Here is a 72,089-nt window from a genome sequence, read left to right as displayed (position 1 = left end):
TTTCCTTGTTATTGAACAAGCACATCTCCAATGCTTGTATCATAAGCATCTATAGAAATGTGGAATGGCATATTCCATCTTGTCCTCTCAAAATAGGGGTTGTTGTTACACATCTCTTGAATTCTACAAAAGAACTATTACACTTGTCAATCCATTCAAACTCCTTGTATTTTGTTAATAGGTAAAATAATGGTAATGCAATCTTAACAATTTTTTCTATAAATCGTCTATAATAACCTGCTTGCCCTAAAAAATCTACTTACCTCTTTTTGTGCTTTAGGAGTAGGGACCTTTAAAATTACCTCTACCTTCGCTAGATCCACTTGAATACATGCAACAGAAAGATAATGTCCTAGAAAAATCATCATATGGCATTTTTTTAGTGTTGAGACAGAGGTGGGTTTGAATTCAAGCTCAAGTACTTTTTCAAGGTTGTCCAATGCTTCATAAAATCTACTCCCATAGGGTGTAAAATCATCCATAAAAATTTCTAGACAGTTGTTAACCATATCAACAAAAAATCCCAATACTGCCTATTAAAAGGTTGCATGTGCATTGCACAATCCAAAAGGTAAAACCCTACAACCATAAATACCCCAGGGGCAAGTAAAGATAGTTTCATCCTGATCTTTAGGAGCAATATAAATTTGATTATAACCACTAAATCCATCCAAAAAAGGAAAATATTTCATACCAGATAGAGTGTCTAGGACTTGATCAATGAAAGGTAATAGAAAATGGTCCTTTAGAGTGCCCCTATTTAGCTCCCTCTAATCCACAGATATTCTCCACTTCCTATTTGTCTTAGAAACAATGACTAGTGGAGATACCCACCGACTGTCAAAAATTGGATAGATGAAATCTGCATCCAAAAGGTTCCAGAGTTCTTCCTTCACAATGCCTTTTAAAGGCAGATTCATTCTACGTTGAGGTTTCCTAACAGGTCAGGATCCTTCCTTTAAATAAATATGATGAGTACATAAAATAGGATGGATACCCTTCATGTCTTTATAATCCCATGCAAAAGCTTCCTTATTATTTTGGAGTAAAAACATTATTTTTTCTCTCTACTGAACAAATAAATTAGGATTAATGTTGAGGGTTTTCCTAGACTCAATTTCTACAAGTATACTTTTGAGACCAGAGGTGGTAGGTATATCATTTGAAATAGGTTCATCAGAAAATTATTCCTCACCAGATTAGTATATCTCAATATTAATCAATCAAGTTGTACAAGGTGTAACAACAGAAGGGCCACTAAAAAAATTACTAATAACATTGTCTTTAGTTTCATTTTTAAGCTATAAGGATTTACTTATAGTAAGTACTGGACGAGCATTATTTTCTTCCAACTCAAACTCCAATTATGGGGTGTTTTCAAATCCAAAATTCGGCTTGGCATGAGGATAAAGGACAAGGTTCTTAGTAGTATGTCCATCCGAGATAGTCATACACCCAGATATGCATCCTATATAAGTGCCACCAATAACTAACCATGGTTTTCCTAAAATTAAAGGATGTCCACCTAAACATGTTTTAAGCTAAAGCTCCATGAAGTATACTGGATACTGCCAAGAATCAACCTAGATAATAGTATCTTCTAATACAACTCCAGGTTGGATTTTAGACTTATATGCTACTCTAAGATAGTAGGAGATGGTCTTAAATTGATAATCCCAAGTAGTTCCACTTCTTCCTTAGTTATTATATTGATGACAACCCCTAAATCAATCAAAGTATTAGGAAGGGTTGTTCCACCAATGTGAACAGTCACAGTGGGATTCCTAGGGTCCTCATATTTAGTAGGCACATCATTTCCTAATATCAACTCAGATAATTTACCAATGACATGCACATTAAGGGGTCCCCTAGGTTTCCTACTTGGGATTTTACCACACAATTCCTTAACTATTTTGGCATAAATAGGAACATCCTTAATCACTTGAAGCAAAGGAATTCAAACATGCAAATTCTTTAATTATGTTAGGAAGTCAAATTCATCTTGAAGAACACTTTTAGCTTCAACTAGTCTCTTAGGATAAGGAGGGAAAAAAGATGTCTCACCTTTAGTAGTTGTTACAGGTTTCACAGTTGGGGAAACATATATTGTTACAATGACATTAGCTATTATAGGAACACTAACTTTAGTACAAAATGTTACAACCTTATCAACTGTTTCATCACTAAAAGTATCACATGTTGTTTCAGCCTGTTGCTTTCCTACAAACCCTTGAATCACATCTCCTCCTCCTAATAAATTTTATTCCTCATTTTCTATTATAACTAGGGGAGGAGTGGGGGTTACTGTCCAACATGAGCGAAGTTTCATTTCATTACATTCTACCAGTGAAATGAAGTTAGGGAAAATTCAAGATTCTACTTGATGTATTGCCTTATTATTAGGATTAAGGTTGGGTTGTGTAGGAAGATGAGGGAAGAGTAATGGAGCACTCATTGTAGGGGATTTGTAGCAACTATTGCATTGGTAATTGCACATGCATCTGGTTTGGGAGAGCAGGTCCTTGCCAAGGTTGAGGCCATGAAGAAACAGACCATTAGGGGAAAAGGCATAGGATATTGAACCAAAGAAGGGTTAGGGGTCTACCATGAGACTGTTCTATATTGAAACTAATAGGGTGAAGGTTGAGCATTATATACATTAGACCAAGAATTGAAAGGAGGAAAAGAGTCTTGCATCATACCTGGTGGTCTAGATTTCCATGGCTTTTTAGATCCAACAAAGTAAGTTGCTTCAACATCTTCCCTTGCTTCCTTATAAATTGCCTTGAGTCCAGGTAGTGAAGGACATTGCTTCGTGGAATGATCACGTTCATATATGGTACACCTATTAAGTGGAAACTCTCTCAAGGGGTGCTTCTTTTGACATTGAGAGCAGAAAATGGCCAATTATTGCTCAACTTCTCTATGTTTTTGCTTTTCCTATAATACATCAAACTGAGAAGAAATTTGACACATGATGTTGGTTTTAAATTTCTCCAAAAAATTCCCAATTTCTACATGAGTTGCTCTAGTATTTGTTGACTTCAAAAACCTGGCATATGCATCATGTGTCATGGTTCGATTTCTAGCAGATCCGCTGGAGCTCCTTTGACAAAGTTGAACTATGTCATCATAGGACTCCTTAGATATATCTCCCTTCCCTAAAAGATTCAACATATTGAGCCAGTCATCCCTTGTTGGGTTGTGTTATATTCTTTCCACGACTACCCCATGTGGGGGGGGGTCATAGGGGGGCGGTAGCCCCCCTCTACAGGGTCCGAGGCAGCGCCCCGAGAAATTTTTTTTGGACCCTATATTAGGTGGGTGGACCTACCTATGGTTTTGTACATGGATTTCGCACATGGTTTTGGGCATGATGGTTTTTTGTCCATGGTATTTTGTAGATCTAGTTAAGGGAACTACGATTATGTTCTAATCCAGGGTTAATGGATTGGGGTTTATGGATGCTTCAACATGTATATATATGTATTGTAACATTGAAAGGAACACAATGAAAAATCAATCTGGTAGTCCCGGTTTTAGGATCCAGGGGAAAATCTCTGTGTATATATGTTTTATGTTTTATGCTCTCGCCATTGTTTATTTTTTGCTTTTAGAATTCGTATGCAAGTAATTTTTGTACGGGGTTAAAACCTACATCCCTCATTCCCTTAATCATGATTGTTTTGATTATCTCCTTATCCAAATTACTCTGTTGAGACCTTTGCAAATTGTACTAAAGGCATTCAACATATTCCTCCAAATTTTCATTTGGTGTCTGAGTAATTCCAAATATCTCATCCTTCAAGTCCCTAGAATGATAGTAATCCTGGTATTTTTCTAGAAAGACTTTCTTCATTGCATCCCAAGTACCAATGGACCCTCCATCGAGTCTCATAAACCATTTCAATGCTACACCTTTTAATGTAGTTGGAAACAAATTCAATTTTTGTTCCTCAGTGGTGTAGTCATAACTTCTATAAAGAACGTGAAATTCAAAAAGGAGTGTATCAGGGTCTTCTGAGACCATACCTTGAAACATAGGGAGTGCAGATAAGGGTATCTTCTTCATCGGAGCCTGCCCTTGAATATTCCCAATGGGGAAAGCAAAAGTGGTGACTGAACTTCCTACCATGGGGTTTTCTTGAAAATTTAGAGCAGTTTTTACATGTGGTCTTCCTGATGAAGGAGATTGTGCTTCCTTTGGCGATGAAAGTTGTTTAGGATGCTCAAGTTGTTCAATCTTCCCACGCTGTTCAAATGGATCTGAAGATCCAAACAAAATCTTGTTATTCTCTATATCAACAAGCTATTTCACTTCATTGGCAAAGTCTAGAGTATGATGACCAAATTGTTCCTTGAGAGTCAATCCTTGATCAATTAAGCTTGTATCCACATAACCTTCCTTCAGAATTTGATCCTCTCCTCCTATTTTTATAGAAGGACTAGAGATCCTAGGACTTCTTTCTAAAGATTCCTCAAACTCTATCTACTTACCTAGTACATATGTATCAAGAGATATTAGATTTTGTGGGGTGATATTAATAGGTTCTTTCCTTTTTATCACCTTCCCCTGAGTAGAGGATTCTGCTTCAACCTTCGAAATAATTTCCTGTATATAATTTGTCCTTCCCAAATCTCGATTATTTTTCTTCCTTCCATGTCCTCTTCCACCTACATAGTTAGTTTTCTTGGGGGCATCATGTTTTTCCTCTTCACTACTCATGCAATGCAATCCTATGTGCCTTGATCCTAGTGAGGTCGAGCCTGCTTCAATATGTTGAAGCGATGTGCAGGTTATTACTGCTCATCTTATCACCCAAAAACCTTAGAATCAGGAACACATATACCACACTTCCAATCAATGCATGCAAATAAGCTAGTCACACATATGCACCTTAATAGCCTCCTTGACAACTACACCAAAATGTCAAGTGAAACAATTGTTCCTTTAAGTTAGAGCAACAAGTTCACTCTTACATTAATTATCAATTTGAGTAGGCTAGAATTAAGGCTATCACGAAAATTCTATGTAGGGGAAATGCTAAATATAAAAATGAATCTCAAACCAAGGTCGTTGCACACTCACTCTCAACAAACATTCAAGTTGTTACATTGTTCAACATAATATCAATTCCCAGAAAAGACTCTTACAATTGCAACTATTACACAACCATTATCACTTAGACATAACACTCCTGCAACCCTTCAATCACTCAATCAAATTCTAAACACACACATTCAAAGAAAGTGCAATCCAATTTGTAACAAAAAAGTAAATAACTTTCTACTACACTAGTAAGGGATTGGTCTAGGACTTATGCCATCACATCATTTAAAAACTCTCCACAATCAATAAATCATAAGTAAATTTTGAAAGTAACAACAATCACATAACTGAGAATAATTAATGCAAATAATTAATATACTCTAATTAACCAGCGTTCCCTGCTAGGAAGGAGGGCCCTTCCTCCTCAGCAGGGGCTGGCGCACTAAACAACACACAAGCTACTCAGAGAAAGATGTAATTCCACAAGGTTGAGATTTGCATTACAGGACATCGGGATTACAGTGCTTTAGTGCTTTCCCCTTCTTTACAGTCCTATATTTCTAAAATATTTGTTTCCCACGTGGGCAAACAATTCTCTTCTTTATATTTTTCGAATACAATAAGAAGACCATCATGAGAATCTTTTGATTCTCATGTGATCTTAAAATAAAAGCGTATTTTAATAATTCATACAACAATTTTCATGGTAGGGATGACGCTATAACAATTTCCTTTAATTATAATGATTTTACAAAGAATCTTAACTAAGTGATATATTTGCTCCATGAATATCTCCTGATAGTTGAATTGACTTTGACTTGATGCATTCCTAGATCCGGTCCATATGACTAATTAGAAAAAGACAACATGTGCAAGGATAACTATTCGTGTATTGGCAAAAAATCATGGAGCCTTTAATCCAAATTGATAAAGGAAATTGAAATGCAATCTTGTAACAACAACTTCAACAAAGCACTTAAACTTGAAACAACCCATACATTAGTTTTATGATAAACATCGCCTAAGACAATAGTTCTTATGCCAAATTATAAGCATAATTAGACTAAGAAAGTGACATATGGAAAAGGACATACTTAGGTGAATAAAGGTTGTTATAGTGGTAAAATGTGGTCTTGTTGGTCAAAAAGTAGGAAAATGAAATAGGAAAATAGATGAAAAAATGTGACGATTCCATGGCCCAACACCAGGATTTAAGAAAAATCTATTTTCTATCTCAACAATAGAAGATATAGGTTATCGAGTTGAATTTTTGGATGGCCTAGGGAAAATACAAGATTGGACAAATATTCTCTTGAGAAGCCAGAAAAACTTAGTTGGGTCATGCTAATTTGACTAGGGGAGATGGATAAATTCACCCAAGAAGCCAGAAGGACTTGGATAGGTTATTTGACTAGGGATGAGTGGCCCAGGGCAACTACAGGATTGTAAATATCTTCTCTTGAGAAGCTGAAAGGACTTGGTTGGGTCATGCTGATTTGACCAGAGGAGATAGATGAAATTCAACTGAGAAGCCAACAATATTTGGCTGGGAAATGTTGATTTGGCTAGGGGTGAATGGTCTAGGGGTAAGTCCTCTTTTGAGAAGCCAGACGGACTTGGCTAGGTCATCCTAATTTGACCAGAGGAGATTGATACCTTTACCTGAGAATGCATGAAGGAATTTGGCTGGGCCATGCTAATTTGTTTAGGGGTAAATGGCCCAGGATACTCACATTGCTTACGCTAGGGTAGAGTGATTTATAGACGTGCATGTGAGGAGTCACATTTCCTACTACAGGATAAAGTGATTTGTAGACGTGCATGTGAAAAGATACTACATCAACATAGCAAGCTCATGAACTTTTCTTATGGAGGAGAAATTTCAGCTAAGGCGAAATATGTTGCAGCCAAGGATAATATCTCCCTTGCTAAGAGGGAGTGTTTATTTTTGTAGCATTTGGAGGTATCCCCACATGCCTAATTCAGCCTAGAAAATAAAAATAAAAATTGGAGCATCAAGTCGACCTAGGAAGACAAGTCAGACCAACAACATGAAAGGGTGTGTCCCATAGTTAATTTACCCCCATTTGACAAGTATATATAGATGATGTGACATTTCATTTTCTCCATCAAGCAAGTGCAACTTCATCTTCTCTCTCATCATCATTTTATCTCTCCTAGAGCAGCTGCACATGTGACAATTTGATTGAGTCATCTGAACACAGTAGGGACCCGCATGTGCTAGTTGACCATAGGCTAACCGTAGGGCTACATGTGCAGACTATTGACTGCAGGGTTGACAACAAACTGTTAAATGCAAGGCTGAAAAATTGATTGTTTAACCAACATTGACTTTTGGTATTTTGGGGCGATTTGACCAACTTTGATTTGCTGGAGTTTGACTATGCTTAATTAGTATTTTGAATTGGATATTGGCACATATTTCTAGAAAAAAAATGATTTGTAAATCTAGCTAAAGAATAATTTCTCCCAAAGAAAAGTTGGGGTTTCTCCCAAGTTTGGGTTTTCGAGGTGAAAATTTGTGTCTACAGTGCATGATTATCTTTTTATGATATTTACTATTTCAACTACATTTATTGTTGATATTTTCTGAAGTGTGATTTCTCAATGATATTAGTGGCATAAGAATATTGTGTGAAAATCATTAGGAAGTAATTGTCTATCAAAAACTAGAATTTGTATTGTGTATCATGTAGAAAATTCAACAGATTTATCCTTGGAGGGTTAATTCATATGAACAAAATTCAAATAAGAATGCATAAAGGAGCTATTTTCTTCAAATTTAACAACATTATATATCACCACTAACAATGAATCAATATAGAGTAAAGAGACAATGTTTTAAAAATATTCAAGAATATGTATTAACTTAATTATATCTATTTCTCATTTCAAACATGGTAGGTTACATCAGAATGAAAATATGCATACAAAATTTATTTAGACCTATAAATATCAAGTATTTTCTTTAGCTTGGTAAATTTCTAAAAGGTTAAATTCCAAAGGTTTGCTCATAGTGAGGTTTGATTTTAGATCAAATGATGAATCCTAATGAACAAAGAATAAGGATTAAGACATTAAATAAGAGAGCAAAATAAATCCTAAGCAACCATATGATACCTCCTTAAACATAGGGACAAAGCCAAGGAAAACTCCCCTTTAAAAACCCCTCAAATTTAACTTTTTGAGTAAGGAATTCATGCTACAAGACGTATACATGATTTTTGTGAAGAAAAGGTGCATATGAGTAGAGGCATATGTCACTTTCCTTTAAAAAAAGTGCCTATGTATCTATTTCATAGAAAAAAATTCACAGCGCTTCTGAAAACAATCCTATAGGTCCTGATTAAGGATGAGGTCTTCAAAAGAGGTTCAAAGCAACCAAAAAGCTATATTCTAACTCCACGCTAGAGTTATAATCTTTCCATACAAGAATTAATTTACAATCTCTCTTAAAGCAAAAGCCCCAAACATAATTTCAGATTCTAATTTGCTACTTTATATATTGAATTTCCAACATTATTGTTTTTTTTAATGGTTGTAGAATATTCTCCCTTGATTGTTCTTTAATTCTGAGCTACTTCAAGTATTATCTCCAATTCTCCTTTTCCAAATATAATTTTCTTATCGATTGACCACCATAACCACTCCCAAATGAGTATTGTTCCATCCTATAGACCCCCGAGTAGCAAAGGGTTGTATTAGAAGAATACAAAAACTAGCATTCAAATTGTGCGATTGTTCTAGAGCACATGAGTTCCTTTCTCTCAAGTGCATACACAAATTTAAGACCATATTGAACACAAGATCATCAAGAAAAAATTCAACATTATGACATCCATCCAATATTAGGGTAAAAAAGGTGAGCTCTCAAGCCAACAATCCTCCTTTCTTACATATCCTTTGACTCTTGAGGCTCATGCCACTTGTCCATCTCACTCAAAATATCAAATTTTTTAAAGACTAAATACATATTATTCACCCACCCATGTGTCACTCTATGCATAAATAATTCTTTATTTAAAATGCAAAATAGAGATTATTCATCACATCCCAATCTCTCTTCAAATTTTTACTTTTAGATGTTCCCTCGATCCAATCCATTTTCCTCATCAGGTGAGTGCACATGAAACCATTTTTTTCTATTTAAATAAAATCATTCTTATTTCTATTTAACTCACCCCTTTTAATATGCATTTCTATTTCCATTTATAAATTGAGTTTTATTTCATTTTCATAAAAGATGTGCATATGTCTATATGATTGAAAAAATTGCTCATGCAACTCATTCATTTTCCTTATATGGGATGTAGAATTGGGTAAGGTTATCCTATGATGCTACGGGGGTAGAGGGAATATTATAGTTGGTGCACATTGATGTGTTTGAACATGCGTTGGTTCCATCACTGGGAAAATGTGTGTACTGTATTATTTACAAAACACATGTATTTATTTTCTCGAGAAGAAGTTTGAAGTCTTTGAAAAATTCAAAGAGTTTAAGGCTCTTGTGGAAAATCATACATAGAAAAAAATTAAGGTGCAGAGGATAGATAACGGTGGAGAATTATGAGGGAATGCATTCAAAGAATTTTGTAAACTGTGCGGTACAACAAGGTAGAAGACTACTCCATATACACCTTAACAAAATGGAGTTACATAAAGGATGAATAGGATGTTGATGGAGAAGGCAAGAAGAAGGCTCAATGGTGCCAAGTTAGGACATGAATTCTGGGTAGAGGTAGTGGACACTGTGTGTTACCTAGTAAATAGATCACCCTCATCAACATTAGATGACAAGACTCCACATGAGGTATGGATTGGTAAGAAACCCTATCTTAAACATCTCAGGGTATTTGGTTGTGATGCTTATGTACACATTTCAAAGGAGAATATGGGTAAATTGGACAAGAAAGTTGAAAAATGTATCTTTATTGGATATAAAGATGGCTTGAAAGGTTATAAGCTTTGGAACCCAACAACTAAGAAGGTTATGTATAGTAGAGATGTGGTATTTAGAGAAATCAAAGATGTTGTCAAACAGGAAGCCCTACAAAAGGAGAAATGAATATCAAAGATAGAGTTTGAATTGAAGAATGATGAATCAAACTCTACAGAAGAAAAACAACAACAAGAAGAATAACTACATACTCTAGTATTGAGGAGATCGGTTCAAGAAAGAAAGAAACCAAAAAAACATACTCCACTTAATTTCTATTCAACTTTAGTTTTGTTTATTGCTAATGTTGATCCTAGATCGATTATGAAGAAAATAGATTCAGAGGATGGAAAGCTCTGGAAAAAGCCCATGGTTGAAGAAATTGAAACTTTGGACAAGAATGAGGCTTGAGATCTAATGGAGTTGTCAGTTGGAAGAAAGCCCAATGACAACAAATGGGTGTTTAAGAAGAATTTGAATGTAGGGAAAAGTGGATAAATACAAGGCTTTAGTAGCAAAAGGTTATTTCTACATAGAGGGGATTAAATTTGGTGATATTTTTTTATATTGTTTCTTGTTGCCAAGTTAACTTCTATTAGATTTCTTGTCTCTGTTGCTACTACCTTTGATCTTGAAGTAGAACAAATGGATGTGAAGAAAACATTCCTACATGGGGATTTAGAAGAATAAATCTACATGAAGTAGCTAGATGGCTTTGGAAAGAAATAATTAGTATGAAAGTTGAAAAAGTCCTTGTATGGGTTAAAGCAATCACCAAGGATGTGTAAAAAACTTGATACTTATAAATTGGAACTTGGCTTCAAAAGGATCAAAGTGGATCACTATGTGTATTTCAAATTAGTTAGTGATCACATTATTTATTTGGTATTATATGTGGATGATATTTTTGTTGATTGGAAATGACAGGGATATCATTCAAGAAGTGAAAACTCAATTGTCGTCTAAATTTAACATGAATGATCTCAATGCTCTGAATCTCATCTTAGGAATGTAAATTAGAAGAGATCACGAAAACATGAAACTCTAGTTAAGTCAAAGGAAGTATGTTTAATATTCAAGAATATAAATTGGTGAAGGTTCCTACTCCCGTGGGTGTAAAATTATTTGCAAATCAGTGTCCCAAGACACAAGAAGAGGAAGAGGAAGAGGACATGCTTCGTGTTCCATATGCCAATGCAATTGGAAGCTTGACATATGCAATGGCTTGTGCTAAACCATAAATTACACATGTAGTGGAAGTATTGAGTAGATATATGTCAAAACCAGGGAAGTAGAATTGGATAATAGTAAATAGTGCTTTTAGGTATTTGTGTGGCACTACTGACTATGGATTGTGCTACCAAAGAAAACCAATATTGATAATTGTACAAAGTGTTGGAAATACATGGTTTTTGGATGTAGATTAGGTTAGAAAAATAAATTGCAGAAGTGCGGTAAATTGAAATTTTTTTCCCTAAATTTTCCGAGGGTTTCCAACAAATCCCTTTTTCCCACTCAAATAATAACACAAAAATTTCGAAGTATGGTAATCATTAGCCAAACAATATTGTTTAAACACCCAACACACTGTTGTAACAAATCGACAATGACAACATAATCCAAATTTAACAATGTTCAATATAGTTTAATACGCCTTCTAATTCAACAAATTGAACTACTGTATCAGACCCGAGCTATTCTAACTAGTCCGTAGCTCTGGAAGAACCATTCTTAGCTAGCGTAGGACTACTAGTTTTCTTTGTCTGAATGCGGCTTCATTGAAGAACTCGTCAAATTCGCTTCAGTGCTCGTGGACTTCCTTAGAGGACCTCAACATGGCTGGAACAAAACTTTGCATGACCTCAGATGCTGTACAGGGGCACAATTTACCTTCCCCTGACTTCAAGGTTTACCAGCGAATAAAAACTCAGAAACCCTTTGTCTCAACGTGTCATGAATTGAATGATTCTTTGCGTAATCATGAATCTGCTTGTGAGTAAGAGCTAATCACTTGAATCATCTTAGAATAGAGAAAAGGAATGACTTCCTTCTTTAGGCAGGGCTTCGACCTATTTTAGTGTTCTCACCTGCAAATGTTTTATACTTTTTTGTAAAAAAATTGAGATTTCGAGCTTTTTGTTGTTGTTGTTGTTTTAAAGACTTTTTGTGCTCTCGGGTTAATTTGCAGGCTCATTGTTCTGTTTTACAAAAGTTATTGGGCTTGAGGCCCAATCTTCAGGAACGCCAACTACAAAGCCACAAACCAAGGATCACAACTAAGTCAACTTCATTCAATAGGTATTATGAAGGCATTTCAAGTATTTCATAAATGAGGAAGATAATGACATTATGAATTTCAGTAATCTGCCCTCAAAGTAACAATATCAAGTGTTATTGAGAGTGCTAAGCAAGTTTGCTCACTCTAGAATGCTAAGTCCTTACTCATAAAAAATGCCAAAGCTTGGGTGAAGGTCATAAGAACCTCTGGCACCAGTCCAAAGAAAAACATGCAATATGATAAAATTACACAAAGGACGTAAGTTGCACTATTATCTGCTGACATTATTGTAGATGATAAAAAGGGGAACTACAATGGATGCATTGGGTTCAAAGTGCCTCACTACCTATGAAAGCAATGTTCTGTTTGCACTTCATTTTATGATTGAATATGATAGTGTTGGTGGCAGCTCAGTTGAACTTCCTCTATGATCACACCAAAAATCTCTAAGGAACATGTTTTACTTCCTTCTTAGTTTTAATATCGAATGTGTTTATCGATAGGGGGGATTTTTCCTGAGTTTAATCATGACCCTGTTATCCAGATTGCCAATTTAGTTATCATTGCAATGAGTGATTCAAGGCTATGAGCTTATGAAAACAAATGAAATATTTTTATTCAAATGTATTGCTAAAGATAGAACTGTTGTGTTTCATCCTCAAATTATCTGACATAATGGCCTTTCAGTTTTGAATTTTTTGCAAGATAACTGCAAACAAGATCCTCGATTCTATTGGCTTCACAAAAATGTTAAAGAAGTGCTCAAAATTCTAGTGGTCAAAAATGTCTTTCTGGCCATTGCAAGAGATAGAAGTGGAGGAATCAAGCGCACTGTTATGATTAACTTTGAAAGGGTTGACAAGGGAATAAACGCTTCTTAGTGGCAGTTTAAAAACCCCAAGAATTGACAATAAAATTGAGAGCACCTGAGTGTATGGGTGCCAACTGTGTCAAAGTGATGGACTCATAAGTGAATGCCACGAGGAAGTGCTAATATAACATGTTAAGAGTCGCGGAAAACAGTATTAATAAATTGACCAATGCATCGAAGAAGGCACCCACACAGAGCAACAAATCATATCTAAGTAGTAGTGCTTACGAGTGTTTTCTTATGCTAAAGTATTAAAGCTGCCAAAAATGCCCAATGTAGAAAGTGCCTAAATGAAAAGAAATAAAACCCATATAAAGCACCAAGTGCCCATCCATTGCCCATGCGTCAATGCATACGACCAAATTTCAAATGATCTACAACATAAAATGCCAAAGAACACTAAGTTTCAGTTCCATGATAATTGAAAAATGTTGAAGACAAGAAAACATGCAATTTCCAGGCATCAGATTTGGGGCTCAGATTCCAGGAAAACGAAGCGAAATTGCAAAATCTAGAACATGGGTTTTGTGCAGAAAGACATCAATTAGGTGACTTGTGAGAATTTCTATGGAATTGAGAATAGTTTGAGAGATCTTGCTGGTTTTCTAAAGGCTATACACATAGGTCACGTGACAGACGGATTTCCAAAAACATACGTCCCGTTCTTCTAATGTTTTGGGGCTTCACGATTGATTCAAATGGAACCATTGCTAAATCTGGAACCAAAGAGTTTATGGAAGTTCTTACAACTGGTGCTAATGTTAGCATGAGTGGACAGTTTGGTGTTAGTTTCTATTCTGTATATTTGATTGCAGATACTGAATGCTTGACTCGTGAACACAATTATTATGGTTGTCATTACAATTTATATCAAGTAAACAATGGTTGGATAAGTCATATGCAGGTCTATCATCATTGAAGGGTTGATTCATTTGGAATTCTAATTTGACTTATCCAGGTCTATCATCATTGAAGGGTCGATTCATTTGGAATTCTAATCAGAGCTAATAATTGGAAGTCCTCACAAATTCATTAGTCATATCTCTTGAAAGGAATGAAGTTGTGATTTTTTCATAGCAGATCTAACAATATATACATTCTAGCGGAGGCAGCAAAAATTTGAAGTAAAACGAGATGGAGAAGCACTGCCAAATGTGTTGAAATTTGTAACTAGGTTTGGCCTTCATAAATGTGTTTGAGATGTACTTATCAAAAGAATGAAGAAAATATTATTATTATTATTATTATTATGACTTATTAAAGCATGAGTTTCATGATTGGGTCACCATGTTTTAGGTCAAAGTCCCCATTGAGGACTTCTAGGATTTATAAATGAGTCATTAGAGTCATTGTACATTTAAAGAGACCCTTCTTGTGCTTTTGGTTCATGTAAAACGAATTATTTTTGAGTCAAAAATGAATTTATTCTACTCCACACTGTGTTGGCCTCAAGACAACTAATTCGACCTCACAAAAGGGCTATAAATACAAGGAGTTCAAATTCATTTGGAGCACATCATTCTCTCTCACATAGTTCGATCTTTGAAGCTAGAAGTTGGGAAGTGCGAAATTGTTTAAGGGCTGGAAAAGAAGCTGGAAAGGAGTCTGAGTTTCTAGAGGAATACAGAGGGTCTCAAGATTGAAAATTTGGGACATGTCTCATTCAATTCTAAGGTGTATCAAGGAAGCTGTTGCTGCTACATCTGATGGGTCGAAGCTGCTACTGGGTTGAAGTTGCCGCTGATGCTGCCAGGTCGAATTTGCTTATGAAGGATTGTAATTTGCAAGAAGGATTGAGTACTGACTTGGTGTGGAGGGAATCTCTGTCTGGGTCTATAGTCTTGGATTATCTTGAGAAACTATTGAAGGAAGAATTGTTGATTGGGTTTTCCCCTAGATAGGGGTGTTTCCCTGCCTGTCCGCCTACATCTGTTGTCCTTGTGTTATTGTTTTGGTAATTTCTTGATGAACTAAAAGATAAAGAAGAACATAAAGATAAAAGAATCACAAGAAATTATCTATATAAGAAAATATTTTTGCCTTTTTTATTTTCTAACGTGCTATCAGAGCGAAGGTGAAGGAGGCAAAAGGCAGTCTTGAATATCTACTAGAAGGAATCTAAAGGATTGATCTAGGCATCATATAAGGAGATCTTAAACTTCCAGGACAATTTCTAACACATTAAAGAGTGAGAACAAGTTGGAAGGAGCATCAAACTATAGATCTTGGAAAAAGAGAATTGACCTCATTCTTGAAAAGAACTCTTAGATGTGGTCAAAGGGAAGATAAAGAAACCTACCAAAGAATCCAGTGATGCAGACAAGGTGAAGTATAGGGAATTGGAAATATTGGCTATGACTCTGATGGTAGAAAGCATTAGGTACAATCTTGTCCCATACATTTCCAATATAGATCATGCTCAAGAAATGTATGACGCATTGACAAAATTATTCACTATCAAAAATATAGGTCAAGTAGCAAGCTTGAAGAATGAGTTAAGCACTGCAAAGATGACAAAGGAAGATATCGTCGCTTCCTTATTTGTAAGGATATCAAGGATTAGAGATGAACTGCAAGCCATAGATGAAATAGTACCAGAGAAGGCACTAGTAATCACTGCACTATTGGGACTACCACATACTTGGAGTTCTTTTGCTTTAGGTCTCAATAGTTGGAAAGAAGCTCCTACCTTTGAACAATTATGGAATGTTTGCATCCAAGAAGAAATAAGAATCTCATTAGTATCCAACAATGGAGAAAGAATTGTGTCAAATGCTTACTCTACCTCTCACAAGAAATGACACTCCAAGAAGTCAAGAGGGCCAAGAAAGAAGGTTGATATGTCCAAGATAGAATGTACCAATGCCATAAGATGGGTCACTATAGAAGTGACTGCCCCGACAATTCGAAGAACAAGAAGAGAAACATGGATCAAGCCAATTTAGCTAAAGAAGGATCTCCAAAGAAGACTAAGCCCCAAGAATTGGATATAAGGGACTTACACTAGCTTTAGTTATTTCTTTCGTTTTCTAGATTTTAGGTTTAACATATTTTGGAAAAACATTTTTATCTGTACTTAAGGTTATAGGTATCCCTCAAGCTTGGAGGGAGCCCTCACCAACCTCCAAAGATAAGTATCCTATTACCATTTTCATTTCTAATCTTCCTTACTTATCTGGTTTTGTTTGCATAAAATACTAATCACATTTCTCCTCTTATTTTCCTTGTTTAGGAAAACTTGTTAAAGACTCGAGGAAGAAGGTCTCACAAAACATTTGAAATACAAGGTTTTGAGGTATATTTTGAATTACAAGTTTTGCTTGATAAGGTATTACTAACTTCTTTGTGCCTAGCTTTCCTGAATCTTAAAAGATTCTTGATTTGGGTGATTCATCATTAGATGAATCAGCCCTCCTCGTATCTTTGATTGCTCTTATAAGAACCCTAGAAAGGTTCATTGTGAAAACCCTAACTTAAGGGTATGTCAATGGCCATGTATGAAACCTTAATCTGCTTAGGGTTATTGTTGAAAGAAAATGTCTGATGTTTTTATGAAGTTTAAAGTAACTGACTGATGTTTTGATGATTTCTTTTTTGGGGTTTTGGTATGGTTATGGAAACCCTAACTTGTTAGGGTTGGATGGTAATCTCTGAAATCCTGAACCTTTGAAGTATTGGATTTAGAGTTTGCTATGTGTTGTATTGAAACCCTAGATCATTGGGTAGGGTGTGTAAGCAAGACCCTTATAATATCCTAGAAATGAAATCCTTTGTGTGTGTGTGTTTATTTGATCAAACCCTAGTCTAATCAAGTTTGACTCTTATTGATATTTGTGTAGTTGGGTTTGACTAACACATGTTGTGATATGCTTGTGCATGGTGATGGAACCCTAGATATATGAGTTGACCTATTTGTTGATGGTCATGAGTCCTAAGGTTTGGAACTAAGCCCTAGTCGAAGTTTGTTTCTCTAGGATGATAGTATTTGTGAATTCTAGGGTTTTGGAGTTAAACCTTAGTAGAAGTGAAAATCTCTGATGTATGATGACAATGTGATAATTTGAGATTTGTGTAAGATTCTTGAAATCTAAGTTCTAGTTATGGTTGATGTTTGTCTAACATATGAATTCTGAAAGTTGTTTTTTTTCTATATAATACTATCTAAGCACCCACGGGGGCTTTGAACTAGTGACCTATCACAAGGAGTGCCTTAACAGTACGCCCATTCACCGTCAATCCAAAGCCCCGTGGGCGAATTCTGAAAGTTGTTAGATACATTGTAGATCTATATTTGTTTGAATTGTTTCTAGGGTTTGCTATATGTTATAGTAGGGTATGTCATACCTTTGGAAGAAACATTAAAACCCTAGATGTAATGAAAGTTGTTCGAAGTCTTGATGAAGTAGTCTAGGGTTTATGACACAATTCCCTAGCAAGAATTTGAAAAGTATGTGTCTCTTGTTTGTAATTAAGTTTGGACATATATATATATATATAAAGTTGAAAGTTTCCATGATTTTGATATGGTTAAATTCATGCTTCTATAGATTTGGTTGTACTTGCTAAATTGTGCAGGTACGTGATCTTCAAGATAGTGAAGATGTTCGTAAGGTAAAGTTGATGTGATAAGCATGATGTGATTAATGATGATGAGAAGGATGGAAGCCATGAAAGATTCTCCGATGTCGTAGAAAATAAGTAAAGCTCCCTATATGAAGAGGAAGCCTGAATGAAATCTCCCTAGGTTAAGAGGGAGATTTAATGAAAGAAATATCCTTAGGTTAAGAGGGAGCTTGAATGAAATAAATCTACCTAGGTTAAGAGGGAACTTGAATGAAAGAAATCTTCCTAGATTAAGAAGGAACATGGATGAAAAGAATCTCCCTAGGATAAAAGGATGGTTGAGAATATTCCTTGTGTAAGCCATGATTAGATTCTCTCTAATTAAGAGGAAGTGACGGATATGGTTCTCTACTTCATGTGTCATGCACTAGACCAGGACTAATAGTCGTAAGTTTTAGTGAAGGCCATAAGTGAGAAGAAAATTGGTGAAGTATTTTGAAGAGTTGCTGAGATAAGAAAATCTGGATTGATTTGTGGCATTATGGCATATGTTGCTACATGATAAGTAGGAAAGGATGCTGCATGGTTGAGTAATCTTTTGTCAAAGATTCATTGAAAAATCTCTAAGTCCTACTATGAAATGTTGAGAAGCAACATCAAGTTGTTTAGAAGACCCCAGAGGTTTGTATTTGTTTATGTACATTTGAAATTTTGTTACTGATTGGGGTTGTGTTTGTACAGGTAAATCTCTCGAAAGTTTGATATAATGTTTTCACATGCTTAAGTGTTGTCGATCAGTTTGATTTGAGAGATTTGTTTGTTCGGGAAGGATTTGCTTCCGATTGAAATAATTGAGAAAGTTGAGGCTTTGCATGAGACATTTCCTGGGAGGACATCTGGTCGACACTTTGTGTTAATGTCTAGTTCCTGAAGTAGGGAGGGTGGCGCTGGTCATGGAGCTCTGACCTGATATACACACCTAGATCCCTGGGTTGATGGTTAGTAAGTAATCCTGATGGTACCTAGAGAGGCTGAAAGCTTTAGTCCATCTTAGTCCCACTTGGATAGATTTCCCTGGTCAGGAATATAGTGCATGGCATTGTGGTGCCTAAACTGTTAGAGGACCTTGGATAGATTTCCTTGGTCAGGAAGCTAGTCCATGGCATTGTGATGCCTAAAGTTCTTCATGGTTCATGTGTTCTGAGATCTTTTTTATACTGATGAATACCTCCCTAGTTAAGAGGGAGTGCTGAAATATTTTTGTTATTTATATTATGACTTATTAAAGCATGGGTTTCATGCTTGGGTCATCATGTTTTAGGTCAAAGTCTCCATTGAGGACTTCTAGGATTTATTTTGAGTCATTAGAGTCATTGTACATGTGAAGAGACCCTTCTTGGGCTTTCAGTTCATGTAAAAAGAAATATTTTTGAGTCAAGAATTAATTTATTCTACTCCACTCCAAGTCGGCCTCAAGAAGATCAAGTCAGCCTCAAGACAAGTAATTCGACCTCATAGAAGGGCTATAAATATAAGGAGTTCGAATTCATTTGGAGCATCTCATTCTCTCTCACATAGTTCGATCTTTGAAGCTGGAAGCTGGGAAGTGCGAAATTGTTTAAGGGCTGGAAAAGAAGTTGGAAAGGAGTGCGAGTTTCTGGAGGAAGATAGAGGGCCTCAAGATCGAAATTTTGGGACAAGTCTCACTCAATTCCAAGGTGTATCAAGGGAGATCGAAGTCTTCCAAGTTTTGTTGAAGCTGCTACTGCTACATCTGCTGGGTCGAAGCTGCTACTGGGTTGAAGTTGTTGTTGATGCTGTCAGGTCGAAGTTGCTTGTGAAGAGTTTTCATTTGCAAGAAGGATTGAGGGCCATTGTTTTAAGAAACGGCCGTTTCGATACCGAAACGGCCGGGTTGATCCGAGCCATTACCCTCTGCTGTGACCCGGCCCTTGGAACGGTTCGACTGGCCGAGTCAGCCATGACTCGATGACTCGGCCAAGTCATGGCTGACTCGGCCAACTCGGCCGTTTCTGTATTGACTCGGCCGAGTCATAACCAGTGGCCTGTAACCCCATCAAAACAACGATTTGACATTTTTTTAATGAAATTTTGAAGTGTTTGCTGATTGGTTTGAACTCCAATGTGTTTTATGAATTAGTTAAATGTTATTTGGGGTCCATTTCCCCCTCCCAAACCCTATTTAACACACTCAAATGCTGTCTACTATTGATATGCTATTCAAATTTCATGGTAATGTTAAATTCTTAAAGTAAAAGTGACATTCTCCTTAATCTTCATTTTCATCCTTTTACTTAAATTTTTAACATTACCATGAAATGACTCAGGATGTTTGAGAGTGGTTTCGGCCTCATTGGATTTCATATGGAGAAAGTAGAATTTTAGATTTCATTCAAAATCCAGCAGACTTATCAGTTTTTCAGGATTTCAGGATTGGAGGATTGCAATGTTTCTATTGAATTTTGTCATGTATTAGGGTATGGAACTCGTATTTAATCAAGAGCACCAATCCCTCTATGTACCTTGATGTTAGTGACATTGGTTGTCGAACTCCTCTGGCATTCGCTCCCAAACCAGGAGCTTCTGAAAATGTCGCTCCCGCTCCCGTTTTCGCTCTCGCTCCCCACTTTCGCTCCTGCTCCCAACTTCCAAGTAACACTGAGCCAGATGATGTTGGCAACTCTAGCAGTAGCCAATAGTACTGGTCACAGACTTTTGTTGTAGAGGCCATTTATAGCCTCCTTGGTTATGTGTTTTTGTTTTGATCTCTATATCATCATCGTGTATGTATTGGACAATGCATTGGGTGCCATTTTGATATAATGGATATATTCATGAGCCTACTTTGATCATATGTTGTCTTCTATCTATATTCTAATGCTGTGTGTTTGGAAACATGAATGAAAATCTTTAAAATTATGTGTTTTTATAAAAAATAAATATTTAATGTATTTTTTACAATGACCGAGTCATTGAAATCGAGCCGGCCGAGTTGATACCGAGTCGGAGTCGACCCTCGGCCGAGTCGGAGTTTTAAAACATTGTTGAGGGCTGACTTGGTGTGGAGGGAATCTCTGTTTGGGTCTAGAGTCTTGGATTATCTCGAGAAACTATTGAAGGAAGAATTGTTGACTGGGTTTTCCCCTAGATAGGTGTTTTGCCTTGGCTGTCTGCCTACATCTATTGTCCTTGTGTTATTATTTTGGTAATTAATTGATGAACTAAAAGATAAAGAAGAACATAAAGATAAAAGAATCACAAGTCATTATCTATATAAGAAAATATTTCTTCCTTTCTGATTTTCTAACAAAATGAAGTGGCAACGTTTAAAAAATCAGAGTTTTGGCAGCATATTACCCAAAAAAATTTGGCAGCATTATAAGGATCCATTCCAGGATTCTAGGAAAATTATACAGATAATAGGGTACATGGTAAGATAATTCCAAGCCCCACATATCAGCAATTGAACATATCGAGCGATCAAAAGCAGTTAGTTCTTAATACCTGGCAACCAAATATGCATATCCCAAATTTCAAGGAAACTCAACTTCAAATTTCCATCTATTTGAATTCTTTTGCAACAACTTATTTTATTTTTAGACTTAGATGCTGAAATTTTGCAACAAATTAGAAGATTGTTTTTAATTTGTTGTTAAATTTAGATTTAATAATATGATTTTACTCCTAAAAGCTAGCAACGGCTAGCAGATTGTATTTGCTATATATTTCATCATTTGTAATGAAAGAGGGGTTCGGTTTGGAGAGAAAAAACCTTTCTATGTACATGAGATGTTTTTAATATAGATCAAAGTTTCCAAGGCAGAAGTACTTGGGCATTTTACCCAAAGATTCATGTGACAATATTTTCCAGTCATTTTCCTTAGTGCACGTTTTCCTTCTGTGCTTTTCACTACTGTTATTTCTTCATATTTGAAAGAACGTTTACAAGTTAAGAATTCATGAAATGCTCTGTCCTTCATTAGATTCAAATATTTTCACTCTGTCTCTCTAAAGTCAATACATAATTCATCTTTTGGTGCTTTGTTTGATGGACCGTTTTCTTAATTCTACCACCATACTCTGATGAACTAATGTTCTAAGGAAATATTGTTTATCTCACCTTTGTAAGTTTTGGGTTCATCAACCAGGATCTTGGAAACCCTTTGATTTATATTCAACCTTTGACTCCATTGCCTATTAGATTTTCTCTTTGTACAACCACTTTGTAAAACCTTTACCCTACCAAATATCTGGCCACTAATCTGGGCACACAACTAGCTGTTGAAGTGACATTGGATAACTGAATTGTAGAGAGAGCCCTATCTGGTTTGGAATGGCTAGCTTTCAATCTAAAAGATTGGTTCAATGTTACCTTTGGTTTTTCCTTTCATAGCCAGGAAAATTACAGCGTGATAACGTTTTGGCGCGACCATTGTCATGCAGGAAAAGACTTCAAGTAAATTATCTCAGAGGAGCAAAAATGATTTCTATCTGATTTCTGATGGCGAACAAAAGTCAGACACAATGGTGGTTGTCTATCTTAAACCTGGCGACTCCGCTGTCAAATACTCCAGAGCTCAGAATTCCTTGGCGACTCCACTGTCCGGAGAATCAGTAGCATAAAGAATTTCTTGGTGACTCCACTGTCCGAAGATGGATTCCATAGAATCTTGCAGATTTGAAAGGTAAGCTCCTATGAATTGGTCACATATTCCTGGTTTTCCAAATCAATTGCCTTGTATAGATTGGAAAACATATCTGCCGAAATTTAAAGATAAAAAGGAGATGATGTCGTTTTGCATCTGATCAAATTTCATTTGCATATACATAAGCAAAGGGTTGAGTTGCATGAATATTATCTAATGAAAATGTTAATGGTTTCTTTGGAAGAAAAGGCAAGATAATGGTATGAAAATTTGCCACCTGCTAGCTTATATTCTCTTAAATATTTTCATACAATTTTTTATGAGAATTATAGGGAATGTTACCAATCTTTATCACTTTTTGGGAACTATTGTGAAAGTTTTGAAAACAAATTTCAACACATTGAAAATGAATATGGTGATGAAGAATTAATGGATGGAGAAATTAAAGAATTTATGAAGATTATTTTCAACAGCAGAAAAATATATTAGAGGATAATTGTCATGATATTCAGGAAGATTTGTAGCAGAATTTAGTGCCTCCCTTGACTGAAAATGAAGAAAATCAGGATCATAATATTCAAATTCATACTTTATCCCTTGAGAATAATGAAGAGATCCAACAATCTTCAGAAATTTTAAGAAATCAGGATGAAGATATGGATAGTCAATCAGTATTTTCTGGAGTTTATTTACCTTCTGAATTAGTCAATGAAGAAGAGCAGGTTGTTTTAGATCACTTTGAAAATGAAGATGCTATTCAATCTTACACCTCTTGAATTGATAAATTCTGAAATTTTTGAAAGCCAATATGACATTCTCGTTGAATTGTATGAAGGGTTAATTTTTGATATTCTTGATACATGTAATGTGGCAGTTCCATTTGAAAATTTTCAAGAATGTACAGAGTTTTTCCCTGATGTGGATAATAAGAATATTGAGCGGATTGTTGTTTCTTTGTTTAAATATGATCTTGAGTTTAAGGAAATAGAACAAAAAACAACATCTATTACAAATGAAAAATGCCATTTTCTTTTTGCTCATCAGGAAGAGGTATTTTTTGATACTTTCACAGACACTTTTACAAGTATGTTGCATTCAGCAGTGAAGGTGGATTTTGTGGTGTTCATGGACTATGAGTATCAGTTTCAGCTGGAGTTTGAATTGCCATCTTTCATTTTTTTCTTTTTTTTTAGGAGAGTGAAAGCATAAACTAGTTAAGTAACCATTTATTTACATGGTTGCATTAGGTTTTTGAAATCACTTAATATTGCAGTTATTTTCATCGGCTTATAGTAGAATAGTTTGTTCTTGAATAAGCTCATAAGAGTGAGCATATTTTAACATTTCAGGTTTTCAGTTTCCATGATTTCAGTGTGAGTTGCAGAATCAACTTCTAGTTTGAACTTTGTATAAAGGATTTCACTTTCAGTTTACAACAAAATTGTCAGTGAGAAGTTTGGTTTTAGCTTTCATAGGTTTTCAGTTTAGTTTGTATATAAGTGATTTTTGAACAATTGAATACATGGTTTTAGGTTTCAATTTTCAACCTTCATATTACAGTATGGCTTTCAGTTTGTGGATATTTCAGTTTTCAGTTGTGGTATTTTCAGATCAGGTCACAGTTACAGGTTGCAAAAAGAATTTGGTAACAACCCAATGGATCAGGCACTTGGTCTATGGGTTATTTGCTACCTAGTAGGGAGGATGGCATCCCCATTGGAGCCGATGTTATCACTTGCAATTTTTTTATAATTCGATCAATTTTTTTTTGGGGTTTTAAAGTCTTTTTTTGCTCTCGAGTTAATATGCAGGTTCATTGTGTTTTTTTACAAAAATTATTGGGCTTGAGGCCCAATCTTCAGGTCCGCCAACTAACAAGCCAAGAGCCAAGCATCACAACCAAGTGAACTTCATTCAATAGGTATTAAGAAGGCATTTCAAGTGTTTCATAAATGAGGAAGATAATGACATTATGCATTTTAGTAATCTGCCCTCAAAGTAACAATGTCAAGTATTATTGAGAGTGCTAAGCAAGTGTGCTAACTCTAGAATGCTAAGTCATTGCTCATAACAAATGCCAAAGCTCAGGTGAAGGACATAGGAACCTCTGGTACCAGTCCAAAGAAAAACATGCAATATGATAAACTTACATAGAGGACACAAGTTGCACTATTATCTGCTGTGACATTATTGTAGATGATAAAAAGGGGAACTACAATTGATGGATTGGGTTCAAAGTGCTTCACTAACTATGAAAGCAATGTTTTGTTTGCACTTCATTTTATGATTGAATATGATATTGTTGGAGGCAGCTCAAATGAACTTCCTGCATGATCACACCAAAAATCTCCAAGGAACATGTTTTACTTCCTTTTTAGTTTTAATATCAAATGTATTGATCGAAAGGGGGATTTTTCCAAAGTTCAATCATGACCATGTTATCCAGATTGCCAATTTGGTTATCATTACAATGTGTGATTCAAGGGTATGAGATTCTGAAAACGGATGAAATATTTTTATTAAAATGTATTGCTAAAGATAGAACTTTTGTGTTTCATCCTCAAGTTATTTGACATAATGGTCTTTTAGTTTTGAATTTTTTTGCAAGATAACTACAAACAAGATCCTCGATTCTACTGGCTTCACAAAAATGTTGAAGAGGTGTTCAAAATTCTAGTGGTCAAATCTGTCTTTTTGGCCATCACAAGAGATAGAGCAAGTGGAGGAATCATGCACATTGTTATGATTAATGTTATAGGTCATTTTGTCACATTTGGTTAATAGGCCTACAAATTGGATCCATCAACATCCATGAACACCTTGTCATCATCCCTACACAAATCCCTAAGCACGACTCTCTCAAATCCCCGAGTCTGTGACCTTGACTGCTTCATTCTAGTGCTTTTAAGGCCCAGCGCGCCTTGTCCGTTTAGGGATCTGCGTTGAAAACAAGTTGCTCAGTTCTGCACATGCTTTGATCAGAGTAGGTTGTCCATTGCTGGGGGTGCGCTGATTCTAAAAATTCGGGAAAAATAAAAAGAATCCTGAAGCTTCCTCTTCCATAAGCTTCCAAGAGTTGTTACAACCATTTACCTTGGATAAGAACTTTGAATCTTGTCTCACCCTACCTTGGAGATTTCACCTCTTATCCCTTGAGCTCATCCTCCCATCAAGAGTGGATCTCAAGCCTAGATTGGTAAATGGATAAGAATTCCTAAACTACCATCGTCTCCTATATATTTACTGCCATCCACAAGCTAGAGGTTGGATTTTGGGGACTAATCATACCCTTATGCTAGTAATTTGGTCATAAGAGAGTTATCATTCCCATGCATTAGGGTGGCTTTGAGGTGTACATTATGGCAAGGAAGGACAAGTAAACTTGGAGGGATCTCTACAAGATCAACTTCCACTTTTGGTTGTAAACTCTCTCCCTTTCATATTAATACAAAGAGTCTGCCGTTTTCCTATATGTGTTATGTTATGTTTACATTCATATATTTCAATGCTATGCTAATCCATTGAATAGAGTGATTGGATAATGCTACATAGTTGTTGTAGATCTTTAGCTTGTGTTGTTTGTTTGTGCAGGTTCTAATTATAGGAATCAAAGCTACGGTTGGAGCTGACAAGCCAAGAGGAGAGAAGAGCTTGCAACGTATCAAAAGTAAGCATCTTTCCATTTTCCAATTCCTCTAAGGGGAACTTTAAGTCTTTGGTTTCTGTTGTTCTAGACGAGGCCACTAGGTTTAGAGAAGATACTTCTATCCACAGTCGTAGATTCTGTATAACAAATTAGCGACCATTCTAGGGATATATTCATTTCCTTAGTGGTTTCCTTGAATATATCCTTGTTGCACCTCCTGAATAGACCCCTATTGTCTCACTCAGTTTGAATTGACCCTAGGAAGACCTTTCATTGAGCTGAATTTGATTTTTTGTGTCGAAAAATCCCTTTTCCTTGATCAACGCACCCCTTGGTTTGCTGACAGAGCATTGCAGAGAACCCTGGCCTTCTCTGTACCTGTGTTGCAGAGCACTGGTTGCCTCTTTGCACCTGCGTTCCCTGTTTCATGGAAAAAATTGCCTTTTCATGCTTTGCTCTCTGATTAACTTGGTTTCAGTTGGTCCTCGTGTCCCTGAGTGTGTTTAACTCTCTTAGAAGCCTTCATCTTGTTTTCTTTTGGTTTTGAGTGCCTTTGATAAGAATTTGTTTAGATTTTGCTTTCTTCTTGCCATTAGGTCATTATTACATTGATTGCTTGAAGGAATTTGTGTTTCATTCATCGTTCTGAAAAGTGTTTTTTATCAGTGATTAGGCGATTACCTTAGTTTCCATATGAAAATTAAGCGGGATTGAAAAGAAAAATCTTATGCATCATGCATTGCATCTAGGGTTTTGTGATTGAAAATCGTAGTTAGAAATAGTTGCATTATAGTAATTGCTTAACAATATTGTTTGTCGCATCTTGTATATTGCATATTCTTTGTTCTCTTCCCTCCCATATATATATTTTCATTGAACAAAAGAGTTTCATTTTATCATGCTAGTTTGCATTTTAGGATATTCAGGTAAAATTCGTGGTGAGCCTTGAAAAGCGAAACTTAACTCAAGATAAACTTTAAAATTTACTGAATCAACCTAAGGAGAATTTCTAACATTAACGCAAACATCTAGAGGTCCAGGCTAGAGACGTGTTTTGACGTCTATAAACATAGGAGTTGTTGTTTTTTTTCCAGCGTTGCATTTCGGTGGTGATATCCCGGTCCACGTATGTTAGTGTATCAGACCATTCTCCACGTATCTTCGGGTATATTGGATGGCGCTCCACACATGAAAAGTATATGGGAATGCTCTCATCATATGGTTATGCATTAGACAACACTAACACAAACTGCACTTCCATGTACCGTCGAGTATATTTTGGAAGTCCACCATAGGTTGCTATCCTCGCCATAGGTAACCAAGTTAGTCGCCTTGTACACTGTGATACACCGAACACAACATTTAGGGAGATTGCCTACTGTACGTAAATCCTTGGTTCTCCAAGGTTGTATATTGCAGTTCACAATTGCTTGGTAAACCTTTATGCCTAGTTTACCCTCTTTTATTTATTTTTTGTGTTAATTGTTAAAATTTATTAATCCAACGTGGAAGAACAAAACCCTTTACCCCATCGTTTGTGTAGAATGAAAAATAAGCCACCTCTCCCACCATAGACAACTCCTCGACATCGTCAGAATCATAATAAAATGTAGACTACCAAATCTGGTACTTCCCGAGCTATTACTTATGGTCCTCCATCTGAGATAGATCCACCAGAATCATCTTTTCCTATGAGTACGGAGCCCGAGATTACCTCTCCATTGGTTGGTGACTCTGACATAGTCGAAACTGAAGCACATGAAATCTCTTTACTTGAGGCTATTGAACTTGACTTTCCCGAATCAAAGACAACTCAACCTAAGGTTATTCAACTTGAGGTACCTAATCCATCTACACCTATTACTTATGGACCTTCTCATTCTCTTCCTTTGTCTCAAACACAATCCCAAACTATATATCTTGGATCCGACGGTGAATCCCTTCCACCTGGTCTTTTGAGTATCGAAGGGATTCCATCGGAAGGGCCTCAACCCCCCTCTCCCATTTGAGAAGGGGATCATTTTATCAAGACTATCCTTTTCCATCTCCTCATACTCCATTTCAGCCTCCTTTGTCTGATTCTTTTCCTTTCAACTCACCTTTGAGTTTCCCTTGGAAATCTTCTTTGGGACAAATAACCATGACTGAATTTGTTATGGTTTCCTAGCCTGTATCTTCTACCATGGCTAAGACAACCCAAGTTGAAACCTCATCCATGTTTGTAATGACACTAGAGGCACATTTATATGGTGGCCCGTCTGTCCCGCCTGGTTACCAATCCTTGTCTGGTACCTTCTCTGGTGTAACATCCAGTCCATGGACCTCTCCCATGACATCTACATATGGAATTTCGTCTGGCACTTCTTTAATGAGCGCTACATAGTTTGCTCCTCTTCCTCCATCTACACCTACAGTTCAGCAGCAGACTAGCCCTTATGTTAGTGGACATGGTTATCTACAACAACCCAATCCATCTCCTATTGGGAACCCTCCTCTTGGGGGGAAGTTGCCTTTGTATTATCCTCCTCTTTCGGCAGGGGGAAAACCTGTTGTAGGTTCATTTCCATCTCCTCAAGTTAGTGCTCAGCCTCAAATGATTCCTCCCTATTCAGGAAGAATGCTAATGTTTGGAAACCTACTTTGCCTATTCAACCTGGTTTAGTTGTGGCTTCATCTTTAGCCTCTCAACCTGTTCCACCTACCTCTCAGATTTCTGTTCAACAACCCATATCTCAACCTGTTCAAACTCAAATGAATGTGAGCCAACCTTTACAGGTTGTACCTTTAACTCAACCTATTCCGCCAGTATCTGGCACATCCCAAGCCATGTATACCTAACCTCTTCAAGGTAACTTACAATCACAACAATTTGGGGCAGACCATTCCTCAAACTCAAATGGGTTAGAATGTGTATGGTATGGCACAGGCAAAACCACAACCGAATCCAACTTATGTTGGGATGATGCAAAATCCCATAGGGTAACAATATCCACTGTATCAAGGTATTTCTCAAATGCCTTAGGGTCAAAAAGTCCAAACTCAACCATTTCAATCTTTGCAAGGTTATCTTGGAGCTCGACAACCGGGTTGTGTGTATACTGGCTATCAAAATACTCCCTATCCTGAGACACAGATACTTGTTGCTCAGGCTATCCCATGTTATCTAGGATATCCTCCATTGGACCTTAATAGGCAGCTGCCATTCGTAGCAACTCTCAAATATTCGGATTTGACCAGGCTCACCAATGATCCCATTGCTCATTCTCCTTGGTAGTTGGTCATTCATACCAAGTTGCCTTTTGATATTCCTAAATTCAATGCAAAGCCTGGAGAAGACCCATCCATGCACATAATGACTTATCATTTGTGGTGTTCTTCGAACTCCCTTAATGATGATTCAGAGCATTTGCATCTTTCCAGTGTACACTCACTGATATGACAACTAAATGGTACATTGAATTACCTCGAGCTTCATTTGATAATTTTAGCGCTTTGGCTACTACATTCCTGTAATGACCCGCCTATAAATAAAATAATAATATAAATTAATTAAAATTATAAATTTAATAAATTTATAATTAATTTATAAAATAATAAAATAAATAAACCTTATTAAATCAAACTACGTATTCAAATAAAAATCAACGAAATCAAATCAGATTCGATTTCATAAAAGTTACACGTAACCATAAAATTGACACGAAGAAGGAAAAGAAGGCGGTGGATGAGGAAATAAAAGGAGAAGGAAAAAAATCATTTGGAGGGGGAAGGAGAACAAATTGGATACTGTAGTACGGTTATGAAGGAAACTTGAGTCTTGATTATACTGATGTTTTTGGACACGGGGGAAATCAAATTGCTTCAACTGAAAGCTTTCTGAGACTGAGTACCTAGGTTGTACTCAGTTCGGCAGGGTGGTTTTGGCCGTTTTGGTGACACAGCCGGTCAAGAATTGCAGCAGAGTAGATAGATTTTCAGCAGAATTTCAGCAGAGCAGACAGCTGGACAAGAACTGCAGCAGAGTAGACAGATTTTTCAGCAAAGCAGAAAGATTTTTAGCAAAGCAGAAAGGTTAGTATTCATTAGATTAAATTTCTGTAAAATTCTGTATTCACTATTTCAAGTTCTACTATTTAGAAATTAGCTTATAGTTCAGGTTCTTACAATTCCTAACACATTTCCAGTTACCCATCAGATATGAGACTAGAACAAAACTCTTAACCAATTTCAAACAAAATAATGCCACTCAGATCTCTGATCATATTCATGAGTGGCGACGTCGTCGTTGCTTGGTTAAGACTTTCGTTCCTGACCAATTGTTAGCTGAATGGTTCATTAAGTCTCTGTTGCCATCTATCACAAAAGACGTAGAAAAAGGCAGAGTAGTAATCGAAGAGAAGGTGATTGCTCGTTCCTAGTACTTGGATCTCATTTATACCCAATCTAGCATGCTTTATGATAAGATACCAAATGCTCCGTGACCTACCGATACTATTTCTCAAACTCCTGGTAAAGAATCACATGCTACCGATGGCGTGATTGGTTCTACCATTCAACAGACGACGAATAAACCATTTGGTTCAACTCTTGCTATCACTACTCAAATCCCTCCTTCCACTCTTGCGGATTCTACTTCCGAGATCAATGTCGTTCACTCATCTAAAGGCAAATCTCCGCAACTAGGAAGTAAGAATAAAGGTAAAGGCAAGAAGAAGAAATATAATGCTCCATAGGATAAACAAAACAATCAGTCTCCTAAAGAGGAGGAAACCTCGTTACCCATGTTTGATCTATAATGAGGAACATTTCACTCGTGATTGTCCACACCAGGTTGAGATGAATCAATTCCTTAAATCATCTGCTACGCTTGCTGTGTTGACAAACCCATTTTCCGAATCAGGAGACCAATATGTTTGCCCGAGACCCTATTTCCTCTAACTCGGTTTTAATGTTTTCTTCTGCTAAACCCAAAATTGAAGTTTTGGTGGCTACCCAAAGTAAGAATGACGGTAACATGAATCATTGGAACGGTCATGCTACTGATCAACCTACCATTTTGACCACATCTCCATCAGATCCTACTCCAAATGTCATACCTACTGAATTAACGATTAAGCCTCCCAAGGGTGTTATCAATAAATCGACATTCAACCTCGCACAAGCGCTGCTCAAAATTATAACATAGTTGCTCTAAAACCGAATTTGTCCAAATCTGGTGAAGTGTCCGAATCCTACGAATTGGAAACGATTCGAGGGGATTCAAATCCCAAAAACGGGACACGATCGAATCCCGGTTGTGTCCCGTTAGGACACATCGTGTCCTGATTTTGGGATTCGAATCCCGTAAAAGTGAAACCCGCGGATTTAAAACAATGCTGTTCTTTTTATTTTTTACCATTTCTCTCATTCATTTTTGCAAACAATGATTTGTGGGCAAGGAGCTAAGGGTTTGGAGCGTTCGGCAAGGAGATTCAAGCACCAGGTAAGTGCATTTCATCTCTATTTTTTTCATTTCTATTACAACAGTTTGTATATGCATTTATTTTACAAATTTGTGCATGTTTTGTTTATTTTTTTATAGTATTCATGGCTCAATCAAGGGCAGCAGGTAGGGGGCAAAGGAAGGGGAAGAATGTCCCCATTGGAGATGCCCCTCCTCCCCCAATATCATCAGAGTCTGCTGCAAGTAATGTTGAGGGAAGACTTCCTCCTAAAGACAACATTGAGAAATATCCCTTGTGGAAATATGTCACAAGAGAGGATGGGCCAAGCACCAAGGGGAAGGGAGGAGGCAATGTGCATTGGAGATGCAACTTTTGCCACAGTTCTTTCACAAGCACATATTACCGTGTGAAAGGCCATTTGTTGGCTTTACCAGGTTGTGGAGTTGGAGCTTGTAAAGCTGTTCCTTTACAAAAGAGGAAAGAAATGGAAAAAGAGTTCACTGTTGGTATGGCAAATGTGGCTGCAAAATCAAGAAAAACCAAGAATGATGACCCCCTTCCATTTTTGAGGAAAGACACCACCAAATTTCCATTTGAGAGTTGTATTGGGGGATAAGCAGCAAAAAGAAAGACAATTTCACTTGGTCCAATGGACAACATTTTTCAAAAAGAGAAACGAGAAGAGCTTGATCTCACCATTGCCTTCTTTTTCTATCAAAACTTCATATCCTTTAATATTGCATGCTCACCTATATTTATTGAGATGTGCCGAGCTCTAACTCACGGGTCTCCATCATGGTATGTGCCTCCTGGTTCAAAGAAGCTTAGAACCACATTGTTGACGAAGATAAAAAAAGAGGTGCAAAAAAAGCTTGAGCCTATTAAAGCATCATGGCCAACATCTGGGGTTAACATTGTTTCTGATGGATGGACAAATCCGGCACGAAACCCACTCATCAACTTCATGGTGTCTTCCTTGAATGGTCCAGTTTTCTTGAAAGCAATGGATACACTTGGAGAATACAAGGATGCACAATTTATGGGTGAGTTATTTATTAAAGTTATTGAAGATGTAGGTGTTGATTCTTGTGTGCAAATCATTACAGATAATGCACCTATTTGCAAGGCTGCTAGCATGATTGTGGGAGCTAAATATCCACAAGTGTTTTGGACACCTTGTATTGTCCATTCATTGAACTTAGCACTGAAATCCATTGCTTTTGATGTGCTTTGGATTGGTAACATTATTGAGGATGTACGACATATCTGTAACTTTGTGCAAAATCATACAAATGCCCTCACTATCTACAAGGAGTACAACAATCTATCATTGTTGAAGATTGTTGATACACTGTTTGCCTCTTCATTCATCATGTTGAAGAGGTTGAGGGAGGTCAAGACCGCTCTTGGGGCCATGGTTATTTATGAGTTTTGGTCTTTTTGGAGAAAGACAGATCAAGTAGCCTCTAAAAGAGTGAAGGACACAGTGCTAGATGATGCTTGGTGGGAGAGGGTAGATCTAATTATTGAGATCATGGACCCAATCATTTCTTTGCTTCAATTTGCAGATACAGACAAACCCATCCTAGGAGAGGTTTATGAGGGATGGGATTCCGTGATTGAGTCTGTGAGGAGCATTTTTCTACAGAGTGAGTGCCCCGAGTACGAGACATCACCAGAGGCCTTTTGTGGTACTATACATGATATTCTTGTTAGCAGATGGGACAAGAATTGCACACCTTTACATTGTTTGGCTCACTCATTGAACCCAAAATACTACAACCATGAGTGGCTGAATGGTGGACCTTCCCACAGATTCCCTCCTCACATGGATGGTGAAATCTCACAGGGGAGGAAAGATGCATTCAGGTAGGTTTTTCAGGATAGAGCATTGCTTGATGAGGTGGAAGATGCCTTTGCAGAGTTTTCCACTGGCACTGGTTGATTTGCAGGATATGATGTGATTAGAGACATGGGGGCTAAGAAGCCCTATTCTTGGTGGGCAAATCATGGGGCAACAAGCCCTCCTCTTCAGCAGTTAGCCATGAGGCTCCTCTCTCAGGTGACTTCATCCTCTTGTTGCGAGAGGAATTGGAGCACATATGGGAATTTGTATAGTGTGAAGAAGAGTAGGCTTGAGCAATCCAGGGTAGAGACAATGGTGTATGTGCACACCAACCTTCGTCTTATATACAGGCAGAGGGAAGAGTGGTTGAAGGGAAAGACAAAGATGTGGGATGTCTTTCCTGATGATATGGGTTTGGACAGCAATGTTGAGTTGGCATTGGCGAACATGGATCTCATTGATCCAGTGCAAGAGCCTGTTAAATTTGACGACGGTGATATTGTAGAGGAGTCATCCTCCACACCAGCAGATGCAGGGGCGACTATGGATACAAGGGAGGAGGAGGATGCAAAGGAGAGCAGTGGTGACCATGATGATGAGGACATTGATGCTGATTCTGATGATGACTATGAGGATTGATGACTCATGAGTCATGGGCTACCCACTGCCTTGAGGCTTGTATATCTGTAGTTATTTTATATTTTCTATTTCTATTTTCCATTGGCATTGCACTACCTATGTAACACATTTTGATTTGATGACCTAATGAGAAAACTACAACTGTCAGTGTGTTAATTTTAGGTATGTTCTATGCTTAGAGCAATTTATTTCAATTTTCACAGTTAGCTCAATCTCTTTTCCACAGGGAAAATTTTAAGAACCCCCCCTAAATTTATAAATATAATAAATGGGCGAATCTCCATGGTATATAGGAAAAATGGAAGGCGATTTTATCAATAATATAATATGTATATATAATTTTTTGGCGAATCTCTCACCAGGCATGGCGAATATTTTACTCAATTATAAAATCTTGTAAGATCTCGGCGAGTCTTTCACTAAATAATAAAACTTTGTAAATTCCTAGGCTACATGCTGGTTTAATTCCCCCATTTAAATAGGCTACATTCCAGGTGAATACCATGGGTCAATACCATGTGCCATTTTGGTGAATACCATGGGTCAATACCATGTGCCATTTTTATTTTTATTAATTCTAATATTAGGGTTAATAATGGTTTTTTGCATGGTATTAATAACAATCTAGTCCATGGTATTTGTCCCATAGTATTTTGGCCATAGGTTTCACCTAAATATAACCCATTTTTTGAGTGTTCGTAAATATAAGGTGACTTATGGAGTAAACATAAAAAAATGTTTTATTTGTTTACCATACCTCTTGCTTATTTATATTTTTATTAATTTACCATACCTCTTTTACAAATATGGTATTCGGCCCATAGGATTCACTTAAATAAAACCTCTTTCTTGAGCCTTCATAAATAGAATGAGGGTTATGGACTAAATATAAAAAGAGGTTTTATTTATTTACGATACGTCTAGTTTATTTTTATTTTTATTTATTTACCATACCTTTTGAGTAAGTATAAAAATACGTTTTATTTATTTACCATACCTCCACTTTACTTATATTTTTATTTGTTTACACCCTTACATGTATATAAGGTGACTTATGGAGTAAATATAAAAAATGTTTTATTTATTTAGCATACCTCTCATTTATTTATATTTTTATTAATTTACCATACCTCTTTTATAAATATGGTATTTTGCCCATAGGATTCACTTAAATAAAACCTATTCTTGAAAATGGGCGAATGGATTCACTTAAATAAAACCTATTCTTGAAAATGGGCGAATGGAAGGTTGTAAGTCCTAATTTCAAGGGCTAAATTTACCTTTTTTACCCTCTCCCTTAAAATAAGGTGGGCTATTTGAGGTGATTTGTAAAAATGTACTATGATACAAAATATTCGCCCACTAAAAATTTAAAACCCCTTAATTTCGCCAAAGGGCGAACATTCGCCCCTAAAATTATCCTTGCTTTTCCAGATTAGCAATCACATTAGTATTAAAGTAAATTGCAGATAGAACATAAACATAAATCGCAGAAGACAAGACAAGACAAGAGGACACAAGATGTGGCGCTAGCCAGGGACAAACCCCAATGTGGGGAAACCCTTGATCAATTCTTCTTATATGTTCTTCAATAGTTCAGCAAAGAGAGAGAGATAGTACGTTTACAATGGAAGTCAACACTTTGACTTATCTAGATAAGAGCATAGATCATCTCTAAGAAGATGATACATGATATCAGTTGAAGACATGCTGCTTCAACTGATTCTCCAAGGTGACTCCTTCACCTATCGTTGTGCTGCATTTCGTCATCATGCTGCACCTCACCGCGCTGCACCATGTTGCACCCATCATCACTATGCTGCATCTCATCACGCTTCATTAATCATGACTGTACCCATCACTGTACTGCATTATGTGCCATTGCTACACCATGTTGCCGTACTGACCTATGCTCTGGTTGCACCTTGCTTGCTTGTTGTCCCTAGCATGCTTGTTGTCCTTAGCATGCTTGCTGTTGCATGCTAGCTGTCCCTTGCATGCTATTTGTCCTTCGAAGACATGCTCTGGCTGTTCTGGCAGTTCTGGCTGTTCCCGGCAGTTCCGGCTGTTCCCGACAGTTCTCGTCTGTTCCGGTAGTTCCCGGCAGGTCCCGACAATTCCCGGCAGGTCCTGGCAGTTCTGGCAGCTCCCGGTTGTTCAGTCTGTTCTGGCAGTTCCGGCTATTCCGGCTATTCCCGACAGTTCCAACAGTTCCGACTTTTCCCGACAGTTCCGACAGTTCCCGGCAGTTTTGGCTTATGCCCTCTGCATCAGCTTTCCCGGTTGTTCTAGCAGTTTTGGCTGTTTCGGTTTCTGCCCTCTGCGTCAACTTTCCCGACTGTTCCGGCAGTTCCGGCTATTCCCAGCAGTTCCGATAGTTCTGGCTTTTCGAGCTTTTGCCCTCTGGATTAGGGCAACGTTATCCCTTAGTATCTCTCCTCCTACTAAAACCCAAAGACAAGTAGAGAGGGAGAGATCCCAAGTGTGTTGAAATGACTTGAAGGCCACCTCTATTTATACTAAAACGTTAAGCACAAGTGGGGCTTATTTGGTTGCTGGCCGACCTGGACGAATTGTCCCATAAGACAAATAAATTCATATATCCATGAATACTTATTGGAATCGGATGATCTTTAGATCAATCCTACATCTCTTGATGAGAGGGATCCAAGAAAAATATCAGCTTCCATTAAGAAGATGACCCACATGGAGTTTGGCCCTAGTTGCCAATTTTAACACTCCCTCTCAACTAGGGAGAACTTCATCCGCTGATCCATATGTCCGACTGTGCTATCTCTTCCATCAGTGCCCTGCACTACTCTGCTCTGCTCTGTTGAGCCATGAAGAGGAAGAATTGATTGAGAATGTTTCATATCATTCTCTACTGACCCAAAGTCAGTTTCATCTGAAGAGAGTGTGTCACATCACTCTTACTGGCCCAAAGTCAGTTTTATTGATCCCAGATCAATATCACAAGAGTGTCTCAAACCACTCATACTGATCCCAGATCAATTTTATTGACCCCGGATCAATGGATATCATCCTAGCATAGGGAATACGGTAGATACATCGATGCGTCCATTGATAGTACTACTATGGTCCCTAACCCCATTTCCCTGCTCATTGATAAGATGAGAGGTACTTCCCATGAGTCCCAGACTACATGGGTTGGATGCCTTGACAGGAGAACTAATCATCCTGTCCACAGGAGAACAAATCATCCTATCCCACAGTCGCCACGGGAGAACTAATCATCCCGACCCATAGGAGAACTAATCATCCTGTTTCACAGTTGCCACGGGAGAACTAATCATCCTGGCCCAGAGGAGAACTAATCATCATGTTTCATAGTTGCCACGGGAGAACTAATCATCCTGGCCCACAAGAGAACTAATCATCCTGTTCCACAGTTGCCACGGGAGAACTAATCATCCCGGCCCACAGGAGAACTAATCATCCTGTTTCACAGTTGCCACGGGAGAACTAATCATCCCGGCCCACAAGAGAACTAATCATCCTGTTTCACAGTCGCCACGGGAGCGGCCCACCGGAGAACTAATCATCCTGTCCATAGCGCACCACCAGGGGGGGGTGAGTTGCCCTGTGGTCGTATGTTGCTCCAGTAAGTACCCCAAACCCCCCAAAGCTCCCAGAGCTCAATGCATGCAACATGCAGGACCCTTATAAGGTCTCTCAATGACTCCAAGTCGTTTGGGAAAGTCACAGATTTGACCTTTCCCTGGGGCTTTGACAAAATGTTTGCAACTTGTACATCAGTCTCAATGCGATAGAGCCTCCTTGCTCATTGACTTACCATATCCAGACAAGGTAGTATCTGATGCCTATCTGCTGGAGCAATCATCGAATACGAGATTCCTCAATAATTGAATCCCCCCTCTGGTTGTCACAGAGAATCACAGTGGTATTCATCATGTGTACAAACAACTCACTTAAGAGCTTCTGCAACCATGCAGCTTCACACGAGATCATACTCGTAGCTATGTATTCGGTCTTGGCGGTGCTTATAGCAACCGACTTCTGCTTCCTGCTCATCCATGATATCGAAGCAGAATCCAAAGAGAACCAACACTGAGAAGTGCTCTAGTGATCCTCCACACTGCCTGCTCAGTCAACATTCGAATAATCATGCAGTTTCATATTTTCGGCAGTGTATCTCAATCCATGAGAGACTGTGCCTCGAAGATATCTCAGAAGATTCTTGGCACCAATCCAGTGAGGCTCGACCAAATATGAGCTCACCATGCTAACTACAAAACATATGTCGGGACAGAAGTTCACCAAGAACATCAACGTGAATGAGTTTATGAAACTTAGAGGCATTTCCCAAATCTGGTCCGACATCACTACCATATAACTTCTGAAAGTTAAGATCCTCGAGGTAGTCATGGGCTTGCAGTTTACCATTCCACATCCGGAATCCAACTCCCTCTTACTTCTGCAAGTGAGAGGGTCTGCACCTGTTTGAAATAGGTCGTCCTCAGAAGGTGCTGGTATGAGAGGTCTATCATCCACAACCTTCAAACAATGGTTTGGATCGGCTTCACTCTTAGTGAATCTCAGCTTCATCTGACAGCTATCAATCCTCTCATACTATGCCCGGGGAATTTTGCTTCAAGCCATAGAGGGCTTTCTTCCACTTGCATACGTGAGATTCTTGATCATGAATCTCAAACCCCTCGGGTTGTTCCAAACCTGTGGACCTGCTACATGAGGGGAATGGTCCCCTTGTAAGATTTTCCTTCGGTACATCTCAAACATGTACTTTCATGCTCTTTTTGAATTCAGGCATCCCTGTCACCATCTGACTCATAGACCTTCGGTGCTATGTGTCAATGGACATGGTCCCCAGTGGACTTCTTGCAACTTGATACAACCCTGAACTCAAAAACATCTTTGAAAATTCTATTTTCAAACACGTACCTTTCCATTGATGAGTGCCACCTCGTAACCTTTGACTTCCATTTCCGAGATGGACAACAGGTTCTTCTTGCGATTAGGTACATAAAAGATATTCTTGTAAATGAATAGAGTTACCCTCATTCAGTTGAGGGGTAACATACCCTATACCCTTTCCGGGATAGGTGGCATTGACTCCAAGTATATTCCCACGGTTGTTTCCGTCTCTACCAAATTCGAGAGAGCACCCTTCTATTCGATGAGGTGCCTTGAATCACTATGATCAATAAGTCAGATTCCCAAAGAATCTGAAGGAGAGGGCCAATACAAAGATAACGCTTCTTTATCTTATCAGAAACAACATTTGATTCTTCATACCTGGGTTTCCTTGCTTTCTCTGAAGAGTCGGCCTTTTCCTTGATGACCTGCATTACCTGTCATTCTATGATCATTGAAGATGTCCCTAGAATGATTGTTATCTTCATCAAGAGACGTGTCTCTGCCATTCGGACACTCCTTCGCATAATGGCCGAACTTATTGCAACCAAGGCATCTACCTTTCCTTCCACCCTTAGATCCGGACTTCCCAATGAAGTGATCTTTAGGTAGGCCATCAGAAACTTCTGCTGCGCCATTCTGATAATATTTTTTGCTTCGACTTCACCCTTGGTGAATTTGAAGAGGGATGAGGAATCCACTGATCCTTTTGTCCTTTCCCAACTGTCTTCAGTGATTTCTCTTTCACTCTTGCTTGGGCATTGTTTTCACCTCAACGCCGATACCATGTTAATTTTAGGTATGTTCTATGCTTAGAGCAATTTATTTCAATTTTCACAGTTAGCTCAATATCTTTTCCAGATTAGCAATCACATTAGTATTAAAGTAAATTGCAGATAGAACATAAACATAAATCGCAGAAGACAAGACAAGACAAGAGGACACAAGATGTGGTGCTAGCCAGGGACAAACCCCAATGTGGGGAAACCCTTGATCAATTCTTCTTATATGTTCTTCAATAGTTCAACAAAGAGAGAGAGATAGTACGTTTACAACGGAAGTCAACACTTTGACTTATCTAGATAAGAGCATAGATCATCTCTAAGAAGATGATACATGATATCAGTTGAAGACATGCTCCTTCAACTGATTCTCCAAGGTGACTCCTTCACCTATCGTTGTGCTGCATTTCGTCATCATGCTGCACCTCACCGCGCTGCACCATGTTGCACCCATCATCACTATGCTGCATCTCATCACGCTTCATTAATCATGACTGTACCCATCACTGTACTGCATTATGTGCCATTGCTACACCATGTTGCCGTACTGACCTATGCTCTGGCTGCACCTTGCTTGCTTGTTGTCCCTAGCATGCTTGTTGTCCTTAGCATGCTTGTTGTTGCATGCTAGCTATCCCTTGCATGCTAGTTGTCCTTCGGAGTCATGCTCCAGCTGTTTCGGCAGTTACGGCTGTTCTCGGCAGTTCCGACTGTTCCTGGAAGTTCCCAGCAGTTTGGAAAGTTTCGATAGTTCCCGACAGTTCCCGACAGTTCCACAGTTCCTGGCAGGTCCGGCAGTTCCTGGCTGTTCTGGTAGTTCCAGCAATTCCGACTATTCTTGGCAATTCCAGCAGTTCCGGCTTTTCTCGGCAGTTCCCGACAGTTTCGGCTTCTGCCCTTTGCATCAGCTTTCCTGACAGTTTCGGCAGTTCCGGCGGTTTCGGTTTCTGCCCTCTGCGTCAGGTTTCCCGCCTGTTCTGGCAGTTCTAGCTATTCCCAGCATTTCCGACAGTTCCGACTTTTCCAGCTTCTGCCCTCTGGATTAGGGCAGCATTATCCCTTAGGATCTCTTTCTTACTAAAACTCAAAGGCAAGTAGAGAGGAAGAGATCCCAAGTGTGTTGAAATGACTTGAAGGCCACCTCTATTTATACTAAAACGTTGAGCACAAGTGGGGTTTATTTGGTTGCTGGCCGACCTTGACGAATTGTCCCATAACATAAATAAATTCATATCTCCATGAATACTTATCGGAATCGGATTATCTTTAGATCAATCCTTCACCTCTCGATGAGAGGGATCCAAGAAAAATACCAGCTTCCATTAATAAGATGACCCACATGGAGTTTGGCTCTAGTTGCCAATTTTAACACTCCCTCTTAACTAGGGAGAACTCCATCTGCTGACCCATATATCCGACTGTACTATCTCTTCAATTAGTGCCTTGCACTACTCTGCTTTGCTTTGCTGAACCATGAAGAAGAAGAATTGATCGAGAATGTCTCATACCATTCTCTACTGACCCGAAGTCAGTTTCATCTGAAGAGAGTGTGTCACATCACTCTTACTGGCCCAAAGTCAGTTTTATTGATCTCAGATTAGTATCACAAGAGAGTGTTTCAAACCACTTATACTGATCCCAAATCAGTTTCATTGATCCCAGATCAATGGAGGTCACCCTAGCGTAGGGAGTACGGTAGATACATCGATGCGTCCATCGATAGTACTACTATGGTCCCTAAACCCATTTCCCTGCTCATTGATCAGATGAGAGATACTTCCCATGAGTCCCAGAGTGCATGGGTAGGATGCCTCGACTGGAGAACTAATCATCCTGTCCACAGGAGAAGGAATCATCTTGCCCCACAGTCGCCACGGGAGAACTAATCATCCCGGCCCACAGGAGAACTAATCATCCTGTTTCACAGTTGCTATGGGAGAACTAATCATCCCAGCCCACAGGAGAACTAATCATCATGTTTCACAGTTGCCACGGGAGAACTAATCATCCCGGCCCACAGGAGAACTAATCATCCTGTTTCACAGTTGCCACGGGAGAACTAATCATCCCGGCCCACAGGAGAACTAATCATCCTGTTTCACATTTGCCACGGGAGAACTAATCATCTCGGCCCACAGGAGAACTAATCATCCTGTTTCACAATTGCCACGAGAGAACTAATCATCCTATCCATAGCACACCACCAGGGGAGGGTGAGTCGCCCTGTGGTCGTATGTTGCTCTAGTAAGTACCCCAAGCCCCCCAGAGCTCCCAGAGCTCAATGCATGCAACATGCAGGACCCTTATAAGAAGGTCTCTCAATGACTCCAAGTCATTCAGGAAAGTCACAGATTTGACCTTCCCCGGGGCTTTGACAAAATGTTTACAACTTGTACATCAATCTCAATGTGATGGAGGCTCCTCGCTCATCGACTTAACATATCCAAATAAGGCAGTATCTGATGTCTATCTGCTGGAGCAATCATCGAATACGGGATTCCTCAATAATCGAATCCCCCCTATGGTTGTCACAGAGAATCACAGTGGCATTCATCATGTGTACAAACAACTCACTTAAGAGCTTCTGCAACGATGTAGCTTCACACGAGATCATACTTGTAGCTACGTATTCGGTCTCGGCGGTGCTTATAGCAACCGACTTCTGCTTCCTGCTCATCCATGATATCGAAGCAGAATCCAAAGAGAACCAACACTGGGAAGTGCTCTAGTGATCCTCCACACTGCCTACCCTGTCAACATTCAAATAATCATGCAGTTTCATATTTTCGGCAGTGTATCTCAATCCATGAGACATCGTGCCCCGAAGATATCTCAGAAGATTCTTGGCACCAATCCAGTGAGGCTCAACCAAATATGAACTCACCATGCTAATTGCGAAACATATGTCCAGACAGAAGTTCACCAAGAACATCAACGCGAATGAGTTTATGAAACTCAGAGGCATTTCCCAAATCTAGTCCGACATCACTACCATATAAGTTCTGAAAGTTAAGATCCTCGAGGTAGTCACGGGCTTGCAGTTTACCATTCCACATCCAGAATCCAACTCCCTCTTACTTCTGCAAGTGAGAGGGTCTACACCTGTTTGAAATAGGTCGTCCTCAGAAGGTGCTGGTATGAGAGGTCTATCATCCACAACTTTCAAACAATGGTTTGGATTGGCTTCACTCTTAGTGAATCTCAACTTCATCTGACAGCTATCAATCCTCTCATACTACGCCCGGGGAATTTTGCTTCAAGCCATAGAGGGCTTTCTTCCACCTGCATACGTGAGATTCCTGATCATGAATCTCAAACCCCTCGGGTTGTTCCAAACCTGTGGACTTGCTACATGAGGGGAATGGTCCCCTTGTAAGATTTTCCTTCGGTACATCTCAGACATGTACTTTCATGCTCTTTTTGAATTCAGGCATCCCTGTCACCATCTGACTCATAGACCTTCGGTGCTATGTGTCAATGGACATGGTCCCCAGTGGACTTATTGCAACTTGATACAACCCTGAACTCAAAAACATCTTTGAAAATTCTATTTTCAAACACGTATATTTCCATCGATGAGTGCCACCTCGTAACCTTTGACTTCCATTTCCGAGATGGACATTAGGTTCTTCTTGCAATTAGGTACATAAAAGATATTCTTGTAAATGAATAGAGTTACCCTCTTTCAATTGAGGGGTAACATTCCCTACACCCTTTCCGGGATAGGTGGCATCGACTCCAAGTATAATCCCACGGTTGTTTCCGTCTCTACCAAATTTGAGAGAGCACCCTTCTATCTGATGAGGTGCCTTGAATCACTACGATCAATAAGTCAGATTCCCAAAGAATCTGAAGGAGAGGGCCAATACAAGATAACGCTTTTTTATCTTATCAGAAACAACATTTGATTCTTCATACCTGGGGTTCCTTGCTTTCTCCGAAGAGTCGGCTGTTTCCTTGATGACCTGCATTACCTGTCGTTCCTATGATCATTGAAGATGTCCCTAGAATGATTGTTATCTTCATCAAGAGATGTGTCTCTGCCATTCGGACACTCCTTCGCATAATGGCCAAACTTATTGCAACCAAAGCATTTGCCTTTCCTTCCACCCTTAGATCCAGATTTCCCATTGAAGTGATCTTTAGGTAGGCCATCAGAAACTTCTGCTGCGCCATTCTGATAATATTTTTTGCTTCGACTTCACCCTTGGTGGATTTGAAGAGGGATGAGGAATCCACTGATCCTTTTTTCCTTTCACAACTATCTTCGGTGATTGCTCTTTCACTCTTGCTTGGGCATTGTCTTCACCTTAGCTCCGATACCATGTTAATTTTAGATATGTTCTATGCTTAGGACAATTTATTTCAATTTTCATAGTTAACTCAATATCTTTTCCAGATTAGCAATCACATCAGCATTAAAGTAAATTGCAGATAGAACATAAACATAAATTGCAGAAGACAAGACAAGACAAGAGGACACAAGATGTGGCGCTAGCCAGGGACAAACCCCAATGTGGGGAAACCTTTGATCAATTCTTCTTTTATGTTCTTCAATAGTTCAGCAGAGAGAGAGAGAGATAGTACATTTACAACGGAAGTCAACACTTTGACTTATCTAGATAAGAGCATAGATCATCTCTAAGAAGATGATACATGAGATCAGTTGAAGACATGCTGCTTCAACTGATTCTCCAAGGTGACTGTTAGGGTCCCACCCTAACCCCCTTATTTATGTCATGGGATCATGTCATAGTCAAGAGTCAATAAAGCCCATATTAATATTTGTAAGTGGTTAACCCGCAATTAATGACGGGACCACAGTTAGTTGCAAATGGGCGGTAGTATTAGATAGATGGTAAATGGGCGGTAGTATTAGATAGATGGTATTAATAAAACCCACGGTATTGGCCCGTGGTATTGCATGTATGAGTCATATATAAAGGATAGAGACTCCCTGCGAGGAGTATCGTGTCTTGTTTTGTAATCGAGCTCTGCTCTATTGGAGGTTGCCCCCTCGAAGAGGCCTGTGAACATTTCTCTCTGAATAATAAAATCATTGCTATTCTGTGTTTTGGGTATATTTTCTTCGCATATTCTGTGTTCTGGGTATCTTTTCTTCGCATATTCTATGTTTGGGTATTACTTTGCAGGTTAAGAGCATAACAGTGACTCCTTCACCTATCGTTGTGTTGCATTTCGTCATCATGCTGCACCTCAAGGCTCACCGCGCTGCACCATGCTACACCCATCATCACTATGCTGCATCTCATCACACTTCATTAATCATGACTGTACCTATCATTGTACTGCATTATGTGCCATTGCTACACCATGTTGCCGTACTGACCTATGCTCTGGCTGCACCTTGCTTGCTTGTTCTCCCTAGCATGCTTGTTGTCCTTAGCATGCTTGTTGTTGCATGCTAGCTGTCCCTTGCATGCTAGTTGTCCTTTGGAGACATGCTCCAGCTGTTCCGACAATTCCGGCAGTTCCAACTGTTCTCGGCAATTCCTGTTGTTCCCGGCAGTTCCTGACAGTTCCCGGCTGTTCCGACAGTTCCTGCAGTTCCCCCAGTTTCGGCAGTTCTTGGTAGGTCCCGGCAGTTTCGGCAGTTCTCGGCAGTTCCGGTAGTTCCCGGTTGTTCCGGCGATTCCGACTATTCCGGCTATTCCCGGCAGTTCTAGCAGTTCCGGCTTTTCCTGGCAGTTCTGGCAGTTCCCGACAGTTCCAGTTTTTGCCCTCTGCATCAGCTTTCCCGGCTGTTTCGGTAGTTCCGGCTGTTTTGGTTTCTGCCCTCTGTGTTAGCTTTCCTGACTGTTCCGGCAGTTCCCGGCAGTTTCGACTATTTCCAGCAGTTCCAGCAGTTCCGGCTTCTGCCTTTTAGATTAGGGCAACATTATCCCTTAGGATCTCTCCTCCTACTAAAACCCAAAGAAAAGTAGAGAGGAAGAGATCCTAAGTGTGTTGAAATGACTTGAAGGCCACCTCTATTTATACTAAAACGTTGAGCACAAGTGGGGTTTATTTGGTTGCTAGCCGACCTTGACGAATTGTCCCATAACACAAATAAATTCATATCTCTATGAATACTTATCGGAATTGGATGATCTGTAGATCAATCCTACACCTCTCGATGAGAGGGATCCAAGAAAAATATTAGCTTCCATTAATAAGATGACCCACATGGAGTTTGGCCCTAGTTGTCAATTTTAACACTTTATCTTACTATCTTGTCTTTCTCCTATTGGATCATTAGTGAATTGAATATGTATTATGATTTATCATTTATGAATTTAGAATTTATGATTCATTGATTTATCATTTATGATTTATGTGACAGTGACATGTATTTGAATTTTGTATGTACTATGCATGCTATAATGTTACTAACTTACTTGTAAACAGTAAAACTAACATTTAGATGAGGATCTATGTTTGAAATCAATGAATTTGTATAATTAACGAGAATTTGTGTAAGAAATATCTAATTTTTAATATATATATATATTGTAATAAAATAATATATAACGAATCCTACGTGTTGTGTTTCGGGGAGTCAACGTGTCCGAATCCGACACTCAAATCCCCGTATCCTATGAATCTCGAATCCCCGTGTCAAGTTACTTAGCATAGTTGAGTATCCGGCTTAGGCTCCTTCAACTATGTCAACTCTTGAGGTGTTGCAAAATTTCCCCACCCAAAATAAGGCTTTTCTCTCGGCAATTGGATGTATTGATCCTTCGGATTCCAACCTAGTAGTTTTTAACCATGAGAACCATACACCTCGACTTTTGGCTCAATTAGCCTTCATGATCCAGGTTGTTGTTCGTGGTAAGAATATTCATCGTTCCATTGTGGACGAAGGTGCCTCAACCTGTATTATGTCCATGTCTTGCTGGAAGGCTATTGGTTCTCCCCAATTAAGCTAGTCACCAACCACTTTAAAATCTTTTGATGGAAGAACTTATAAACCGTGTGGGATTTTGAATTCTCTACAGGTAGAATTAGGTGGAAATACTGTATCAGTAGAAGTCGAAGTTATCGACGGACCTCTAGATTATAATATTCTACTGGGTCGTATGTGGGTCTATGCCATGGCTGCAGTGTTTCCACATATTTTAGAATGATCGCTTTTCCTCATAAAGGCGGTATTGTAGCCATCGATCAACTCACTTTCTTTGCCACTGATTCTTCAGTTACTGGAAGTGTCCCTCTCGTGGGGGAAACCCTCACCCATATCAACATGTTGGAGTTGGATTACTTAAGGATTCCTCTCTCATGGGAACCTTTTCGCTTCCTCCTCCCTCACTGCCCGACAAATATACTTCGATTGCCTATATTAATATGATATCTTCTTGTACTACTCTAGTTGATCCATGGGTAGTACCAGATCAATCTAATATTGACAGTTTTGGTGACTGTATACCGCTCAGCCCGATTGAGCTAGATTATGAAGCCATCTATTCAGCTTGCATGACTTATTCTGATCCTTCCTCTTCGATTAATTGGGTTGATCATTCTTTAAATTATGGTACATTGTCTAATCCTTTCTCTCGTATGTTTTCTACCAATGAGAGCATCATGGAGATCATGATGCTGGATGATGCACCATGGGACGATCATCATCATCGTTCCTCCTTGCCATATTCCTTTGAGGACAATCTTAATGAAATTTATTGACCCAATATCATTGAGCTATCTACAAATTCCACATCCATCTACGATGTCATTTCTAAGAAGAACTTGTCAAAAATTGAAGAGACTATCCCTCTCGACATTTCAATTAAACCCGACATTGTTGAAAATCTACATATCGGTGTGTCTTGCTCTCTTGATGAGGTCAAGACTTATAAAGCCCTATTCCAGGAATTCAAAGATGTTTTTTCTTGGTCTTACGAAGAAAAGCTTGGTATCGATCCGAACATGGTTTTGTACAAAATTAAAACGTATCCTGATGCTAAAACAGTTCGGCAATGCCTTTGCCCTGCTCATCCCAAGAAGGCTACTGCTATTAAAGTTGAAGTTGAAAAAATTCTACGAGCTGGTTTCATCTATCCCGTACCTTTAACTAACTGGGTGTCTAATATTGTTCCTGTCATGAAAAAACATGGAACAATTCGTGTGTGTGTCGATTATCGGGACATCAATCGTGCTTGTCCAAAGGACAACTATCCCACCCCGTTCATCGACCAGATTGTTGATGATTGTGTTGACTGTGAGATATTTTCATTTATGGACGATTTCTTTGGCTATAATCAAATCAACATTCTCCTGGCGGACCAACATAAAACTGCATTCATTTGTCCCTGGGGCACATTTGCATATAGAAAACTCCCTTTCGGATTAAAGAATGTTGGGGCTATGTTTCAGAGGGAAATGAATTATGCCTTCCACAACATCAAACATATTATGCAACCTTATTTGGACGATTTTCTTGGTCATTCACGACATTGATTTAATCACCCGATGCATCTTAGGGCCATGTTTTTACGATGTAGACATTATAACATTTGACTCAATCCACACAAATGTGTGTTTTGTGTAAGCTCTGATCGTCTTCTCGTATTTGTTGTATCAAAACAAGGAATTCGTATTGATCCTTTGAAAGTTTAGATTATCATTGATCTGCTTGCTCCTTCTTCCCTCCTTCAGCTTCAATGACTCCAATGGAAGGCTAACTTTGTTCGGAGGTTCGTTCCCAATAACGTTGAACTAACCAAAGGATTTACTCGTTTCCTAAAGAAAGGGGTTCCCTTCCATTGGGATGACACTACTCAAAAAGCGTTCGATGCCTTAAAATATGTAATGATTTGGGAATCGTTGTTATAGCCCCCTAATTATCGACACGATTATTTCCTGTACCTCGCCGCTACAGTTACTACCATTGCTATGGTATTGGTTCAGGAGGATGATGTAGGAACTGAACATCCTATTTATTACTTGAGTCGAAATCTCAATGATACCAAAGTCAAGTACACCCATGTCGAGAAGTTAGCTTTGGCAGCTATCCAAGTTGTCTAGAGATTTCACCATTACATCCTGCTCCGCAAAACTATGGTTGTTTCGGATTGCAACCCCATGATGTACATCTTATCACGACAGTTACTGGGGGGGAAATAAGTGTATTGTCATTCTACAAGAATTCTATTTGAAATTCATCAAATCCAAGTTGAAGAAATCCCTAGGTTTTGCTGAGCTAATTTGCGACCTTCCCAATTTTGAAACTAAAACGCCATCTAATGATTCTATTCCAGATGAGTCATTGTTTATGATCTCGTCATCTGATTTGTGGTATGGTGACATTATCATATATCTCCAGACCCAGACTTTCCGGTTCGATACCTCTCGCTCTGACCAAGAATGTATTTGATATGAAGCCAAACATTATATTATAATTGATGACACTCTTTATTGCCGCGGTATCGATACAGTTTTTCGAAGGTCCCTCACCCATGAGGAGGTTGAGAAAGTCTTAAATGAATGCCATTCGAGGGCATGTGGTGATCATTTGTCTAGATATGCCACCGCATAGAAGATCCTACGTTCTGGTTACTTTTGGCCCACCATAATTCGCGATTGTATTCTCACTGTCCAAAAGTGTCATGCATGCCATATTTATGATCATAAGATCCATGCTCTGTCTACTCCTTTGCATCATGTTATTGTTGTTGGTCCTTTTGTGAAATGGGGCATTGATTTCATGACATGTAACCCTCACTCGGCTAGGGGGCATGGCTATATCATTGTAGCGGTTGATTATTTTACCAAGTGGGTCGAGGCGATGCCTACATATAACAATACCGACGAACAACTGCTCTATTTTTCTTCAACCATGTCATTGCACAGTTTGGTGTTCCATAGGATGTAGTCATGGACCATGGAAAATATTTTCACAATCACATGATGTCCGAACTGACTTCCAAGCTGGGAATTTCCCATGAAAGTTCCACTCCCTACTACCCTCAGGCAAATGGGCAAGTTGAGGTGATTAATAAATTTCTCAAAATGATGCTTCAACGTATGATAGGGGTCCATAAATTGAACTGGAATCTTATTCTTTATGCAGCCTTGTGGGCGTACCAAACTTCTATTATGATTGCTACCGGGTTCACACCATTCCAATTGGTTTATGTTCTAGAAGCAATCCTTCTGATTGAATGTGAAATTCCATCCCTCAAACTTCTTGTTGAACTCCTCCCTACCACTTCCGCGGAAGAGGAATGTCTCTTACATATGACACGCTTAGATGAAACTTGGCGTGATGCCGCAATGGCTAATAAATCCCATAAGAAACGTATCAAGGCGCAATATGACAAGAGTGTCAAGCCTTGTGTCTTCTCGGAAGGAGACCTTGTTTTGTTATACGATCAAGAGTATGATAAATTAGGATTGAGGAAGTTCGAGCCAATGTGGCTGGGTCCATATATTGTCAAACATGTTCTTGCTAAAGGGGCCTATGAGCTAGTTGATTTTGATGGAGTTCCCTTGGTGCAACCTAGGAATGGGTTGTACCTTAAGAAATATTATGCTTGATTTTTTGCGTAGTGCACTATGTACATATTATAGATAGGTGTGATTGAGTGTGTTTGTAGTGTGCTCCCTTCAGAGTTTCCTAGGTTTCTATTAATCCTGCTTACATTTGGTTTGCAAATATCAACATCCCTCGAACCATATGTTGGTTATGATGATGATGCTAGTCATAGTACTTAGAACCTCTCTTCCTCAACTTGTGCTATATATGATCCAAATGGCGAATTAGTGAGTTTACAAGGCATTTGTTTTGTTCACTCTACAAATAACATTGTCAAGTATAGCGCAGTGATCGAACTGTTGTTTGATGCTAATCCCATGGTATCTTCCGTATAGTTATCAAATTCGACTCACACCTTGTAGTACTACAATTAACTAATGTCTATTTGGTTAGAAGTCCAACTATGTTTCACATGTTCATGAGGGTTCGCCTTCTAGAAAAAGATATTTTGGTTTCATCCAATATCAACATATTTCTAGAAATCTAAATACATTGACAGATGCATTGGCTAATCATGTTTTAGATAGACATTTGCGCCACATGTAAATTAATTCAATACACATCAAATCACATTGAAAGAGATAATAGAACCATAAGAAACACTAAAGATAGTTATATATATATCAAAGTTTTGGTTTTACAAAATTTGTGCCCAAGACACATGTGGTCACACAGCGTAAAACATACATGCAGTCAAAGTATGGCTATAAGCCTCCTAGTAGACTAATGATAGTGCTCATAATAGCATGCCACCGCGCGAGCCATCTTGCACAGTAGCCAACTGATATGGCTAGGTATGCTAATAGTATGTCGCTGCAGTCTCATGGGGAGTTCGTCGACCCTAGTCTCAACTATGCCATGGGTCAACCCCCTCCATATGACGCTCAAACTCTACTAGGGTCTTGGCCACATTGAGATCCTATAGTACCTCTCATCCTACTGCAACATCCTGTACTATTGATGGTGCTTGTTGTGGGTCTCTTGTACGATGAAGATAAGAAGAGCCCACTAGTCGAATGGGTCCAATATTTGCATGTGTACAAACTAGTAGTTTAGTCTCAGATACATAAAAAATCACAAAAAATTGTAAAACTTAAAAATACAAAAAATGGTCAAAATGTTTTACTTATGGCACCCCATCGCTCGCCATCAGGTAACACGAGATCCAGGTCTCTATGGAAATATATCCCTGCGTATGGATAGTCTTCTATCATAATCAGTTCACGTGTAGCTAATTGAAGAAGACAAGTGTGAAGCTCATCGACGATGGACCTGCATGTCTAGTCATGAGATCCACTCGTCTCCTCATTTGTGGAACTCTCGGATTTGTGGGCTTGAGTGTGATATGTTGTGGTCTAAGCAATGGATTATGTTCTAAAGCAAAAGAAATCAGAATCGAACCATAGCCAAAATTGTTTCACTGTCCATCTTTTGATTTAGTCAACTACTCTTTCATGTTTACTAGTACCCCTTCACTCCAATTGAATACTGTTGGCTTTGACATTCTAAAGCATACTGCATATGTGACTTATTCACCACATGAAGAGATGCATTGCCGACCAATTTGAAAATAATGAATAGGATCGTTCTTAAAGGCAAAAGGACTACATCCTTGATGTCGATTTTACATCCTTGGTTGGGATCTTGATCGATAATGTGCACTGACATAATCTTTGATTGTTTCTCCACCACTCCTTGAACTAGACAAAGAGATGGGGGCACCTCACCTTGATAGACTAATCAAGAAATATATATCCTCTACTTGTATTTCCAGTGTATGTGCACCAAGTCTGAATGCTTGCGCTTGAACATCCCATGCACGAACAAGATACCTCAATAATTCTATTTGTTGCCTCATACCAGGAAGCTAGAAGAATTTTAAGAGTCCACAATCTCTTAAAGCCTGGATTGTGGTAGGATCATTAGCTGCAGTTAAATCTTTTTCTTCATGTTCTCTTTCCCTCCATATCAAGGCCATTTTGTTCCAATAAACACCTGCAACATCACAAAGAGGATCATTAGGATGAATTTCATGCAAAATACCAGAAAATTTTTGAGGCAAAGAAGCAAAACAAAGTTGGGGATTGCACCCAACACAACCTCCTAAGGGCAGACAATGCATTGCAACACTGCCCCTAGGGGTGCGTTGGACCTAGGGAAAGGAATTAGAGCCCTATGGCCCTCAAAGCCTTGAAAAATGTGCATGAAATCACAAAATGGAACCATAAAAAAAACAGAAAGGTTCTAGCTCCTACTTGAAAGTGACAACGCTTGAAATATCCACTAGATTGGTCACAATCAACTGCAGAAGATTGGGAAAAACTCTCAAAACTCACTCTCCAAGAGGTAAATGTGAAATGGTAAAAATGAGTTACCTTTTGCCTATTCTATGGTCATTTTCATCATTAATTTATTAATGTATTAGTGTTTTGACCTAAATATGACACAATTTTATCATAAAAAATGTATTTTTAATATTTCGGTGGTGTTTTGAGCAGGATGATAGTTGTTTTAATAATTTGACGATGTCTGAATTGAAATAGGTCATTTTGACCAAGGAGCATACTTTTATCGCTTTTTTAGGCTCTGTAAACCTACGAAAAAGGAAATCCCTGGAGTCCTCTTTTAGCTCTTTTTAGACTCCCTAAACATGACAAGATTGTTGAGCACTTGTCTTTCCGAATTCGTTAAAGTAAATGAAAAGACGTCTACTTAGTACAAGTTTAAGCCTTTTCTAGACTGAGCTAAACTATTTACGAAAAATGAATACCTTAGTCGAACATTGCTAAGAGGTACTCCTGAGTATTGTTTTCTACCGTTTTGGACTCAAGAGACTATCTATGAAAAGGAACCTTTGGAGTTTTCTTTTTTGCCTCTTTTTCAAACTCTCTAAACATCAAAAAGATGTCGAGTTAGACCTTTGTTGGACTTGTAAAAACATCAAACAACGATAGAATCGTCGGACATGATGAGGCCGAACCACTCCTTCTCAAGGTTCATTAAACATACTCGAAGGGATTCATCCGAAGAGTAAACTTACTGTTAAATTATGGTATGTTCTATGCTTAGAGCAGTTTACTTATCTTTCTTATTATTATCCACAGATTAGCAATCACATGTACATAAGTAAAGTGCAGATAGAACATTAAACGATCAACGGAAAACAAGCCAAGACAGGAGACACAAGATGTGGCGGCTAGCCAGGGAAAAACCCCAATATGGGGAAACCCTTTGATCAAATCTTCTTTTATCTTCAATAATTCAGCAGAGAGAAATAGTACAAAAATCTGATTTATATCAGCAACAGCAAACCCTAGATCAGCAGCATCAGCATCATCGGCATCAGCGTCATTGACATCAGCGTCATCGGCATCAGCGACATCAGTATCATCAGCATTAGCATCATCGACATCAGCGGCATCAACCCTAAACTAGGGTAGTCAATATCTTCCAAATCGGAGGTCAGATCACCTCGATTCCTGTGCCAAAAATTGCGGATTTCCAAGGAGAGTCAGCTTCACCTACTGCGCAGTCAAGAGAGAGAGAATGCTGGTCAACGTTGGTCAAAGTTCCAATCTGTAGTTTGTAAACCCTTAGAAAACTGCGTCCTTCCTTCCCACATGTGAGAGAGAGACCTATCTGCGCAGGAGAGAGAGAGAGAGAGACTCTTTTTTGCGTAGAAGAGAGAGAGAGATGGATGAGAAGTGTGTGTCCAAATGAGGAGGAGACATCCTGTATTTATATGCAAATGTTGATGATGAATAGATGTGTCTGTTGGGCTTTTGAGCCTACATAAGTTGCTGGCCAACTTTGACAATTTGTCCATAATCAAAATAAATTCATATCTCCATAAATACTTATCGAAATCGGATGATCTTTAGATCAATCCTACACCTCTCGACGAGAGGAATCTAGATAAAATATTATCAGCCATGAATAAGGTGATCCTCATGGAGTTTGGCCCTAGTTGCCAATTTTAACACTCCCTCTCAACTAGGGAGAACTCCATCTGCAATTCGTCTGACCGTTGCTACTATTCATCCATCAAATGCACTGCCCTAAATAGCTTGACCCCTGCTTTGCTCTGCTCTGCTCGGTTTTGTCTGCTTTGCCTTGCTGTGCTATGCTCTGCTCTGCTCTGTTTTGCTCTGCTCGAACTATGAAGAAGAAGAAGAAGAAGTGATCGAGGATGTATCATACCATCCTCCACTGACCCGAAGTCAGTCTCAGAGTGTGTACCACTGGTCCCAGACCAGTCCTCTACTGACCCGAAGTCAGTGTCATAGTGGGTACCACTCTCACTGGTCCTAGACCAGTATCATTGATCCCAGATCAATGAAGGTCATCCTAGCATAGGGAGTACGGTAGATACAACGATGCGTCCATCGGTACTACTATGGTCCCTATCCTCATTTCCCTGCTCATTGATCAGATGAGAGGTACTTCCCATGAGTCCCAAACTGCATGGTTAGGATGCCTCGACATGAGAACTAATCATGCTGTCCACAGGAGAGTGAACCATCCTGTCCCATAGGAAAGTGAGTCATCCTATCCACAAGAAAGCGAATCATCCTGTCCACAGGAGAGCGAATCATCCTGTCCACAGGAGAGCGAATCATCCTGTCCAGTGGATGCCACAGAGAACTAATCATCCTGGCCTATAGGAGAACGAATCATCCTATTCCACAATCACCATGGAGAACACATCATCCAGGCCCACAGGAGAACTAATCATCTTGTTCCATAGTCGCCACGAAGAACGAATCATCCTGGCCCACAGGAGAACTAATCATCCTGTTCCATAGTCGCCATGGGGTGTCACAAGGGAAGGTTGAACCTTTGATCTTGTACAAAGTGCACCGACAGGGGATGATGAGTCACCCTGTGGTCATATGTCGCTCCAAGAAGTACCCCACGCCCCCCTGGAGCTCCCAGAGCTCAGTACATCATACTTGACCCTCATCAGAGGGTCTCTGAACGACACCAAGTCGTTCTCGGAAAGTCAGGAATTTGACCTTTCCTAGGGGCTTTGTCAGAATGTCGACGACCTGTTCATCTATACCGATATGTTGGAGCCTTATTGCTCCTCGCTGCACCATATCTCGAATATAGTGGTACCTGATATCAATATGCTTGGAGCGATCATGAAATACAGGATTTTCTGATAAATGGATCCCGCTCTAGTTGTCACATAGAATCACAATGGTATCTAATGTAAATCCAAATAGCTCACTGAAGAGCTTTCGCAACCAGACTGCCTCACAGGAGGCCATGCTAGCAGCAATATATTCTGCCTTGGTGGTGCTCAAAGCCACCGACTTCTGCTTCCTGCTCATCCAGGATATCAAAGCAGATCCCAAGGAGAAACAACACCCGGAAGTGCTCTTATGGTCCACCACACTGCCTGCCCAATCAACATCAGTATATCCAAGTAGTCTCACATCTCCGGTAGTGTATCTTAACCCATAAGTAATTGTGCCACGAAGATATCTCAACAGATTCTTGGCACCAATCCAATGTATGTGGTGAGGTTCAACCATATGTTGACTGCAAAGCATATATTTGGATGGGAGTTCACTAAGAACATCAATGCTCTGACGAGTTGACGATACTCGGTGGCATTTCGTAAGACAGGTCCAGTAGCACTACCGCTTAACTTTGTGAAGTCAAGCTCCATCGAGGTAGTTACAGGCTTGCAGTCCACTGGGGTAGTTACAGGCTTGCAGTCCACCATACTGAATCTTTCCAATATCTTCACCACATATTTTCCTTGAGATAGGAGAATTTCCCCTGGCTTCTGCCAAACTTCAAGTCCTAGGAAATAGTGCATCAGTCCTAGGTCCTTCATTTCAAATTCAGAAGCCAACTCCCTCTTACATTTGTGAATGAGAGGGTCTGCACCTGTCAAAAAGAGGTCGTCAACATACAACACCAGTATGAGAGGTTTGTCATCTTCAACCTTAAAGTAAAGGTTGGGATCGGCTTCACTCCTAGTGAATCCCAGCTTCATCAAGTAGCTATCGATCCTCTCATACCATGCTCGGGGTGCTTGCTTCAGCCCATAGAGGGCCTTCTTCAACCTGCACACATGAGATTTTCGATCATAAATCTCAAATCCTTCGGGTTGCTCCATGTAGACCTCTTCTTTGATTGAACCATGCAAGAACGCGGTCTTAACATCCATCTGATGTAGTTTCCATCCTTGTGAAGCCGCAAGGGCTATGATCGAGCGGATGGTGGTATATCTGGCAACAGGTGCAAATATCTCGTCATAGTCTATACCTTCCTTCTGGGAGAAGCTATGAGCGACAAAATGAGCTTTATATTTTTTCGTACTTCCATCAGCTGCATGCTTTATCTTGTAAAGCCATTTAGAGGTGACAATTGTCTTGTCCAGAGGTCTAGGAACCACTTCCCAGACATCATTCTTCATAATAGACTCATATTCTTTGGTCATAGCATCCTTCCATACTTGATGCTTGACGGCATCTGAGAATGATGAAGGCTCATTTTGAATGATTGTGCTCATGATGGTCAGGTATCCCTGATACTTGTTTGGTTTCTTACTTTCACGGAAGGTTCCTTGGGGTGCAGCGTGTCCTTCAACATTATCAAGTGTTCCCTTAAGCCATGAAGGCCTCTTCCTAGAAGAGGAAGGCTCAGGTGGAGGAGGATCAATAAGATCCATGGGTTCTTCCGCATCGGGCATTGTTTCATCATCTTTTTCTTTCGGTTCCCTGGTGTGAGCTTCTTGAGAGCTCCTCACTGTAGGAAGATTGTTCACTTTGCTGAGAGCCATATCTTCGTCAAAGGTGACATCACGACTAATCACGACTTCCCTTTGACCGGCTACATAGATTCTATAGCCTTTAGTATTTTCACTATAGCCCACAAAGATTCCTTCCTTTCCAGATGCACCCAATTTATTCCTTTTCTCTTTTGGCACATGAAAATATACAGGGCTTCCAAAAATTCTAAAATGAGATACATCAGGTTTCTTACTGGTGAACATTTCTTCAGGAGTTTTGGAACCCAATGCTTGATGGGGGCATCGGTTTTGTACATATACGACGGTGTTTGCTACTTCGGCCCATAGAAACTTCGGAAGTCTTTGATCATGAAGCATAGCACGAATAGCTTCCACAATCGTATGGTTCTTCCTTTCCGCCACACCATTCTGTTCAGGAGTGTAGTAGTCTCCCTCTTAATGCTAGCCTCTTTACAAAAGTCATGAAACTCATTAGATTCATATTCAGTCCCATTATCAGTCCTTAAGATCTTGATCTTCTTTTCGGTTTGATTCTCGATCAGGGCTTGAGATGTGTCACAAGACATGACACCTAGCGGACTTCCTCCGACTTGATATAATGAATCAACTCGAAACCCAAGAGCGAAGGCATCTTTAATATTTTTTTTGTTTTACATGTACCTTGCCATCGCTGAAAGCCACCTTGTAGCCTTTGGCTTCCATTGCCGAAATGGACACCAGGTTCTTTTTGAGATTAGGTACATATAATACATCCTGTAGGTGGATTGTATTACCTTGATTCAATTTAAGAGAGACATTGCCTACACCTTTCACGGGATATTTCATATTCCAGCCTTTCCTTTGGATTTAGCCTTGGAATTGTTTCTTCTTTTAGCATGAGAAGAAAAGGTAGCGGGATGATCTTTAAGTGTGGGCATTTCCTGTTCTTCCATCCTTGCTTCTTCTTGAATGCATCTTGCCATTAACTCCACAAATCCGGGAATTACATTATCATTGAGAAGAGTAGTCCTAAATATATACCATTCAGATGGTGGTCCTCCAAGAGTTGTGAGTGCCATTTCCCTGTCAGGAATTACTTCCCCAATAGATAGGAGATCGTTCTTGATCTCGGTGATTCTTAAGAAATATGCTTGCATACTTTCATCTTTGCCCTTCTTAATTTTCCTTCAGCTTATTTCTAAGAAACAGAACTTGATTTGCATCATTAACCTTAAATAAACTCACAAGTCTATCATAGATTTCCTTGGAGGTCTTCAGCTCAGAAACATAGGCCACCAAGCGCTTGTCGATAGAGTTCTGGATGATCTTCTTTTCTTTGAATTCTTCGGATTTCCATTTGTTCTTGGCAGCAGCGGATGCATTTGATGGAGGCTCAACAATATTGCCTCTCACATGGTCCAACACTTCTTGATCTTCTAAAATCAGATCGAGAGACATCTTTCATCCGTGATAGTCAGACTTTTCACAGAGCTTGTCTTCGACGGGGAAGAGTGTTGAGGACCCCATAGTTCTTTTAGATAGCCTTGCCAACCTTCTCTTCGGTGATTGCTATTGCTCTTGCTTGGGCTTTGTCTTCACCTCAGCTTTGATACCATGTTAAATGGTATGTTCTATGCTTAGAGCAGTGTACTTATCTTTCTTACTATTATCCACAGATTAGCAATCACATGTACATAAGTAAAGTGCAGATAGAACATTAAACGATCAACAGAAAACAAGCCAAGACAAGAGACACAAGATGTGGCAGCTAGATAGGGACAAACCCCAATATGGGGAAACCCTTTGATCAAATTTTCTTTTATCTTCAATAATTCAGCAGAGAGAAATAGTACAAAAATCTGATTTATATCAGCAATAGCAAACCCTAGATTAGCGGCATCAGCATCATCGGCATCAACGGCATCAGTATCATCGGCATTAGCGGCATCAGCATCATCGACATCAATGGCATTAGCATCAGCGGCATCAGTATCATCGGCATTAGCGGCATCAACATCATCGGCATCAACGCTAAAATAGGGCAGTCAATATCTTCCAAAACGGAGGTCAGATCACCTCGATTCCTGTGCCAAAATTGCGGATTTCCAAGGAGAGTCAGCTTCACCTACTGCGCAGTCAAGAGAGAGAGAATACTGGTCAACGTTGGTCAAAGTTCCAATCTGCAGTTTGTAAACCCTTAGAAAACTGCGTCCTTCCTTCCCACGTGTGAGAGAGAGACCTATCTGCGCAGGAGAGAGAGAGAGAGAGAGAGACTCTTTTCTGCGCAGAAGAGAGAGAGAGATGGATGAGAAGTGTGTGTCCAAATGAGGAGGAGACATCCTGTATTTATATGCAAACGTTGATGATGAATAGATGTGTTTGTTGGGCTTCTGAGCCTACATAAGTTGCTGGCCGACTTTGACAATTTGTCCATAATCAAAATAAATTCATATCTCCATAAATACTTATCGGAATCGGATGATCTTTAGATCAATCCTACACCTCTCGACGAGAGGAATCTAGATAAAATATTATCAGCCATGAATAAGGTGATCCTCATGGAGTTTGGCCCTAGTTGCCAATTTTAACACTTACAGATCAAGCATATGTTATCCTCCTCGAGCTTGTTAAAAAATAAAGAGGTATTGACCAACAATGGTTGGGGAAATTGGGAAAATGGTATACTCTACCTATTATGGCAGCGAGTTTCTCTTGAACACGACACTCTTCCACTTCATCTCTGTGGTTGTTGGGTTTGTAAATATGCTTATCTTTTGTTTCGTCACACCATTTCATTGCCTCCATTTTCGGTTTTGGGTCAATGCTACCAACTCTATTCAGTGTCTTTGATGTGTTCAAGAGAAGTCATTCAGTTAATATCTGCTACGGTACTCTTAAGCCTTCATTCCATATCTACTGTTCCTGAACCAGTTCCATATCAAAGTCATTTTATCTTGAACCATGATACCTGTTTTGTGTCGTTGATAGGGGATACATCAAGGCCCTCCTGCAACGGGTCGCTTCCTGTCAACATCAGCTCATTATCCAGGAAGTTGACTTAGAAATTCTTGCTTCAATACCTTGCAGCTTGCATACATCAATGGCAAGTTTCCTTGCTCTCGGCGATAGGTTTTTATCATTGGCCTTCGACCAACAGATTCTGTGTGTTGTTCAACTTCAACCCATTCATTCACACCATACAGATTGTATTGCAGTACCTTGAGAGCCATTAACATCATCGGTGGTTTCTCTCGCGTCTGTTATCGACTTACATCATTGGTCGGTAATCAAATGGTGTCTACCATGTTCAACTCTAGCTCCTTTATTCTCATGGCTAGATTTGTACATTGGACAATCAAGTGAACGGGATAAAAGACCCCAAATCTAGTTTCATCCATCCTGGCTGCATTTTTAGGATTAATACAAGATCACAATGTATGATGGCTATGATCATACAAACAATCATCCAATCATGGGTCCACCTTTGTCATCAATGGACACGTCTTCTTGATCATTGTAAATGTAATGTTAGCTTATGTGATGAGTATGGGTATGCCTCCCTCAGCAGAGATATCATGATGAAAATGTATAGTAACAGATGATGATCCTACTAATTGTTCTTGATTCGAACTTGTCACAAGGTAAAGCACTTCAACCATCAAACATTGTTTCTGACTTTGTGCTTGAGGGAGTAATCTGTTATAGGCCATTTTGTCAAATCTGGTTAATAAGCCTACAAACTGGATCCATTAACATCCATGAACACCTTGTCATCATCTCTACACAAAGCCTTAATCACGACTCTTTCAAATCCCTGAGTCTATGACCTTGACTACTTCATTCTAGTGCTTTTAAGGTCCAATGCACCCTGGCCCTTTAGAGACCTACGATCAGCAACAGGTTGCGCAGTTATGCACTTGCGCTGATCAAAGTAGGTTGTCCCTTGCTGGGGGTGCACTGATTCTAGAAAATCGGGAAAAATAAAAAGAATCCTGAAGCTTCCTCTTCCAGAAGCTTCTAGGAGTTGTTACACCCATTTACCTTGGATAAGAACTTTGAATCCTATCTCATCCTACCTTGGATATTTCACCTCTTATCCCTTGAGCTCATCCTCCCATCAAAAGTGGATCTCAAGCCTAGATTGGTAAATGGATAAGAATTCCTAAACTACCATCATGTCCTATATATTTACTGCCATCCACAAGCTAGAGGTTGGCTTTTGGAGACTAATCATACCCTTATGTTGCTGCTTTGGTCATAAGAGAGTTATCATTCCCTTGCATTAGGGTGGTGTTGTAGCGGCTACAACCACCCTCCAAAATTTTGGCTCGCATGCAAATTTCGGAGCCTAACTTGGATCCTGTGATTGATCGTCCTTGGTCACTTGTTGGTAAGCTGATGATCTCAAGCTTCCCCTCCTTGATCTTAAGAGTTGTTCATGTTCTCATCTTTATGCAGCGTATGTCATCTTTGGGCATAGGGATTGTGGTTTATCATGCAAAGGGAATGTTGTTTCGGTTTAAGGGAAATCTTGTGCGTAGGAGTTGTTTTCAGTACATAGACATGTTTCACACTCACTTCATGCACTCTTGTCACGAAGGTTGTCGCATCAAGCAGAGTATGTTTTATACCTTCTGGATGGTCTACGTTGTATCACTAAGTGTTCGTGTGTGATCATAGTCGAGTCTTATCATTGTTTGCATCTGTTTCACAGTTCACTGATCTCACACTTAGCCAATTTCCCAAGCAACCAAGCCTCATCCAGCTTCTTGGAACTGTGAACTTTGCTTTTGCAACCCTCAAGTTTTCTCCCTTGCCTACTGGAAATGTGTAGTGCGCAGAGACCCTAGCCTCCCTTGGCATCCAAAACTGCGCAGTGGTTTCCCCCAGTGTCTTTCCCCAGCCGGAACCCGCTGTCTCCAGAAATTGCACAATATTGTCCCTCAGCTGCTCAGTCTGCCTTGCAACCTGAAACTACGCAGATGTGTCCTCCCAGAACCCATCCCGCAGCAGTGCCTTGCATCTAGAAACTGCACAGTATTGCCTCTCAGCTGCCCAGGTTGCACTACACTCAGAAACTGCGTAGAGGTGTCATCCTTGGACCCCATCCCGCAGTAGTGTCCTGTGCCTCAAAACTGTGCAGTGTTTTCCAAACTTCCCGATCTATCTTGCATGCAGAAACTGCATATATGGGCCTCCCATGGCCTCATCCTGACAGCAGTCATTGCCTACTAAAACTGCGCTAATTTATCTCTTAGTGACTACAGGAAAAGGTGACATGCTGAGATCACTCCCAAGGAGTTGAGGAGAAGGACCAAGGAACCAAGTGATGGAAAAAGATCAGGACCGCATGCAAACTCCGTCGGATGCATGATCATCTCAAGGGTAAGTATGGTAAGTAAAGAACACCTTTCGAAGTACACCTCTTAGTTGAGTTTGTAGGACTGCTTGTCATTGTCATATCATCATGTCTTCAGTAACATGCATGTGTGCAAACACAAAAAAGTCATTTCATGTGTTTCCTCTACATGTCTTGCTTCCTTTTCGCTTGTTTGACCAATTGTTGTCTTCGGCATGTTGATTGCCATGTCATGCTTGCAACCTTGTTATGGTGATATCAAAGGTTTGTCTTCGTGTGCATGAGTTGTTTCGACTATGTAAACACCCGTCGCACTCACACACAATGTTGTAAGCATTGTCGCGCAAGTGTTGTCACGGTCGTCTGAAGGTCTATCTGAAGTGTCGCACTTGTCGCTTTCACCATTAGACAGTCCCGCAGTCAGTCACACTGAGCATATGTTGTCTTGTGGTTTGAGGTGTCTTGTCGTCGAGTCATGTTGAGTGTGTGTTCGCAAGGTCATGTATACACGAGTTCACTCGCTCACACACTCAACCATTTTTTCCGAAAATCTGTCAACCGGACCACCCTCCATTAACCGGACCTCCACTGAGCTGCACTACGCAGTCTCAGTCCTCAGTGACCAAGCACTGTTGCCCAGCGCTGCGTAGAGCTTGAGGCTGCCCTCCAGGCAGTCTGCACTGCACAATCTTGGAATCAACCTGGATGACTGTCACCTAGAACATTGCAAAAGTTTCCCAAGAGGCCATCTCAGTCTGCGCTTCCTGCAAGCCTTTCTATCAAGCCTCCTGTTGGTCAACCGAAGAATTTGACTTAAGCAGTGACCTAGGGTTGCACTCATCGCCAAAACCGCGCAGAATCTGTCAGCCTGCCTTCTTGCACCGCCTGAAGAAATTACGCAGATATGAGGGACAAGCACCCGTTGCCTGTCACTGCACTATCCTAGGAAAATGCACAATTTTGTTAGGTAGTCCCCTTGTCGGCTTGCTTGTCACTCTTGAAAAGTTGCAGTTTTGTCAGTGAGTCCACTCACTGCCCGACACCCCGCTAAGCTTGGAAACTGCGCAAACATCAACCTACTTGATTGCCTCCTAGATCTGCTCAGTTTTGACCAGCAGGTTCCCTCAGCCCAATCCCGACCTTCTCTGGAAATCTGCTCAATTTTCACTGCCAGTGCTTCTTGTTGCCCGCACTGCCTTCCCCGGAAAAACTACGCAATTCTGCCTCCCAAATGAGCCATATCCCGTAGACGTCACCTGTTGTCCTGGATTGCTCAACCTAGCCTCTCAATGACCTCTGTGCAATTTTTCTCGACAGTGTCCCAGAGCTTTGCATACCAACTTGACGTGTGCTCTGCGCTGTTTCAGAGTCTTGTCCTCTCTCCCAGTCACTTGCACCTGGAAACGAAAGGCAATGCATCATGGTAGCCTAGGGGATTTTTGGATTTGATGTCGTCTCGTCATGAGTGATTACAGAAACAGGTACACGGATGAGACATGGCGTAATGACGAACGAGATGAACAAGGAGTACATGCTAGAAGACTTGCTCGCGGTTGGACGAACACACGAAGCATACCAAGTAGCAAGCGAAGGAGACACATGCACATGCATGAACCATCAAGCGAACACCAAGACCATTGAAGACTTCGTGCACTTTGCCATGCGGAGGTGAAGCTATGGTATACCACGGGCACACTCATCACTCAACAGCGCAACAACTCGACATGAACAACATAGCCAGCATGTGCATACTAGCAATGTTATGTCGTGTTGTCATGAATCACCTTGGCGACATCACTATTTTGGGTCATACTTGTGTAATCAATGTAATGTAACGTGGAAGTCCAAGAGACCCACAGATGAAGTTAAAGAGTCATGTAAGTCGAAGAGTCATGAGGGAAGTCGAAGAGTGACAAGGGTCAGTTTCACCCTTGGCTATATATACCCCTCATTTGTACATGCATAAGACTTTTCACTTTGGCTCCTCCCACATAGCCTTGAGAGTCTGTAATCTTTTCTTTCAGGAGCGAGCAGTGGCTCCAACGCTCCAATATGGTGTACGAATGTGTCTTGGAACTTTCGCTTAACTCAGAAGCTTGACACAAGCCAACACGTTTTCACACATGTATTGTATTCATTTGTAAGACTATTCTTTGGACGCTTGTAATGCATGTTGCTTTAACTTGTACTAAGATAGTTGAACTATTTCGGTTGTTTTAGTGCATATGCTATTGGAAATGTGTTGTATCAGTTGTTATCGTTGTCTCGCCCGTGTGGACTACTCCGCCGGACACTAGACAGACTCATTCTTGTAAACTTGTTATAATGACTGTCGCACTTGTGTGGACTACTCCATTGGGTGTTGTACGTGCTATCTGTTCACTTTGTGTTTGTGACTGCCGCATCCGTGTGGACTACTCCGCCAGAAGCTACGCAGATCTTGCTGTGTTGTGTGTCTCTAACTGAGTTGGGACTATTCCCTTTTGACTTGAGACTCATTCTCACCCTCTCCCTTTGCAGTGAAAGAACTTAGACACAAGTTACACTAAGCACTCACCAGGCACACGAACCTCACTGTTTGAAGACTAAGTATATCACTCTCATGTGCTGACAAGCAAAAGCTAAGGCATATCTTTAAGATAATGGCAGTCGGGCCATTATACCGGATGGGACTCCTACACCAAACGGTGTGAGGTCTAGTTGGGACTTCATACCGGGGAGATCCCTTGAATGTGGCGGGTCCAACACCGTCAACAGGTGGCTCTGAGGTGTACACTGTGGCAAGGAAGGACAAGTCAACTTGGAGGGATTTCTACAAGATCAACTTCCACTTTTGGTTGTAAACTCTCTCCCTTTCATATTAATACAAAGAGTATACCATTTTCCTATATGTTTTATGTTATGTTTACATTCATATATTTCAATGCTATGCTGATCCATTGAATAGAGTGATTAGATAATGCTACATAGTTGTTGTAGATCTTTGGCTTGTGTTGTTTGTTTGTGCAGGTTCTAATTATAGCAGTCAGAGCTATGATTGGAGATGATAAGCCAAGAGGAGAGAAGAGCTTGCGACAGATCACAAGTAAGCATCTTTCCATTTTCAAATTCCTCTAAGGGGAAATTTATAGTCTTTGATTTCTATTGTTCTAGACAAGGCCACTAGGTCTAGGGAAGATACTTCTGTCCACAGTTGTAGATTCCATATAACAATTAACTTTGAAAGTGTCGACAAGGGAATAAACACTTCTCAGTAACAGTTTAAAAATCCGAAGCGTTGATGATCAAATTGAGAGCACCTGAGTGTCAAGGTGCCAACTATGTCAAAGTGATGGACCCATAAGTGAATGCCATGAGGAAGTGCCAATATAGGATGTTAAGAGTCAGGGAAAACACTAATAAAAAATTGACCAATGCATCAAATAAGGCACCCACACAGAGCATCAAATCAGAGCGAAGTAGCAGTGCTTACGAAGTTACGAGTGTTTTCTTATGCTAAAGTAAAGGGATGCGTATGCATCTTAAAGCTGCAAAAAATGTCAAATGTAGAAAGCGCCTAAATGACAATAATAAAACCCATATAAAGCACAAAGTGCCCATCTATTGCCCATGTTTCAAGGCATATGATCAAATGTCAAACGATCTGCAACATAAAACGCCAAAGAACACAAGTTTCATTTCCATGATAATTGAAAAATGTTCAAGACAGGAAAACATGTAGTTTCCAGGCATCAGATTTGGGGCTTAGATTCCAGGCAAAGGAAGCTGAAATTGCAAAATATGGAACATGGGTTTTGTGTAAAACGACGTCAATTAGGTGACTCGCGAGAATTTCTACAAAATTGTGAAAATTTTGAGAGATGTCGTTGGTTTAATGAAACGTATTTCCAAAAATATGCATCCAATTCTTCTAATGTTTTGGGGCTTTATGATTGATTCAAATGGAACCATTGCTAAATCTTTAATGAAAGGGTTTATGGAAATTCTTACAACTCGTGCTAATGTTAGCATGAGTGGACAATTTGTTGTTAGTTTCTATTATGTATATTTGATTGCAGATACTGAATGCTTGACTTGTGAACACAATTATTATTGTTTTCATTACAATTTATATCAACTAAACAATGGTTGGATAATTCATATGCAGGTCTATCATCATTGAAGGGTTGATTCATTTGGAATTCTAATCAGAGCTAACAATGGGAAGTCCTCACAAATTCATTAGTCATATCTCTTGAAAGCAATGAAGTTGTGATTTTTGCATAGCAGATCCAGCAATATAGACATTCTAGTGGAGGCAACAAAACATTGAAGTAAAATGAGAAGGAGAAGCGCTGCCAAATGAAGTGGAAACATTTAAAAAATTAAAGTTTTGGTAGCGCTGTAAGGATCTATTCTAGGATTCTAGGCAGCTTATACAGATAGCAGGGTACGTGGTAAGATAATTATAAGCCCCACATATTAGAAATTGAACATATCCAGTGATCAAAAGCAGTTAGTTCTTAATACCTTGTAGCCAAAGATGCATATCCCAAATTTCAAGGAAACTCAACTTCAGATTTCCAACAGTTCGAATTCTTTTGCAACAATTTTTTTTATCTTTAGACTTGGATACTGAAAGTTTGCAACAAATTAGAAGATTGTTTTTATTTAGTTGTTAATTTTAGATTTAATAATAAGATTTTACTCCTAAAATCTAGCAATAACTAGAATATTATATTTGCTATATATTTCATCATTTGTAATGAAACAGGAGTTTGGTTTGGAGAGAAAAATCCTTTGTATGTACAGGAATTGTTTTTAATATAGATTAGAGTTTCCAAGGTAGAAGTACTTGGGCATTTTACCCAAAGATTCATGTGACAATATTTTCCATTCAGTTTCCTTAGTGCATGTTTTCCTTCTGTGTTATTTCTTTATATTTGAATGAACGTTTATGAGTTCAGAATTCATTAAATGCTCTGCCCTTCATTATATTCAAGTATTTTCACTCTCTTTCTCTAAATTCAATACATAATTCATCTTTTGGTGCTTTCTTTGATGGACTGTTTTCTTAATTCTACCACCATACTCTAATGATCTAATGGTCTAAGGAAATATTGTTTATCTTGCCTTTGTAAGTTTTGCGTTCATCAACCAAGATCTTGGAAACCCTTTGATTTATGTTCAACCTTTGACTCATTGCCAAATGGATTTTCTCTTTGTCCAACCACTTTGTAAAACCCTTACCCTACCAAAGATCTAGCCAATGATCTAAGCACACAACCACCTGTTGAAGTGACATTGGACAACTGAGTTGTAAAGAGAGCCCTCTCTGGGTTGGAAGGGTTAGCTTCTATTTTAAAAGATTGGTTCAATGTTACCTCTGGGTTTTCCTTTCATAGGCAGGAAAATTATGGAGTGATAACCTTTTGGGGCCATTGTTGGGAGGTGAAGACTTAAAGTAAATAACCTTGGAGCAACGACAATGCTTTAGATCTGATTTCAGATGGTGAACAGAAGTCAAACACAAAGGTGGTTGTGTATCTTTCACCTGGTGACTCCATTGTCAAATACTCCAGAGCTCAAAATTCCTTGGTGACTCCAGTGTCTGGAGAATCGATAACCTAAATAATTTCTTGGTGAATCCACTGTCCGAAGACATATTCCATAGAAGCTTGCAGATATGAAAGGTATGATCCTATAAATCGTTCACATATTCCTGTTTTTCCAAATCTTTTTCCTTGAATAAATTTGCAAACATATTTGCCAAAATTTAAAGATAAAAAAGGATGCAATACCATTTTGCATTTGATCAAATTTCATTTTCATATACATAAGCAAAGAGTTGAGTTGCATGAAGATTGTCTAATGAAAATGTTCATGGTTTCTTTGGAAGGAAAGACAAGATCATGGTATGAAAATTTGCCACTTGCTAGCTTATATTCTCTTAAAGATTTTCATATGGATATTTATGAGAATTTTATGGAATGCTACCAATCTTTATCACTTTTTGGGAACTGTTGTGAAAGTTTTGAAAATTTTATTCAACACATTGAAAATGAATATGGTGATGAAGAATTAATGGATGAAGAAATCAAAGAATTTTATGAAGATTATTTTTAATAACAGAAAAATATATTAGAGGATAATTGTCATAATATTCAGGAAGATTTGCAGTAGAATATAGTGCCTCTCTTGACTGAAAATGAAGAAAATCAGGGTCATAATATTCAAAATCATACTTTATCCCTTGAGAATAATGAAGAGATCCAACAATCTTCAGAAATTTTAAGAAATCAGGACGAAGATATGGATAATCAATCAGATTTTTCTGCAGTCTATTTACCTTTTGAATCAGTCAGTTAAGAAGAGCAGGTTGTTTTAGAACACTTTGAAAATGAAGATGATATTCACAATATTACACCTCTTGCATTGGTAAATTCTGAAATTTTTGAAAGCCAAGATGACATTCTCGTTGACTTACATGAAGGGTTAATTATTGTTATTCCTGATACATGTAATGTGGCAGTTCCATTTGAAAATTTTCAAGAACGTACAAAGTTTTTCCCTGATGTGGATAATGAAAATATTGAGCGGATTGTTGTTTCTTTGTTTAAAGATGATCGCGAGTTTAAGGAAATAGAACAAGGAACAACATCTATTGCAAATGAAGGATGCCATTTTCTTTTCGCTCATCAAGAAGAGGTAGTTTTAACTTTTGATACTTTCATGGACCCCTTTACAAGTCTGTTGCATTCATTAGTGAAGGTAGATTTTGTGGTGTTCATGGACTATGAGTATTAGTTTCAGCTGGAATTTGAATTGCCATCTTTCAAAATTTTCCTTTTTTTTAGGAGAGGGAAAGCAGAAATCAATTAAGTAACCATTTACTTACATGGTTGCATTGGGTTTTTGAAAAAAGTTAATGTTGCAGTTGTTTTCATCAACTAATAGTAGAATAGTTTGTTCTTGAATAAGCTCAAAAGAGTGAGCATATTTTAGCATTAAAGTTTTTCGGTTTCCAGTACTTCAGTGTGAGTTGCAGAATCAGATTCTAGTTTGTACAAAGGATTTCACTTCCAGTTTACAGCAAAATTATCAGTGAGCAGTTTGGTTTCATCTTTCAGAGGTTTTCATTTCAGTTTGTATATAAGCGGTTTTTGAACTGTTGAATAGATGGTTTCAATTTGCAAATTTCGGCCTTCAGATTACAGTATGGCTTTTAGATTGTGCGCATTTCAGTTTTTAGTTGCAGTAGTATTTTCAGATTAGATCATAGTTACAGTTTGCAAAAAGAATTTGGGAATAGCCCAATGGATCAGGCACTTGGTCTGTGGGTTCTTTGCTACCTCACAGGGAGGATAACATCCCCATTGGAGCCGATGTTATCACCTGCAAATTTTTTATAATTTTTTGTAAAAAAATTGAAACTTCAAGCTAAACATTTTTCTGGTTTTAAAGATTTTTTCTGCTCTCAGGTTAATTTGAAGGCTCGTTGTTCTGTTTTACAAAAAATATTGGGCTTGAGGCTCAATCTCCAGGTCCACCAACTACCAAGCCACGAGCCAAGCATCACAACCAAGTGAAGTTCATTCAATAGTTATTAATAAGGCATTTCAAGAATTTCATAAATGAGGAAGAAAATGACATTATGTATTTTAGTAATCTGCCCTCAAAGTAACAATGTCGAGTATTATTGAGAGTGCCAAGCAAGTGTGCTCACTCTAGAATGTTAAGTCATTACTCATAACAAATGCCAAAGCCCAGGTGCAGTTCATAGGAACCTCTAGTAGTAGTCCAAAGCAAAACATGCAATATAATAAATTTACTTAGAGGACACAAGTTGCATTGTTATCATCTGTGACATTATTGTAGATGATAAAAAAGGGAACTACAATTGATGGATTGGGTTCAAAGTGCTTCACTACAATTGATGGATTGGTTCAAAGTGGTTCAAAGCAATGTTATGTTTGCACTTCATTTTATGATTGAATATGATATTGTTGGTGGCAGCTCAATTGATATTCCTATGATGATCACACCAAAAATCTCCAAGGAATATGTTTTACTACCTTCTTAATTTTAATATCGAATGTGTTGATCGAAAGGGGGATTTTTCCAGAGTTCAATCACGACCCTGTTATTCATATTGTCAATTTAGTTATCATTATAATGTGTGATTCAAGGCTATGAGCTTTTGAAAACTGATGAAATATGTTTATTCAAATGTATTGCTAAAGATTTCATCTTCAAGTTATCTGACATAATGGTATTTTAGTTTTGAATGTTTTGCAAGATAACTAAAAACAAGATCCTCGATTATATTGGCTTCACAAAAATGCTAATGATCCAGGTGGATATTGGTGGCCACCTGCCAGGTCCACCTGGACCCCCACCATTGTCTTTCTCAGCATTTTCAGTTTCCTTAATTGTAGCACAGTTTACTATTTTTAGCAGTTTTTCGGGTCCTGAACTTCCGGAGCCGTTTTGAGGCCCTAAACGACGTTTTTTTGGAATTCTGGGGCGACCGAGCCCTAATCTTGCCCCCCCAAAGTGGTAGTACTCGGATAGATCTTTCTAACGAGCTATCGTACGCGTCAAACGGAGATCGTATGCCAAAGTTACGACCCCGGGAAATTGATGTACCAATTTACCCAAACGGGGCCCACAATTTGGCGTTTCATCTTCTAGGGTTAGGTTTCGGTATGTGAAGGGTTTTCCATTGTTTCTCAACAATAAATAGGCCTTCGAGCCTCATTGTAATACAGTTCGGAACAGTTCAGAGGCATGTAGCCGCCACATCTCTTCTCAGAGATAAGCTACCATCGCCCTAGCTGGTTTCTTTCCATTTCTGTTTGTAAGCATATTTCAATATTTTACAGTAATGAAATGAAGTATTATTTCCGCTGCATCTCTATTTTTATGGTTATCGCATCTCTGTATTTATGGTTATCTCTGTAATTTGTTGCGTTCCTGTTTAAAATCCGGATCAGCTAAAGAGGTGGTCAAAATTCTAGTGGTCAAATCTGTCTTTTTGGCCATTGCAAGAGATAGAGCAAGTGGAGGAATCATGCGCACCGTTATGATTAGATCTAAAAGGGTTGACAAGGGAATAAATGCTTCTTAGTGACAATTTAAAAAGCCCAACGGTTGAGAGTCAAATCGAGAGCACCCGAGTGTGAAGGTGCCAATTGTGTCAAAGTGATGGACCCATAAGTGAATGCCACGAGGAAGTGCCAATATAGGATGTTAAGAGTCATGGAAAAACACTAATAATACATTGACCAATGCATCAAAGAAGGCACCCACACAAAGCACCAAATCAGAGCCAAGTAGCAGTGCTTACAAGTGTTTTCTTATGCTAAAGTAAAGGAATGTGTATGCATCTCAAAGCTGCCAAAAATGTCGAATGTAGAAAGCTCCTAAATGACAATAATAAAACCAATATAAAGCACCAAGTGCCCATCTATTTCCCATGTGTCAAGGCATATGACCAAATGTCAAACGATCTACAAGATAAAATTCCAAAGAACACCAAGTTTCAGTTCCATGATAATTGAAAAATGTTCAAGACAGAAAAACATGTAGTTTCCAAGCATCAAATTTGGGGCTCAGATTCCAGGAAAATGAAGGCAAAATTGTAAAATCTGAAACATGGGTTTTGTGTAAAATGAAGTCAACTAGGTGACTCGTGAGAATTTCTACGGAATTGTGAAAATTTTGAGATATCTCGCTGGTTTTCTGAAGGCTATACACATAGGTCATGTGATGGATGTATTTCCAAAAACATACATTCAGTTCTTCCAATG

The 72,089-nt window shown here is 39.1% G+C and overlaps 1 long non-coding RNA gene across 6 annotated transcripts; it reads left to right on the top strand.

Moving 5' to 3' along the window:
* The first annotated feature begins 11,681 nt into the window (after positions 1 to 11,681).
* LOC149229707 (uncharacterized) lies at positions 11,682 to 70,301 on the top strand. 6 transcript variants are annotated; one of them, XR_016247955.1, is made up of 6 exons: positions 11,682 to 11,999; positions 12,196 to 12,305; positions 22,184 to 22,425; positions 66,446 to 67,970; positions 68,900 to 68,985; positions 69,759 to 70,301. It is a non-coding gene; the product is annotated as an uncharacterized LOC149229707 (long non-coding RNA). The 6 variants fall into 6 exon arrangements; XR_016247956.1 differs by adding an exon at positions 25,978 to 26,053 and having other exon boundaries at positions 66,446 to 68,985; XR_016247957.1 differs by having other exon boundaries at positions 66,446 to 66,734; positions 69,759 to 70,297.
* Positions 70,302 to 72,089: the final 1,788 nt, after the last annotated feature.

Source organism: Pinus tabuliformis, chromosome J (assembly GCF_031772625.1).
Source record: "Pinus tabuliformis cultivar Carrire ecotype Pingquan chromosome J, CPIR1, whole genome shotgun sequence".
Classification (NCBI taxonomy): Eukaryota; Viridiplantae; Streptophyta; class Pinopsida; order Pinales; family Pinaceae; genus Pinus; species Pinus tabuliformis.
Note: the sequence above shows the minus strand (reverse complement) of the source record. Positions and strands in the feature narration are given on the sequence as shown.